The sequence below is a fragment of the Cupressus sempervirens genome, chromosome 2 (assembly GCF_028749045.1).
Source record: "Cupressus sempervirens isolate cs-2001-9-10 chromosome 2, ASM2874904v1, whole genome shotgun sequence".
In the NCBI taxonomy this organism is placed as follows: Eukaryota; Viridiplantae; Streptophyta; class Pinopsida; order Cupressales; family Cupressaceae; genus Cupressus; species Cupressus sempervirens.
In genome coordinates this window covers 455169065-455241153 of record NC_143119.1, presented here as the reverse complement: position 1 = coordinate 455241153, position 72089 = coordinate 455169065, and the positions used below count along the sequence as shown (strand labels likewise).

At 34.9% G+C, this 72089-nt stretch overlaps 1 protein-coding gene across 3 annotated transcripts; it reads right to left on the bottom strand.

The window, feature by feature from the left end:
- Positions 1 to 54186: 54186 nt before the first annotated feature.
- LOC149573016 (uncharacterized) lies at positions 54187 to 67064 on the bottom strand. 3 transcript variants are annotated; one of them, XR_016360004.1, is made up of 7 exons: positions 66894 to 67064; positions 66700 to 66821; positions 55940 to 56230; positions 55710 to 55828; positions 55340 to 55600; positions 54642 to 54879; positions 54187 to 54509 (listed from the first exon to the last, which is right to left on the bottom strand). XR_016360004.1 is itself a non-coding variant. In XM_089814155.1 (6 exons), exons 1-5 carry the CDS (start codon positions 66969 to 66971, stop codon positions 55365 to 55367), a joined length of 846 nt encoding a protein of 281 aa, XP_089670281.1. In that variant the 5' UTR covers positions 66972 to 67064; the 3' UTR covers positions 54187 to 54509; positions 55340 to 55364. The 3 variants fall into 3 exon arrangements, 2 of the variants coding, with proteins under 2 accessions (XP_089670281.1, XP_089670280.1); XM_089814155.1 differs by lacking the exon at positions 54642 to 54879; XM_089814154.1 differs by lacking the exons at positions 54187 to 54509; positions 54642 to 54879 and having other exon boundaries at positions 55056 to 55600.
- Positions 67065 to 72089: the final 5025 nt, after the last annotated feature.

Here is a 72089-nt window from a genome sequence, read left to right as displayed (position 1 = left end):
ATGTACTAAATATTTGTATTGACACCTAATAGGGTTCATCCTCTAACAAGGAATATTTATATTAGTACATCATTTTGTGGGTACCATCCCCACTGGGGTTTTCCCTCTGATTAAGGGCTTCCCTAGTTAACATATTTGGTGTTATTGTGCATGATTATCTTGTTATGGTTAAGGTTTAGTAAGGTTTATAATTGTCATATTAATTGGATAATTGATTCACCACCCCCCCCCCCCCCCAGATATATTGGTGGACTTTATATTCTAACAATTGGTATTAGGGCCTTAGGTCCTTGAAGAGAAAACTTAATAGCTTTGGTAGGTCAATGGTGAGTCACTTTAGAAAATATAGTCCTAAGTTTAATGTGGTCAACTATGACAGCTAAAAAGAAAAGATGAAGACTCATCTGTTATGTATGGGTCCAGGATATTGGCTCTTGACAAATAATGATAAAGATATTGTGAAAGAAGAAAATCTTGAAGAATGCAGCAAAGTAGAAATAGATTTGTTTATGTGTAATATGCGATCTAGATAAGACTTATTGACAGCCCTTCCTGAGAATGAGTATAGTCAAGTAAATTCATTAGAAACATCTTGTAAGATTTGGAAAGCTTTAGAATCTACTTTTGAAGGTTATAATCATACAAAAAGAATAATATTAGATATGCTTGTTTCAAGATGCTGAAATGATGGAAGATGAATTTGTAAGAAGTTATGTTGGAAGGATATCTGAGATTGTTGCAGGAATAAAATCATATGGTGAAGGAAGAAGATGAGATTGTATGAAAGATTTTAAAAACTTTGACATCACCATTCAAGCAAGTAACACAAATGATTGAGCTATTAATACCCTAAATTGAGAAATTTTCAAAAGAAACTTTGCTTGGAAGATTGGAAGCAGTAGAAGAAGGTTTGAGACAGTTTAGAGAATTGACAAGAGTGGAAATAGTGTTACCCATTTTGCCTCCCGCAAAAATTTGAACTTCAAATGCTTGCCCTACCTAACGGTCACTTCCATGTTTAATATTATTTAATTGCCTAGGAAATGCAAAATTAAACGATTAAATTCTAGTGTATTTCCTTGGCTTTTTCGGTCAGCCTATAACTTTTCGCGCTGTCAGATCTTGCACAGATCTACAGTGGGCACTTTCCCAAATTTTGAAAATGCATGACCTTTAAACATTATGGGGAAGCCCCTTAACGATGCATGGTAGGTGCATCCATGTTCTCTTGTGGGCCGTAGGGTGGACAAGGTAGTTGGTGAGTTAGCAAATCGATTGGTGCCCACTTCCCCACATTTTGAGCTTCATCAAACATTCTGACAGTGTGGGAAAGTCCCTTTCTAACACATGTCCATGTGACATCATGGTGGGTGTTTGCAGAGGTTCATAAAGTATAGGTTATGTACATCATTCGATGCAAGCTAATCAAGGGTTGGCACTTCCCCGTAAGAAGATTAAACAATGCGGGGAAGCACTTTGGTGACACCTATCCCGAATGACATCATGGGCCCACCCTTCTCGTAGGGAGATACATGATGAATTTTGATCGTCTGATGCAAACAGATCCACGGCTGAGGCTTCCCTGCATTATCAAGATGTGAGGACTTTGAGAAATGTGAGAAAGTGCCTCACTGTTGCATGTCTATATGGGACCTATTTCTTGTGTGGGTCACCAAGGTGTTGCTAGGGTGGTTGTTGAGGTGGCCCCAAGTGTCATGAACTCGATATATGAGCAAGTGCAAAATACAGAAGATCTTCTCGATCATTGATCTTGTAGAGATCAATGATCAGGGCTTTCCCACATTATGAAGATACAAGGATTTTATATAGTGCAAGAAAGTGCCTAAGCAACACGTGTCCTAGTGGGCCTAGTGGAGGAAATAATAGTTAGAGGTTGGCAGTTAAGGTCATGGTTTCCTGAGGCAATCATGGTTAGGTTGGGAGGTGGCACAGTTGGTAAAGAAGATATAGTCAAATGCATGAAGACTCCACGTGTGGCAAAATAGAATGAAATCATTGGTCCACGTGGCTCATCTTGGTGCTAGAATCTAGTTGACTATTTGACCTTACTGATTCACGAGCCAAAAATAAGGGAAATTGAGATTTTTTAACACAATCTGATCCCTGTGATGATTTCCAACCACCCTCAAATGAATACTAAATGTAGGAAAACACTCCACCACCTCTTATCCTATCTATCTACTTGGCCAGATGGTTTAATGGCATTGTTTTTGTCTTCTCAGGACCTTGTTCCAACAAGATCAGATATCATTTCATCTGGATCCCCATGATTATTCTCTATAGCAGTAACTTCAGTAAGAGGACATCTCAGTTATGCCCAAACTATAAAGGCAATTTTGGTAAATTTTCAAAAGGTTGAACCTTCTCTGATTTCTCTGATATTGCTCTGAAAATCTTCAGTGTAAACCTACCCCTGGTAATGCCTTCTTGCATTACCTCAGAGATTTTAATAGTGATATTGCCACTACAATCCAAACTATGGGAGGGGATAACTTACCTAATGCTTATGACATAGCAATAAGGGCAGAAAATATATTGATACAAGGAGGGAAGCTAGCTCCAAGGCCTCTTATGCCCTTCTTCCCTGATGTCCCAAACAACCAACTAGCAATGGTTCCTCTTCCCACAACTTCCACATCACAATCCCTTACCCCATCCCCTCAAGATTCTACATCTTCAAATGGGATAGATAAAATCAAAGAGATGATGCAATCTATGTTGCAAAACCTAGATAAGAGATTGCAAGGCCAAGAAAAGAAGTTGGAGGATAGCTTCTCTATGATACAAAAAATGAGCAACAAGGTGGTGACTTTAGAAAGACAGTAGGGTCAAGGTAGTAAAGCTCATCAATTGCAACACCAAACTATGAGCAGTGGTAGGCCCCCAAATCAAAATTATGGGAACAATTCTTTTGATCAAAATAGACAGAGTAGTCATGCTTCAACCTCAAATGTGAACCAAAGTAGGGCCATAGTCCCTCAAAACAACATGGCTCAAGATCAAGATTTTTGTCCCTCTTGTAACTACTCCTATGCTCGTTGCATGTGTCAAAAGGCTGAATCTTATTTGGTTTTCACCATCCAGGAACCTGCAACAAGACAATCATACAAGGAGGACCAATTTAAAGAGGCCCCATATATGCAAGGACAAGGTGATTGCTCCTTTATGAATCATCAGGTGGAGGAACATTGTAATGTAAGCCAGGATTCCATTGCTCACAATACTAGGAGCAAAAGAAAAGCTATTGAAGATGCTACCCCTCCTCCCTCTGATCAGGTCCCAATTTCAAATGCAACACCTCATGAGCAATTAGCAATAGATGATCAATAAAAAAAAATTCAGCAGCCAAGGCAAAGAAATGTCAGAAAGGATGTGAGTGATCCTCCAGTTGTTCCATCTCAACCTCCTACAAGGAAAGCTCCCAAGGCTTCTACCAGAATGCCCTCTACTCCATTTAGTGTGGTAGAATAGATGAAGAAGACAAATGTGAATATTTCCATGTGGGATGTTGTTGCTACTATACCCATGCAAAAGAGGTTGTTGCAACAAGAATTGGAGAGTATTGAACCAAAGGATCAGACACCTAGCATGGAAAGTGCCACAAGCCTAATAAAACCATTAAAGGACATAGAAAGAAGTAAAAAGGTTAGACCTCCTCCATTCTATGTTTCTTTAATTATAGGGGATAAACTAGTTCACAATTGCATGATTGATTCAAGGCCTAGTAGTTTAGTGATGCCTAGGCATGTTGCTGATGCTTTGGAGATGAAATATGAACCCATTGTTAGGGATGTATTATAGTTGTATGGTAGTACTGTCAAGATTTTAGGGATCCTTAGGAATGTGGAAATGGCCCTACATGCATGCCCTGGCTATACTGTAACTCAAGATATATCCATTGCTGAAGTCAAGCCACATTTTTCCATCTGTCTATCAAGAGATTTCACTACCCAAATAGGTGGTTAAATATCTTCTAATTGGTCATATATGTTTTTTAGGACAAGATATGGAGCCAAAGCTTCAATCAGAGTAGAGCCTCTAGCCCTCCATCATACCGAGCCCTACACCCCTAATCTTATCAACATGAATTGCACTATCCTAGAAGTGGATGAGAATGACATAGTGAATGAGCTTCCTACTTCCCTAGCAGAAATACCTGATTTTCTCTTAGATGAATGGGCTAATACATATCAATTTGATCCTATAATAGAAACCCTTGAGATAGGCGTCAGTACCTATTGTATATTAGAAAAGGATGCTCTGGTTCCTAATCTTGTAGAGACTAAAGGAGATATGAATAAGATATGGAGTATGTACTTTGATGGATCAAGAAATAAAAATGGATCAGGGGCTGGTGTGATGTTCATTTCCCTTGCACAAGTAAGGTATTACTTCTCATTCAGGCTCCAATTTAGTTGCACTAATAATGTAGCTGAGTATGAATCCTTGATCCAAGGTCTCTTGCTTGCTCAAAAAAGAGGAATTCAAGCCTTAAGTGTGTATCGAGATAGTGAGTTGGTGGTTAATCAAGTGCGAAATCAGAATATCACCAAGAACGGTTTGCTCAAATCTTATAAACATAGGGTATGAGATTTGCTCAAAGGTTTCAATGCATTCAATATTCAAAGCATCCCAAGAAGAGAAAATAGACATGTTGATAGACTTGCAGCAATAGGTGCATCTTATGATGTGCCAGGGAATCTTCAGGATAAGAAAGAGCAACAAATCAAAGTGGTAGTAAGGCCTACCATCCCTAACAATAACATACATTGGAAAGTGTTTGAATCTCATGAAAAAATTGTGAGCTTCTTGCATAATGAAGCAGAGTTTTCAGAGAGAAATCAATCAAGATTGCAAGATCAGTATGGAGACCAAATCATTAATCTCGGCTCCAAAAAATTTCCTAAGGGTGTCATTACTTTAGAGAGTGTTTTTAATCTTGATGACCAAGTAATGGGCAAAGTCATGAACCTAGCTGCTGATGAAGATGATCACACCCCAATCATGATTGCTGATGGAAAATCCTTAAACATGGGGAAGGTATGTTCTAAAATTGAACAAGAAAATCTTATTCATCTATGTTGAGAGTTTAATGATATATTTTCCTAGGCATACGATGATTTAAAGGGTTTTGACCCAAGGTTGTTTCAGCATACCATAGATTTAATTGATAATGTCAAACCAGTAAGACAAAAACAGAGGCCAGTGAATCCCAAAATTGAACCCTTGATGAGAAAAGAGTTATCCAAATTGATTGAGGCCAACATAATTTTCTCTATCAAGCACTCATCATGGGTAGCAAATCTTGTCCCTGTTAGGAAGAAGAATGGAGAAATTAGATTTTGTGTGGACTTCAAGGACCTTAACCAAGCTTCCCTTAAAGATCACCATCCTCTTCCTTCCATGGAGCAAATTTTGTCCTAGGTTAGTGGTTCAAAGAGGTTTTCATTTCTTGATGGGTTCTTTGGTTATAATCAAGTGTTGGTCAAGGAGTCTGATAGATACAAGACTGCATTCACCACCAAGTGGGGTACCTACGCTTATTTTAAAATTCCATTTGGACTAACTAATGCAAGTGCTACATTTCAGAAGGCAATGGAAATAGCTTTCAAGAATATGATTGAAAGGTTTGTGTTAGTTGACCTTGATGATATCATAGTATATTCAAAGAATGTGGAGGATCATTTTGGTCATCTTAGATAGGTATTCTTAAGGTGTAGAGAGTTTGGGGTATCCCTTAACCCAAGCAAATGTGTCTTTGCTACCAGTCCAGGAAAATTATTAGGACACATTGTATCTAAGGATGGCTTAACTATTGATCTGGAGATAACAAAAGCAATACTTGCTCTTCCTCTTCCTAAACTTAAGAAAGGGCTGCAAAGTTTCCTTGGTAGGATAAATTTTGTGAGAAGATTTATCCCTAATCTTGCTACCATGGTGAAACCCCTTACATCTATGCTCAAGAAAAGTATGGTCTTTGCATAGACCAAGAAAGGGAGAGAAAATTTTGAAGAGATCAAGGCAGCCATAGCCTCAGCCCCTACTCTCATTAATCCAAATTTTGAGAAGGATTTCATTCTCTATACCCTAGGTGGTGAATCAAGTATTTCTATTGTCTTGACTCAAACAAATGATAAAAATGAAGAGCAGCCCATAGCCTTCTTTAGTGAAGGGCTTAAAGAGTATGAAGACAAGTATAATTTTGTAGAGAAGCAGGCCCTTGCAGTCATCAGAGCTTTGAAGAAATTTTGACACCTCTTGTCCCATAATAAGATTCATTTGTTAGTACCCCATGCGAGTGTGAAAGATTTCCTTTTGAGCAAGGATATTAGTGAGAAAAGAGCTAACTAGATTACTAAAGTAATGGAGTATGATGTTGACATCTAGATCACCAAGCTGGTAAGAGGGAAAGGGTTGTGTAAACAGATGATATCATCTTAGGAATCAAATGAGGAGGTTTCTATGATACTAACAGAGCAACAAGAGACAAGAAATAATGACCCAAAGAATTGGATGGATGATATGAAGAATTTCTTATTAGGCAATGGATACCCTCAAGGGTTAGATAGAACTAAAAGGAGACAATATAGATTGCAGTCAACTCCTTATGTCTTAGTTGAGGGTATTCTTTTTAGAAAAGATTTAAATGGAGCCCTATTGAGATGTATTAACATAGACCAAGCTGAAAGAATGATCAAAGAGCTTCATGATGGTCCTGATGGTGGTCACATCTCAGCCAGAACAACTGCAATGAAGATCATGAGAGCTAGTTATTATTGGCCATCCTTGTTTCATGATTGTCACAGACATGTGAGGAAGTGTGAGAAATGTGCCTTCTTCTTTGGTAAACAAAAGCTTGCAGCCCTTCCTCTTCATCCCATCTAGGTGGACCAGCCTTTTTCTTAGTGGGGATTGGATTTCATAGGCCCTATCAATCCTCCTAGTTCTTGTCACAAGTGGATCTTAGCTATTGTAGATTACTTCACCAGATGGACAGAGGCAACTGCATTGAAGGATGCCACATAATCTTTAGTTGTTGATTTCTTGGATGGAATTGTGACTAGGTTTGGTGCTCCTGCAACCATTATTTTAGATAATGCAAAGTCTTTTATAGGAGCTTAGATTTGTGCATGGGCAATTGACCATAATATCTATTTGAGAACGTCTTCAAACTACTACCCTCAGGGTAATGGTTTGGCTGAGTCCTCCAAATAAAACCTAATTAGGATTATGAAAATAACTATAGAGGATAACCAGAGGTGTTGGCATCAAAATTTGAGGACTGCATTGTGGGCTGATAGAATAACACCTAAGAGGTCAATAGGGAATTCACCATTTATGTTGGTATATGGCAGAGAAGCAAGGCTTCCAATTTCATTAGAATTCCCATCCTTAGAGCTAGCTCATTAGCTAGAGTTAATTGAAGATGATGCCATGACAATAAGAATTGCAGAACTGATGGAGCTAGAAGAAAAAAGAAGTCAAGCTATACAAACCCTAGAAATGCATTAGCAGTAGGTAAAAAAGAGTTTTGACAACAAGGCTAGGGTTAGAACCTTCAGAGAGGGTGACATGGTTTTAAAATGGGATGTAGATAGGGAAAAACTAGGGAGGCACTCAAAATTTGATGCACTATGGAGTGCTCCCTATCTGATTGTTAGTTGCAAGCAAGCCAATGCTTTTCAATTGAGCAGGCCTGGTGGTGAAATCTTGCCTATCCCAATCAATGGGATCTATCTCAAACAATGTTTTTGATAAGGCTTGAATTTTCTTGTACATAGGTAGTGTAGTTTCCTTTCTGGTGTTTCTAGCTTTCCAAGAAGTGCACGAGCATATGTGTTTTGCAGAAAGTTTTCAGTCTCTAGTTTCAATTGCAGAGGACAGGTTTTCCAAATTTTTAGTGTTTTATTCCTATAGAGGTAGGGTTAGGGTTTCTCAGCACACTGACCCTCATCTTTCATGATCCTATAACCCAATGGATGCATAAGGACATTGGTCATACACATAGCCAGCTTGCATCCCCTCTGAGTCACCAAAAATGTTCCCATTTTGCCTCCCGCCAAAATTTGAACTTCAAATGCTTGCCCCACCTAATGGTCACTTCCATGTTTAATATTATTTAATTTCCTAGGAAATGAAAAATTAAACAATTAAATTCTAGTGTATTTCTTTGTTTGTTTCGACTAGCCTACAACTTTTTATGCCTTTAGATCTCATACAGATCTATGGTGAGCACTTTCCCACATTTTGAAAATGCATGACCTTTAAACATTGCAGGGAAGCCCCTTAGTGACATGTGGCAGGTGGGTCCATGTTCTCTTGTGGACTACAGGGTGGACAAAGTAGCTGGTGAGTTGGTAAATTGATTGGTGCCTGCTTCCCCGCATTCTAAGTTTCATCAAACTTTTTGACAGTGTGGGAAAGCCCCATTTTGACACACGTCCATGTGACATCATAGTGGATGTTTACAAAGGTTTAAAAAGTATGGGTTATGTGCACCGTTTGATGCAAGCTAATCGAGGGTTGCTGCTTCCCCACAAGATGAAGTTGTAAGAAGATTAAACAATGCAGGAAGTATTTTGGTGACACCTATCCTAAATGACATCACGGATCCACCCTTCTCACAAGGAGATATGTGATGAATTTTGATCATTCGATGCGAACAGATCCACAGTTGAAGCTTCCTCGCATTATCAAGATGCAAGGACTTTAAGAAATGCGAGAAAGTGCCTTAATGTCGCGTGTCTCTATGGGACCTATTTCCTGTGTGGATTGCTAAGGTGGCACCAAGTGTTATGAACCTGGTATATAAGCAAGTGCAAAATATAGAAGATCTTCTTGATCATTGATCTCACAGAGATCAATGATTAGGGCTTTCCTGCATTATGAAGTTACGAGGATTGTATATAGTGTGGGAAAGTGCCTAAGTGACACATGTCCCAATGGGCTTGGTGGAGGTAATAATAGTTAGAGGTTGGCAGTTAAGTTCGTAGTTTCCTAAGGTAGTCACGGTTAGGTTGGGAGGTGGCACAATTGGTAAAGAAGATATAGTCAAATGCATGAAGACTCCATGAGTGGAAAAATAGAATGAAATAATTGGTCAATGTGGCCCATCCTAGTGCCAGAATCTAGTTGACTATTTGATCTTGCTGATTCACAAGCTAGAAATAGGGGAAATCAAGGTTTTTTTACACAATTTGATCCTTGTGATGATTTCCAACCACCCTCGAATGAATACTGAACATGGGAAAACACTCCACCACCTCTAATCCTATCCATCTACTTGGCTAGATGGTTTAATGGCACCATTTCTATCTTCTCAGATCCTATTCCAACAAGATCAGATATCATTACATCTAGATCCCCATGGTTATTCTCTGTAGGACTTAATGGCAATGGTTGTGGAGTAACTTCAGTAAGAGGACATCTCAGTTATGCCTAAACTATAAAGGCAATTTTGGTAAATTTTCAAAAGGTCGAACCTTCTCTGATTTCTCTGATATTTCTCTGCAAATCTTTAGTGTAAAATTCCCTTTGCCTTCGAACTAAATGACATCTTTCTTATCTCCTTCAGCCATTGGTGTGAAAGTGCAAGAATCCTTCACCTCTCATTGATGTTTCATAGAAATCTATGATCTACATGACTGTATCTCTTTGACCTATGAATGATATCTAAGTGAATCTCTCTTCCTTGTGTCATTCATTCTAGTTTTTTGATCTGCATGTGGTTGTTAGATTAAAGCAAGTCTGAATGTGTATATCTTTTGGTGTCATAATGCTCCAATAGTGCATATATGGGTAGAGATTGGTTTGAACACTCTATTTTGGTACATCACCTCTTTAGATTAGAATAGGTAGATTTTCTTCCATGCTCTCCTTCTTCCTTTTTTCTCTCCAAGAATAGTTAGATGCACCCTGATAGTAAGAGGAAGTCAGCCTTCTCTAGAGATTCAACCTCACAGTCCAAGTCCTACAACTTGGAGGTTGTTTCCATGTTTCACAAAGTTGTCCTTAGGTAAGACTTTGGACAAGGGTGCAAACATCTATGACAATAGATAGCTTTAAGTGTCTTAAGTGTCCATCCATGCTTATCTAGAAGTGCAAGCACCCATGGAGATTTTGCTAGCAGTAGTAGAACTAGATCTAAAGAAGATAGAAAGATTGAAAAATGTATAGCCTTGCTTGTGAGAAGAGAACCAGATGGTAAGAATATTTTTAAATGTTATACTTGTAATGAATTTGGTCATTATGCATCTAAGTGTCCTAAAAGAGAGAAAGTATAAGAGAAATTTTAAGTCTAGAAAATCTAGAGATTGTTTATATGCAAATGAAGATGAGAAATATGAGGAAAGAGTTTAGAGTGAAAGTGATGATGAACTAGGAGTTATAGTCATTAAAGAAGATGATCTTGATAAAGAAATTAGAGAAGAAAAGGCTCTAGTTTCTCAAGTTGAAAATAAATCTGATTGGATTATAGATAGTGGATGTTCACATCATATGACTAGTGATATGAAATTTTTTGTTAAATTAAGAATCATGATGGAGTTATTGTTAGAGTTGATAACAATGTGGGATGTCACATTACAAGGATAGTATCTATTACTCTTCATGGAAAAACTAAAACTGATGATGTTTATTTTATTGATTCTTTAAAGAAAAATTTTTTGAGTGTTGGAAAGTTGGTGGATAAAGGATATCATCTATAGTTCACAGAGAAGACTTGCACTATCAAAGAAAAAGATGGAAAGATGATAAGTACAAGTACAAGATCTAGAGGTAATGTATTTTAGTTGAATCTTACTGAAATGACATATTTGGTTACAAAGGTGGATAATAGTTGGTTATGGCATAGAAGATTTTGTCACATAAATTTTGATAATATTATGAAGGCCAGTAGTACATTTTTAGTTAGAGATTTGGCTAAGATCATGAAGCCCACTAATGTTGTTTGTAAAGAATATATCATGGCTAAGAAGAAGAAGGTATCATTTCCCATCAAGAAGTTCACTATTATAGAAAAGCTAGATATTGTTCATACATATCTAAGTATCCCTACCAAGATAAGAGGATTCTACAAAGAAAGGTTCTTTATGATTTTTGATGATGATTTTACTAGAATGATGTGAGTGGCATTTCTTAAATAGAAATCTAAAGCATTTGAGAAGTTCAAGATATTTAAGAGGAGAGTTGGAAATGAATCTAGTGTGAAGATTAAATGTTTGAGATGAGATATAGGTTAATAATTTACTTCTAGAGTGTTTAGCATGCTTTTTGAAGAGAATGGAATTAAGAGACAAATATCATCACAAAAAAACCTTGAGAAAAATGGGATAGTGGAAACGAGAAACAAACTAGTATCATGGGCACAAAGAGTAATAATATTTGAGAATGATGTATCCAAAATATTTTGGAGAGAAACAGTTAATACAATAGTATACACCATAAATAGAGTACAGATCAGAAAAGGTATGAATAAAACTACTTCGGAATTCTGGTTTGGTCATACACCTTCAGTAAAGTATTTTACAATCTTTTAAAGATAGTGTTATATAAAAAGAGATGATGATGTTGGTAAGTTTGATCCAAGAAGTGATGAAGGTATGTTCCTTCATTATTAATTGAAAAAAAAAAGATTAAAAATGTTTTAATCATAGAACTAAAATAATTGTTGAGTGTGCTAATGTAAAAGTTGATAAAAAGTTTAGAATTAAGAAAGATGATGGATTAGAATCCTGATGAGGAAGAAGAAAACCATAGAATTTTTAAAGAGAATGTGGAAGTATTATTTGAGACTAAAAATGACTTGAAGAATGATGTACAAATTATTCAACAAAGAAGTGAATAGAGATCTAAACCAAGAGAAAAAATAAGAGTTGAGATAGAAACTCCTACACCTAATAGGAATTTGATAAAGAAAAACCCTAAAGAGAAGATAATTGGAAGCAAAGGCAAAGGAGTAATGAAAAGAAACATAGTAAATGAAGAACATTGTCTAATTTCTCAAGTAGAACCTAAGAGTGCATATGAGGCATGCAAATATGATCATTGGATTCAAGAAATGAATGAAGAACTAGATTAGATTGTAAAGAATGACACATGGGAATTGGTTCCTAGAAAAAAAGACAAGAATGTTATAGGAACAAAATGGGTATCCATAAATAAGATGAATGAACAAGGGTGAAGTTGTGAGGAACAAAGCTAGACTGGTATGCAAAGGTTATTCACAATAAGAAGGAATTGATTAGTAAGAAATATATGAAAAGGTTATTTGCTTATGCAAAAAATAAGAAGTTCAAAGTGTATTAGATGGATGTCAAATCAGTATTTTTGAATGGACAACTTGAAGAAGAGGTATACATTGAGCATCCTAAAGGATTTTCTTTGATAGATGATAAGGCTATGGTATGCAGATTGAAGAAAACTCTATATGGTCTAAAGAAAGCACCTAGAACTTGGTATGCAGGATTGGATAAGTATTTGGAAAAACTTGGATTTACTAAAGGTATAGAAGATACTAGCTTATATTTGAAATAAATTGAGAATGTTTTGTTAATCATTGTGATATTTGTTGATGATATCATCTTTGAAGGCAATGATGAAGCAAGTGATAATTTTTCTAAAGAAATGAAGAATGGGTTTGAAATGAGTATGATAGGATAGATGAAGTTCATTTTAGGTTTGAAAATTGTGCAAAACAATGATGGAATTTCCATTATCACAAGCTAAGTATTTGAAAGACTTTTTGAAAATATTTGGCTTGGAAAGTTGTAAGCCTATTGGTACACCAATGATAATTGGTCACAAGTTATCTAGCAAAGAGGAGACACCTATAGTTGAACAGAAGAAGTATAGATCAATGATTCAAGGTTTGAAATATCTAACTCACACACACCAAATATGGCAAATGCAATTGGGATTGTAGCTAAATTTTTAAGCTGATCCTAAGGAGTATCATTATGTAGTAGTTAAGAGGACATTTAGATATTTGAAGGGAACATCTGACTATGGTGTTGAAAATAATTGATCAATTGTATATTGTCTTTTATGTTACACAAAATGTCATGTCTTTACTAGTCAGTGTATGTCAAGCTCACTCGGGCAATGAAGATAGTTTTTTCTATCTACTAAGAATTCTAGTGTTTGCCAAGTTTAGAAGATGGTGTCTACCAAGTTCACTCAAGTACCAAAGAGAATTTTATAGAAGTTTAGTATTAACCGAGCTCACTCAGTTAACAAAGGAAAGTTGGATGGAACCAGTGTTAACCGAGCTCACTTTGTTACCAAAAGAAGTTTGTGAAGATTCAGTGTTAAGCGAGTTCACTTGGTTAACATGGGAAAATCATTCCAGAGTTAGTTTCTATCGAGTTGGGTTGGCTAACAAAGGATTTTCTTATTTTTTCATATTGAGTGTAATAGATTTGTTTGTTGGTTGTAGCTGACTGAAGAGATGAAGAATAATTATTATAAGTTGTAGTCAAGACAATTTGACAATGTATATGGTATAATTATAAGGTCAAGTTGAGGATTTAAGGTGTGTAATAATGTGGGGAAGATAAGAAGATGCTTAGAATAAATGAATTAGAAGGATAAGTAGAGTATCCTTAAGGAGATACAAAGACATATCTAATCAAGAAGGATCAAATACTAAAGTTAGAATTGAGATCTAAAATTAGAAAAGATAAGTTTGCATTAGCAATCATTTCATATCATTGTTACTCTCTAACCAATGTAGTATTGAATTAAATCTCCTAATAGAGTTGCCTTAACAGTTATTTGTAAATCTTCTAACAAGGTGGCATTTCTAGATTGAAGTGTCTAAAGACCTCCAACAAGGCCACTCCTAATAGGGTGATTAAATCCTCTAACATAGTCACACCTAATAGTGTGTTTTGTAAACTTTAACAAGGTTGGCTCCTAACAGGGCTCACTTCAGAAGAGTGAAAAATAACAACTATTTGGAATTGGTGGTTTTTCCCAAATTGGGTTTCCATATTAAATATTGGTGGCACTTGTGTTCATGTTATTTATTTTGTGTATACAACTAAGTTAATTAAGGTTAATCATACTTTATATCTTAAAATCTGCATGTTTAGTATTTTTTAAGTAACAGTTGTTATGACAATGCTTTCTAAGTTACAACATATTGTTAGTGTTAATTGAGTGCTTGTGTGTTAATTGAGTGACAACAGATTCAATAGAGTTTATGTTTTACACTAACATCTAAGGGATCTAGGATTTATTTTTGTGGTAACTAATTCTCCCCTCCCAACTTAGTTACTCCTCTTATGTTTCCAATAATTGGTATTAAATATTTTTGTGCTTGTAGAGAAGGTTTCAATGATCTAAGCTAAAGATAAAGATGTCTTAGAAAAGAGAGATTCCCAAGTTGAACAAAGATAACTTTGAGGCATGGCAGGAACTTATGAAGCTACATATGGAAACCATCAGTACTTCAAGTCTGAAATATTTGGCTACCCAGTATAAAGCTCTTACTAGAACTATGAATATGGAGGATATTGTTGAAAAGAAGAATCATAACATTATGATGATTGGCATTGTATCCACTCTTAATTATGTTGAATTTGAGGAGGTCAAAGGGTGTGCTACTACTCATAAGATGTGGACAAAGCTAAAATATATCTATGGATGTGATGATAATATGAGAAGAACCAAGGTAGAAAGCTTAAGAGGTAAGTTTGATCAAATGAAGATGAGGGAAGATGAAAGCATGCAAAATATGTTGAGAGAATCAAACCTAATGTTAGTGCAATCAAAACCTCTGGAGGAAAAATTAATGATGTCACAATTGTAAGGTACTCGAAACCCTTCTTCCTATCTATGCAATTAGAGTGTCAGATATTCAAGAAATGAAATGTGATCCAAATAATAATATAACCTTGGATGCTCTAGTGGGAAGGTTGATAGCATTTGAGCTAGATAACTATGATAATTATGTTCCTAATTCTACCAAACTTCAGTTTGTATTTGAAGCTAAGTTGTCACTCAAGAAGAAATTTGTAAAGTCTAAATGAAAATAATCTAAAAGTGAAGAGGAAGATACTTCTAGTAGTGATATTGAAGCCATTGAATCCCTTCTTACAAGAAGATATCCGAAAGGTAAAGGAAAGTACAAAGGTAAAATTTCTCTAATTTGTTTTTCTTGTGAAGAATTTGGTCATATTGTTGCAAGGTGTCCAAAAAAAGAAGACAAAGATTAAAAGAATAACAAGTACAAAGGTAAGAAGGATTTCAAAAAGTATAAGAACTATAAGGATAAATGTAAGAATTCTTGTTTTATGGCTAAATATTCTAATAGTAATGATGATGATGATGAAATGGTTTATATTATTGTAAAAGATGAATCTAGTGATGAATAAGATAAATGGCACTTATTTCTCATGTTAGCAAAAATGATACATGGATTATTGATAGTGGTTGTTCTCATATGACTTCAGGAACGGATATATCTTGAGTTACAATACAGCCAGGGCATGCATGTAAGGTCATTTCCACATTCTTAAGGATCCCTATAGTCTTGACACTACTACCATCCAACTGTAATGCATCCCTAACAATGGGCTCATATTTCATTTCCAAAGCATCAGCAACACACCTAGGCATCACTGAACTACTAGCCCCTGAATCAATCATGCAATTTTGGACTAGTTTATCCTCTATAATTAAAGAAACATGAAATGGAGATGGTCTAACCTTTTTACTTGTTTCTTCCTCCCTTGATGGTTGTACTAGGTTTGTGGCACTTTCCATCCTAGGTGGCTAATCCTTTGGTTCAATACTTTCCAATTCTTGCTGCAGCAACCTCCTTTGCATGGGTATAGTAGCAATAGCATCCCACATGAAAATATTCACATTTGTCTTCTTCATTTTTTCTACCACACTGAATGGTGCAATAGGTACTTTGATAGAAACCTTGGGAGCTGCATTTGTAGGAGGTTGAGATGGAACAAATTGAGGATCACTTACATCTTTTCTGCCATCATTTCACCTTTGTTGCTAAGGGGTATTTGACTGATCATTTACTGCTTGTTCATGGGACATTGCATTTAAAGTTGAGGCTTGATTAGGAGGAGGAGGGGTAGCATCTACAATAGCTCTTCTTTTGATCCTAGTGTTGTGAGCAAGGAATCCTAGTTTAAATTACAATGTTCCTCCATTTGATGATTCATAAAGGAGCAATCACCTTGTCCCTACATATATGAGGCCTCTTTAAATTGGTCCTCCTTGTATGATTATCTTGTTACAGGCTCTTGGATGGTCAAATCCAAATAAGATTCATCCTTCTGACACATGCAACGAGCATAGGAGTAGTTATAGGAGGGACAAAAATCCTGATCCTGGGCTATGTTGTTTTGAGGGATTATGGCCCTATTTTGGTTCACATTTGCGATTGAAGCACGGCTATTTTGCCCATTCTGATCAAAAGAATTATTCCCATAATTATGATTTGGAGGCCTACCACTATTCATAATTTGATGCTACAATTGATGAGCCTTACTACCTTGAGCTTGCTATTTTTCTAAAGTCGCCACCTTATTGCTCATTTTCTACATCACGGAGAAACTATCCTCCAATTTCTTCTCTTGGCCTTGCAATATTTTATCTATGTTCAGCATCATATATTGCATCACCCCCTTGATTTCATCTATTCCATTTGAAGATGTGGAAGCTTGAGGGACTAGAGCGGGGAATTTTGATGTGGAAGTTGTGGGAAGAGGAGCCATTTCTAGTTGGTGATTTGGAACATTAGGAAAGAAAGGCATGGGAGGCCTTGGAGCTAGCTTAGCTCCTTGTATTAGGATGTTTTCTAACTTTATTGCTATGTTATAAGCATTAGGAAAGGTATATCCTCCCATAGTTTGGATTATAGTCACAATGTCACTATTAAAAGCTTTGAGGTAATGCAAGAAGGCATTACCAAGGGTAGGTTTTACTAAAGCAAGTATTCTCTCCCATGTCTTTTGAAATCTATAGTTGAAATTAGTCATACATTCATGGGGGGCTCTTTTTGTAGTAGTCAATTGTTCTAAAAGTGACAAATGGTCACTTTTTTCCTCAAAGTGTGTACATAGTCCTACTCCTAATCCATCCCAATCTGTTATAGAACCATGAACCAAACCTCTATACCACTATAGTGTTTTTCCTTTCAAAGATGAGGCTAGAAACCTAACTGCAACATCATCTTTTGTAATGCCATGGACATTGCAAACATTTGCAACTTCTTGAATGTGTATAGAGGGAGAGATAGAAGTTTCACCAATAAACTCTGGTACACTTTTGAGTACAGCTACTGGTATGTCATGTCTTTGGGCCAATAAAAGAGGACTCCCACCATTAAAGGTGGCAAAAGCATGAGCTCTAGGCAACTCCATATAGACAAGTGATCTATTGATATATGCTAATGGAAATCTAGGCTGAGATCTAACAGCATGAGGAGTAGAGATAGATCTTGCAGGTGTATTTGTTACTATTGCACTCCTAACTGGTGATAAAGATACTCTAGTCTTCCTTCTTCTAGGATTTGAAAACAAAAGCTCTTGGTACTAAAATTTACCTCTACAAGATGCCCTTGTTTCAGTTTTGAGCATGAATTACTGCAACTTTGGTCTGGAACTAGATGTATTTGAAGCTCAGAGTCACCAAGTACTTAAAGAATGAACCTCTTGAAGGCTTGAACATCGAAGCTAGTACTATCTCCTCGGTATTAATCTTAAAATCTTCCTTTTGACACTAGTAGACTTGAAATTTCCTAAATATTGTCCCACCGGGCATGCCAAAAATTGTTGTCACAGAGGTTTGCACCCTTGTCCAAATTTTTTACCTAAGGACAACCTTGTGAAACATGGAAACAACCTCCAAGCTATGGGACTTGAACTGTGAGGTTGAGTCTCTGGAGAAGGCTAGCTTCCTTTACTATCAGGGTGCACCTAACTACTCCTGGAGAGGAAAAGGGAGAAGAAATGCATGAAAAGAAAATCTACCTATTCTAACCTAAGGGGGTGATGCACCAAAATAGAGTGTTCAACCAATCCCTACCCATATATGCACTATTGAACCATCATGACACCAAAGGATATACACATTCAGACTTGTTTTAACCTAGCAACCACATGCAGATCAGAAAACCCAAATGAATGAAATAAGGAAGAGAAGATTCACTTATATATCATTCACAGGCCAAAAGAGATATAGTCATGCAGATTACAAATCTCTACAAAACACCAATGAGAGGCAAATATTTCTTGCACTTTCACATTAATGGTTGAAAGAGATAAGGCAAAATTTCTTACAGTTCAGAGGCAAAGGGAATTTACAGTGAAATTGCAGAGCAATAACAGAGAAGTCAGAGAAGAGTCGACCTGAACAAAATCTACAAAAGTTGCCTTTATTGATCAGGCATAACTGAGATGTCCTCTAACTAAAGTTACTCTACAACCACTGCCATTAAGTCTTACATAGAATAATCATGCAGATCTAGGGAAAATCCAACTTTGGCACAAACCTAAGAAATCTGATCTTTGATGGAACAAGGTCTTGAAAAGATAGAAACGACACCATTAAATAGTTTTGACCAGGTAGATGGATAGGATCAGAGATGGTGGAGTGTTCTCCTTCATTTACAAAGCATAGCATTCACTCAGAAGTGGTTGAAATCAATCATGAAGATCAGATCGTGCGAGTAAACCTAATATCCTCTATTTTTGGCTCGTGAATCAGCAAGGTCAAATAATCAACTGGATTCTGGCACCAGGCTGAGCCACATGGACCAATGATTTCGTTCTATTTTTCCACCCCATGGAGTCTTCATGCATTTGACTATATCTTCTTTACCAACTGCACCACCTCCCAACCTAACCATGACTACCTCAGAAACTGCAACCTTAACTGCCAACCTTTCTATTAATACCTTGGTCGGGCCCACCGGGACATGTGTCACTGAATCGCTATCTTGCTATACATAACTTTTGAGCTCCTTTCCATAGCAAGATAGTGATGGCCATTGATTTTTCTTTGATCCTTTCCTTCACTATTGCCATTTTGAATTGGACCCCACAGAATTCTGAGGACACGTGGCACTGAGTCACTATCTTGCTATACATATCCTCCGAGCAACTCTTCATGGCGAGGTAGCAACAATAGTCGATCTGAGACCAAATCAATGATGAGAAACTGCACAGAGTACCCTAAAGAAGTGGTGGGTCCCATATTCACTATGTCACTATAGTTAAAGGTCAATCATTTCCTCATAGTGACATAACGAGAAATGTTGATCTGCCACCATCTGATGGCCTTAAAGGTACACCCAATCTATCAGTGCACCGACCAATAGGAACATGGCCCACCTTGGCATCACTCAGTGGCTTATGGAACAAGCTTGGCCCCACAAGAACACATGTCATTGAGTCACTATCTCGCTATGCATAAACTTCGAGCAACTCCTCATAGCGAGATAGCGATGATTGTAGATCAAGATTGATTTGACGATCAAAAATCCTCGTGCATTTACGGAAGGGGTGTGGGTCCAGGGTACCGATGACATCAAAAAAATTGCACAACTAGTGGAACAAAACCCTATTTCAATCACAATAATCCTTCCACATTGCCTATGGCCCCACCATGTTCACTTCATGGTACCTCACTATGTCACTAACGGCAAGATGCCTGAGTTTTTCGATAGCGAGATAGTGAGTGTCGGGGACATATCAAAACTTAGCACTAGAGAAAGAACAAGATAAACCATCATCGCCATATTGACTACTTTCAACTGGGTCCCATGTCGCTATGTCATCATGAGTAACCCTCATGTAACTTTCCATAGGGAGATAGTGACAAACATAGATCTTAGCAAGATCCAACGGTGCGAAAAGAATGCGGGCTAGCAGAAACAAACTTAGAAAATAAGGAAATACAATAAAGATTAAATCATTCATTTATTTATTTTTGTGTTTCTCGGGGGCATTAAAATAACATAGAAGATGGGAAGTAGCCGTTGGGGTAGGCCTGCATTTAAACTTTGAATTTTTGCCAAGGGGAAAAAATGAGTAACAGTAATCAAATACTAGAAAGAAGCAATTAGTATAGAAATTCATACCTTAAATAGAGTAAAGTTGAAGAAAGACTTAAATCATACTCCTTGTGAACTATGGTATGGCTACAAACCTAGTGTAAGTTACTTGAAAGTATTTGGTATCAAATGTTATATCTTGAAGGAGACTAGAAAAGGTAAATTTGATGTCAAAAGTGATGAAGGCATATTCCTAAGATACTCCAGCAGAAGTAAATCATACAAATTTTTGAATCTAACTACTCCTAAGATCATAAAAAGTGCACATATGAAGATTGATGAGTTTTCTAGAAAGAGTGAAGAAAAGAGTAGCAAAGAACCTGAATACTATAGAATTTTTATTTACTTTGAACTTGATACATTGCCTAATCCAATTGGAAGTCAACGGACTTCACCTCTTGAGTATCCAAACTCTCCAGAAGCACTTGAGTTGTAGCCAGTATAACCTGTGTCACAGTCTTAAGGACCCGAGTCATAGTCAAAAGCTACCGAGTTGCGGCTAGTGCAACCTAAGTCTGAGTCCAAAGGACCCAAGTCATAGATAGTGAGACCCAAGTAGGATGCAGAAGATCAAATGGAACATGCTCTAAATACAAAGTACCTGTACTTGCAAGATATGTTAGAAGGCACTATGCACCTGAGAAAATCATTGGAGTCAAGTCAAATGGTACAATAACAAGGAACAAATTGAAAGGTACATGTTTTCTTATTGAATTTGAACTTAGAATAGTTAAATATGCTTTGGATAATGAAAATTAGATTGAAGCAATGAATGAAGAGATAGAACAGATAGAAAGGAATAAGAATTAGACTCTTGTACCTAGACCCACGGATAAAAATGCAATTGGCACAAAGTGGGTGTTTTGAAATAAGCTTAATGAAGATGGAGAAGTTTCAAGAAATAAAGCAAGGTTAGTATGCAAATGTTATTCTCAAGAAGAAGGTATTGATTATGGTGAAACTTTTTCTCCTATTGCAAGATTAGAAGGTGTTAGGACTCTACTTGCGTATGTTGCATATAAAGGATTTAAAGTGTATCAGATAGATGTGAAATCTACATTCTTGAATGGAATTTTAGAAGAAGAAGTCTACATAGAACAACTTGAAGATTTTGTAGATCCTAGAAAAAAGCATATGGTTTGTAAACTGCATAAAGTACTATATGATCTCAAACAAGCTCCAAAATCTTGGTATGAAAGACTTCATAATTATTTGATGAAGATTGGTTTTCAAAGAATGATACATTTTTTATTGGAAATTTTGATTTGTGCAAATATTCTTCAAAGGAAATGAGTAAGAAATTTGAGGTGTCAATTTTTGGAGAAATCAAATTCTTTGTTGGCTTGCAGATTCAACAGAAGAAAGATGGTATCTACATTGCTCAATCTAAGTGTATCAAGGAGATACTAAAGAATTTTGGAATGGAGGAATCAAAACCAGTTGGAACGCCTATGTCTACTAGACATTTTTCAAAAATGATGATTCCAAGGAGGTAGATCAAACTATATATATATAAATTATTGGAAAACTATAGTATGTAGCACATACTAGGCCTAATATTTCTCTTGTAGTTGGTATGGTGGAAATATTTTCAACTAATCCTAAAGAAAATCATGTGTTGGAAATAAAGAGAATCATGAGGTATCTGAAGGGTACTGAAGATTATGGATTATGGTATAAGAAAAGAGGAAACTTTGATTTCAAAGCCTTCACTAATGTTGATTGGGAAGGAAGTGTTGATGACAGGAAGAGCACCAATGGTAGAGCATTCTTTCTTGGTAAGAGACTAGTGCCTTGGACAAGTAAGAAGTAGAATTACATCTCTCAATCTATAGTAGAGGTAGAATATGTTGTAGTAATAGTAAATTGTTCCAATATTGCTTGGTTCAAATAATTGTTGGCAAGTATGAAGGTAGAAGTCAAGGATCTAGTGGTTATCTTTTGTGATAACACTAGTGCAATCAATATATCAAAGAATCCTATGATGCATACCAAGGCTAAGCACATTGCAATAAAATGTCATTTTCTAAAAGAGTTGGTGCAAGATAAAGAGATGAGATTGAAATATGTGAATACTAAAGAACAAATTATAGACATATTCACCAAGCCATTACCTAAGGATGCATTTTTGTATCTAAGAGGTAAGCTAAGGTTTATTCCCTTATCTGAAGCTCACAAAATTAAGTTTAGTTATGCATCAATTGGGCATTCTTGAAGATTAGTCAAATTGATGCAGTAATAAAAAGGTAGATTGCATATGAATCGGTATGTCAAGTACATTAGAATTCACTAAATATTGTCTTTGGCATAAGATGTCAAAGAGGGAGAGTATACTATCATACAATAGAATTTTTTTTTAAAGATTTCAAAGAGGGAGAACTTGGTCTAATATAAAAGAAGGAGATTTTTCTATTAGAAGAAGATTTTTATGAAGAATAAACTTGCAGAGTTTGCTGACAAAGGGAGAATCTGAAATCAAAGGAGTTCACATTGATAGAGGGAGTTCTCATGGATGAGAATCAAAATGAAACTAAGGACATTAATATTACTTTTATTTTTCTCTAAAATTTCATTGTATTATGGCATATTGTGTTGTCATCAATGCCAAAGAGGGAGATTGTTGAAAACAATTGATCAATTGTATATTTTCTTTGATGTTACACAAAATGCCATATCTTTACTAGTCAGTGTATGTCAGGCTCACTCAGGAAATAAAGATAATTTTTTGTGTCTATCGATCATTACATTGTTTTCTAAGTTCAGAAGACAAGGTCTCCCAAGTTCACTCGTGCACTAAAGAGAAGTTCACAGAAGTTCAATGTTAACTAAGCTCACTCGGTTAACAAAGGAAAGTTGGATAGAACTAGTGTTAACCAAGCTCACTTGATTACCAAAGGAAGTTTGTGAAGACACAAAGCTAACCGAGTTCACTTGGCTAATACAAGAAGATCATTTCAAAGTTAGTGTCCACTGAGTTGAGTCGGCTAACAAAGGATTTTCTTATTTTGGTATATTGAGTTTAAAGGATTTGTTTATTGGTTCTAGCTGACTAAAGAGATGAAGAATGATTATTATAAGTTGTATTCAAGCTAACTTGACAATGTATATGGTATAAGTATAAGGTCAAGTTGAGGATTGAAAGTGTGTAAGAATGTGTGGAAGATAAGAAGATGCTTAGAAGAAGCGAATTGGAAGGATAAGTAGAATATCCTTGAGGAGATACAAAGATATATCTAATCTAGAAGGATCAAGTACTGAAGCCAGAATTGAGATCTGAAATCAGAAAAGATAAGTTTTCATCAGTAATCAGGTCATATCATTGTTACTCTCTAACCATTGTACCAGTGAATTAAATCTTCTAACAGAGTTGGCTTAACAACTATTTGTAAATCTTCTAACAAGGTGGCATTTCTAGATTGAAGTGTCTAAAGACCTCTAACAAGGCCACTTTTGATAGAATGATTAAATCCTCTAATAGGGTCAAACCTAACAATGTGTTTTGTAACCTTTCACAGGGTTGGCTCCTAATAGAGCTCACTCCAGAAGAGTGAAAAATGGTAGGGTGAACCCACAATAGTGGGTTACACTTTTTCGGAGGAAGAAATTCCTCCAAACAAGCGTGGGTCCGAAAAATTACCTGTATAGTTTCGATAGAAGCTCTTTTTCAAAGTTTCGATCGAAACTAATTACTTTCAATAGAAAGTAACTATCAATCGAAACTAACTGCGCTGAATAGTTTCGATCGAAACTTAAGTAAAGTTTCGATCAAAACTTGGAACGCGAGTTTTCCTGCGGTTTTAAAGTTTCGATCGAAACTTTACTTAAGTTTCGATCGAAACTATGAAACCCGCTAGCATAAATAGCGGCGCAGTCGGATTCTCTCCTCATTATTTCGATCAAAAGTTGGAGAGAGACTGGCATCCGCTTTATCGACCATCTGAAAAAGGTATGAAACATTTTTTTTTTTCTTTTTTCTATTGTTTTAGTTAAAATTTATATATTTTTCCGTATTTATTTTTTTATTTTTTTATGTTTCTTTGTATATTTTATTTTACTATTCATGCTTAAGCCTCTAATGTTATTATGAATCTCTAAATGCACAAATAAGATTTTTTTAAAGATAATTTTCATCTATATTAGATCTAAGTATATAATATTGTCTTTTAATTTAAAGTTTATTTAAAAATTTATTATTTTAGATGTTTTGAAATGTATTTAATTTATGTATTTATTACAATGTTGAATGATTAGATTAGATGTAAATTTATTGTTTAAGTTACATGTAATTTTACAAATAAATATAATTTTGACTTAGAACCATATAACCTTGACCTATAACCATATAACCTTGACCTAAAACCACATAACCTCGACCTAAATTCATTATTTAAACTATAATCATGACCTAACCATATAGTTATGTACAATAAAACCCTAAACATATATAACTAAGTACTTAATCACATAACAACTCGCCAAGGGATCCAAACAAAAAACTTCTAATACTATTTAAAATAATTTTACTTAAATTGTATTGTACTTTGTTTCATGGATCGAAAATGGATGATGTAAACTATTTTATAAATGTATATTCTTTCAGCCTTTCATACCCTGTGACATGTACAGTGGATGATTGTGCATTTCGAATTAATTTGCTAAGTGGCATTCGGAACAATCGTATATAAATTATTTAAATGGATTGAACTGAAGTCTAGTTAATATTATTTCATGTGGATGTGTTATTTATTTTACTTTTAGTACTTATAATTATTTAAAAATGAAATGTAAATGTGCTCATTAAGGAATTTGCAATCTCTTATGTTTTTTATAATTGTAAATTATTGTATGTATGCTATTGTTTGCTTAGTAAAACGTTTGATTAGTTCTTTGGATCCCTTGGCTAGGCCTCATTTAGAATTAACTATAATGTCAGTTTGTAAATTGAATTTAAAAATAATCTAAGTATATAATTAACTATATTATAATTCAATCACATGTCTTAACTTGGGTCCAGATCCTAAATTAAATACATATATAAGAATGTCAAAGATTAATTTGCATCTAGGTAAGAATATAACATACATATGCATACATAAGAATGTATATAACTTAGAATGTGTATGACCTAAAGAATACATGTTACAACCTTTAATTAATAAAAGTTAATTATAAGAACATAACTTGATTAAATAATATACAAGTTACATAAAAAAATGTACATCATATAATCTAATGTTCATGTAAAGATTAAATATATTTAACTTAAATTTTAAGTCTTAAGTTCTAAATGCTAAACAGTAGCCCTAAATTATACTAAACCTGGTCATAATCTTAACTACAAAACCCTTTAATCATAAATTATAACCCCTAATCTTAGATGCACACTTGAAACCATAAAACTTTTCTAAATCTCAATTTGAACCGTAGAGGTCTAAATGATAAACCCCAACATTAAATAGTAAATCATATTAATACTTGATCCTAACTTTAATTATATAAATTTATTTAAACTATGTGTTAAAAACATAATCAAAATTTTTATTGCTAATACAAATCCTAACCCTCAGAATCATACTTCTAGTTCAACATGATGTAAACCCATACCCTAACCCTCTAACCATACTTCTAGCAATGATCATGTACAAACCTATAAGCTATAATCATAAATGTTAAACCATGACCCTAAATTATACTAAACCCTAGAATCAAGATGTATTCACACTAAGATCCTAAAATTTGTTAAATTTAAATGCTAAACTCTAATTTTAAAAGCTAGCTAGATATAAACTACTTTAAGTACTAAACCATTATTCTAACCCTAATCATAAATTATAATGGTAAGTTCCCTTATACTAGATGATAAGCCCCAACCCTTATCCTAAATTATAAGCCCTAATCATAATCCTAGATCCATAAATTTAAACCCTGATGTACAAACCATAACCCTAAAAATAATACTAATACCAATGTCAACCCATATCCTAACCCTATAAATAGTACTAATAGAAATGTAAACCCAATGTACCCTAACCCTAGAATCATAACTATAACCCTAAATCCTAAATGCTAACTTGCCTACTTTACTAACCCTAATTGATCTAGACTATAATTTCTACTCAGGTACTTGGGACCTCCGACCACATGATCCTAACCCTTTAATCGTGGTCTCAATACTAAATCATAGCCCTAACCATAATTCTAACTCTAACCCTAAACCTAAAACTAAAATTTAATTATCCAAACCCTAACCCTAACCTCAAGATCTTAAAATTTAATTTCTAAACCCTTATATTATAAATGATAATTTACGGGCTAAATCATAAGATTATATATATATATATATATATATAATCCATGCATATCATATCAAAAGAATCATATAGAAATGTCATTTATGACATGTCCATCATATCAAAATATCAAAAAATGAGTGATATCATAATTTAGCATTATATCTTAATATTTAACACTAAAGTAAACTAACCCTTGGGTCAACCTTAAACCAAATTGAATATATCAAACTAGATTGAAAGGTAACCCTGGCCCTTAACTAATTAATATTATACTTATAAACCAAATTGAATTAAACCATGATCATAAACAGGTAATTATATATCCCAAGTTAATAGTAGAAACCTTGAATTTAACCTTAAATCCTTTCCCCAACCATTAACAAAATTGAACCGTTACCCTAAGATTGAATTGAAACCTTAATTCAATTTATTAACTCTTGTCCTAATTGAAACCTAAGCATGTAAACCTAATCAAATAATACAAACCAAATTGAACCCTAATCCTAAAACTAATTAAACATTGATATCAAGGTCTCAAAATGATACATCAATGTTATATATATGTACACAAATAGATCTATATATGCATATGTGTCATGATATATATATTTGCACATATCATGTGCACATGTATATATATGCACATGTATGCATGTATATATACACATGTGCATGATAGATCTATATGTGCAAATATACATATCATGTACATGTATATACACATATATCTATATATACATATATATGCACATATTTAAACTTCATGGACCTAAATTACATCTGACAAGTTTATGTGCACACATATGTCTAAAACCTTTGAACATTCAATCTAACTTAGATAGATATATAACTTGCACACATGTAGTTCTTAAAAGGTCACTGAGTTACAAACATTATATATATAACAACATATGTGTTTTAAAATTTAGTTTTCTTTTAAGGTATATGTTCATTTAAGTTTTAGGACTTTTATATATATATATATATATGTAGACATGTACGTGCATGTTTAATTTTATTAAAACAATTTAGATACAAGTTTTTTAATTTTGTCAAATTGTACATACATATATGTTAATATAAATTTCAAGTTTATTAAATGTCATACATTTTAATTTTAATTTTCAGGTTTACACATTATACACGCACCTACATTGTACATTGACATGGCTGATCAACAGCCTTCTATCCCCCCCGAGCAGCCTGTCCCCCTCGAGCAGCCTATACCCGGGCCCGAGCAGCCTATCCCGAGCCCTGAGCAACAGCCTATACTCAGGCCCGAGCAGCCTATCCTAGGCCCTAAGCAGCAGCCTATCCCCCCTGAGCAGCATCATGTCCCCCATGATCAGCTACCTATCCCACCTCAGGAGCTCTATGATCGCACTAACCAGGAGATTCATAGACTCCAGGAATCCCTGACTAGTGGCACATGCTCCAATGTTTATAGTGGTACATGCCAGACTATCTTACGCAGCCTGACATTTATTCGAGATGAGATTCATGGCGCTACCCCATATTCTGCACATACTATATAGGTTGTCCTTGACAGTAAGAGACGAGAGGTCTCCTCTGGTCTTTCATTCCTGGAGGTGCAGGGCTTGGTGCCCAAAGATGTCCTGAAGAGGGAATGTTTCCCTCATTATCTTTCACAAAAGTATGTGAAGGGGTATTCTCCCCTTAAGTGTACAGATCCACAGATGGTTGCATTGATATACCCATGCTTCCTTGCTGCCCATGGTCGTTATCCAAATAACGACCAAATTCCACTCTATTTTGCCCGACAGCTTTATGCAGAGGTTTGCTTACGCAGGGCGGTGAACTACACAGATTTACCAAGACATTTAGGACAGGAGCATGGTAGATTGGCTGATAGGCAGCCAAGTCATCCCCCACTAGTACATAGATCGATTGTCGGAGAGAGGGCACCTACTATTTCCCCTGTGTTAGGTCCATCAGCTAATGAGGCCATGCATACCACTCAGTTACGTGGGGTCCTTCAGGGAGTTGGAGAGATTGCAGCAGCTATCAGATCTATTTCGAGTGATGAGGTTGGTCAGTATTTGATGTCTCGTCGGCATTCCAGATCATCATCCTATGCTTCATCTTCAGGAGACTTGTATAGTGCAGCAAGAATCCCTTCAGTGGCTAGCTTAGAGGGTCTCACTGGAGTGTTGGCATGAGATACTATGATTGGTTTGGCTGAGGATTTATTAGATACATATAGATTTGTATCAGAGCATCTTGGCATACCCATATCATATGTTCGAGCTCGTGTCCATGGTAGTACTAGGACACATCCTCAGCCATATTCCTCTCATCGATCAGGTAGTGGTCATGGTGGTAGTGCACATGATGATCCATCTATTGACCACTCTTTTGCTCCACAGAGACATATACATACCACAGACCCTTTAGCCAGTGTTACAGTGCAGGCTCAGAGTTCAGATGTGGGCCTTGATGATGTTGATTTGAGCTTGTCAACCACAGGGTGGATGGACTTTTTGACATGTGATGATTCTACTTCTATGCCATCTCATGTACATAGTCCACTTGGCTCGTCATTATTAGGACATGTGCCAGTCACCAGCCATGGGGCCCGCGTAGATGCAGAGATTGAGCTTGATGCGACGCAACGAAATTTGGATGCATTAGTGGACACGATCAATGCTAGGCAGTCCGAGTATTATCAGATGCCACCATCTACACAGGTAAAAAAAATTTCAAGTTCATGTTAAAATTTCAATCATTTCAAACTAATTTAATTTAGACATATGCATGTGTGCACATGTACATGTATATCATGCACGTAGATTCAAATGTAATCATGTAGAGAAATTTTTAATTTGATGTGTTGCCCGTGCACGTGTACAATGTAGGGGGACGTGCCTATTTTTACTCCAGCTTTGATGCCAGATTGTGTACGTCGTCAAGACTCATTGGATGATGTTAGTAGTGGACAGGTAATTTTTATTTATGTTTTGATTAAATACATGTACATGTATTTCAATATCACTTTCTCTTGATTAAATGTATGTATGTATTGATATCACTTTCTCTTGAATTTATATATAGGGGTCAGCACATCCTAGTGAGCACCTTGATACTAGTCAGTCTTCAGAGTGCGTTGTGAGGAGGCGTGGCGATGATAGTCCTGCACGTGATGATCTATAGTTTTTTTTATCTAGATGATTTTTTGTAGACTTTCATCTAGAGAGGCATTCATATATGTTAGATAGACACTTTATATACACACATGATGCATGTTATATTTATATTTGATTTGATATAGATGTACCTAGATTTACATGTCTACATGTGTGCACGCTATATTTATATTTGATATTATCTTCTGATAGATCTCTAGATAGATACATGTTTTTGTTATTTGTTCTCGAGATGATTGATACATGTTGCATTATGTTGTGGAATCTAATGTACATACTAGATCTAGATCTAGTATATTATAAATTGTTTCTATCTAAGATATGTAAGTAATTTATTTAGATATGTACGTGCATGTTTAATATATTGATTAAATTTAGATATATATATATATATATATATATATATATATATATATATATATATATAAATAGTTCATGTAATTTAAATGTTTGGTAATATATTGAACATGTATTAAATGTTAAAGTATCAGGTAATTAGTTGTACATAATTCCTAACTCGAGTAAATCTATAGAACTCATCCCTTTTATTTGTACACATATCCTAGAATTTTATCCCCTTAAGCCCAATGTTGTAAAATTCAAGTCCAACTTAAAACATGTACATGTTCAAAATTTAGTTTAAACAAATTGCAATTTGAACTTGAAAGCTCACATGTCAAGTAATTAGTTAAATCGAAAGCTCACATGTCCTAAAATTGAAAGCACATGTCCTAATTAGTTAAATTGAAAGTGTACATGTGTTCTAAAATTGACAAGTTAAATGAAATAGAAAGTTCAATATAATAGAAAGTTAAATGAATTCTTGCATTGAGTTAAAAATGAAAGAGTAAACGTTCAATTTAGAAAATTAGTTATTGGACACCAAATTTCAAATTGTTCAACACAATTTGAAATAGTTTGAACCAAATTTCAAATTGTTCTTGAGTTACATTTCAAATTTTAATCATAGTGAAATTTTAATTCAAGTGCACACATGTATCCTAGGATTTTATCCCCTTAAGCCCAATGTTCTAATTCAAGTCCAACTTAAAACATGTACATGTTCAAAATTTAGTTAAACAAATCGCAATTTGAACTTGAAAGCTCACATGTCCTAAAATTGAAAGCTCACATGTCCTGAAATTGAAAGCACATGTCCTAATTAGTTAAATTGAAAGCGTACATGTGTCCAAAAATTGACAAGCTAAGTGAAATAGAAAGTTCAATATAATTAATTTTACAAACTCCTAATTTCATCCTCTTAAGACAAGTGGTGTTCGAATTTCTTTCCCTCAAGGTGCACATGTCAGGTAATTAGTGTACACACATGTACATATAAGTTCATAATTTCTATAATTAGTTACTTTAGAAAATTCAAAATGAAAGAGTAAAAGTTCAATTTAGAAAATTAGTTATTCCATGAAATTTCAAATTGATCAAATGATTGTTCAACCAAATTTCAAATAGTTTGAACCAAATTTCAAATTGTTCTTGAGTTACATTTCAAATTAGGAGTTGTTTCTATCTCATATCAAGTGGATCAACTCGTTCTTGGATAAAATTTAATATTTTCTCATGATCATCAATATGGAGCCTCCACTTATGTATTCCAGGTCCTTTGACTGGATGAAGAGTTAGACCAGTGGCAATAACATGGTTACTATATTGATATACCTTATTGTTAGGTTGATAATCGGTGAAATGAATCCCACTTTTAAGTACTTTTATTTGCTTCAAATATGTTCCTTGTACAACAACAGAACCTGCACATGTACACATTTAAAAAATACATCAATCTTGAATTTAAGTCAAAGAATTTGAATTCATTAAAAATATAGATACTTGACATACATATATACATAATTCAACTATATACTAACCTGTGGGAAAAACAATTTCATCACTTATTTCAGTCTTTGTTAGCTTCTCTCTTTCCATGGCGCAACGTAATAAATAATAGCTAGCACCTTCTACATTTTTTGATTCTGCTATGACTGCAAAAACATTTCCTACACAAACTTATATATGTCAAAATTCTGGATACACGTCATTTACATAAGTACATATATATAATAAAAATTAACCAAAATTATGAAAAATGTATACATGTACATGATCCAGGTATATATATAGTTCATACATACCAACTCTGATCAATCCTGAAATATGGTTATAATCACTAGAAATCAATGGAATATCATCATAGTTTTCATCCTCAAACTCATTTGTATTAATAACATCTAGTGGCACCAAAGTCCATTCACCCACATATCCACGTTCTTGATTAATGCAACCACCATAGTCTTCATCAATACAATTAGGACAAAAACATGAGTATTCTCTTGTATACAATGACCACACATTACTATTTGTACTCATGACTGAATGCAAAGATCGTGTCTTCTCTACCCTCTTGCATGCATGCATTGATCTTCTATCAACACCTGAATGTGTACACAAGGTCCATAATTTAGTTAGAGATCATCTAAGGTAACATATTAAATATAAATTTAAGATTCAATTTAAAAATATGAACAAATTAATTTATATATACCTGATACCTCCCAAAACACTCTAAATGTTATGACTCGATCCGCTTCTGATGATGTGTTATCTATATTTGTTGGCACCGAAAAATGTGTTTTGCACCACTCAACCACATCATGAGCATTATTAATTTGACATCCTTTATAGTCCATTTGATACTTTCTTAAAGCACGTTTGATACAAGCTCCTGCACCATCATGCTCACCCTTTCCATGTCCACTCTCAAAAAAACTCCAAATGTGTGGTATATTAAGGTATCGATGATATCTACATAATGCATAAAATGGTCTAGATGATTTAAATTGTGCTGCACATCCATCTGACCATACCAAATGTTTTTCTATTTTAATGTTTTTGTTTTTCAAATATTCAAAAAATGTCTTAAAACAATGTTCCACAAAATGTGTGTCATGTTCTTTGTCATCACTAATATAAAAGTGATACTCTTTTTTAATGACTCGTGCTTGATTTGTACTTTCCACACCATCCAGATCAATTTGTGCATGTCGATAAGACACTTGAACCATAATAGTAACCTGCTCTGTATAGTAGTATTCTTCTTGAAGTTATTTTTGAGATACGAAAGAGTAATTCTCTGCAAAGTCAACAACAGATAGAATTGTTCCAAGTGGGAAAGTTTCTCTTAGTGTTTGAAATTGTTCTACTTGCCACTTAGAAAAAAATGCATGGTGTATATATGGTTGAATCAATTTACGAAAATTTGACATAAATTCTCCAGCCGATATCTCATCCTCTACATATTCTAACCTTGTTGATTCTTTTCTAGCTTTTGTTTCTGACTTTATGTACTTATATCTCTTACATTTTACCATCCTTGTCATATTAGTATCTTCTTCTCTCAAAGGAAATTCAGTCAAGTTACCACATGTTGCACAAGTTCCTCTTATGCAATCTATTTCACGGACACAATCATTTGGTTTGTCACATAAGATTGATGTTATGAATTGACTCGATCGTTTAGGAAAAGTATTTTGAGAAGTTTCACCACTTTCTTCTATCATCTTTCGAAACCCTTCATAGTACAGATCAAATTCAACATGATATCGACAACAACATGTTTCAAAAGATTTATTTATCTTCACAAAATAGGGCTTCAATCTTTCAAACATTGTTTGTCCAATCTTTATGTTAGGATTTAAATTACAAAATGAGAGATACAATTCATGTTGAGTGACATCCAACCAATGTTTTGCGTGTTAAATATATTCCTTAGGCCCAATCCTCTGCTTGATGATATCTCTTCTATTTGGTGAAGGACGAGTATTATCAATCCAAAATTGAATAACTAAGTTCTTAACTGTTTCCCCAATCATGTCAAATCGAGGAGCTCTACACATTAGTGCCCAATTGCCTTCTAATGTACTATCATTCAAATTGTTTCTCTTTTTCAGATAATGTAGTACTGTCTTCCGACTATACCCAAAATGAGATGATAATGAAGAGATCTTTCTATTTTGGGATGTTTTCTTATTTAAAATAGATGTTAGTATCACTCTTCGTGCAATGGATTTATCTGCAGATCTAGTTTTTTTCCCAATGGAATGTAACCCTTCCTTAACACTTTCAACAATATCTTTTTCTAGTTTAGAAGTCCTCATATTTTTTATACTTGTATCTATCCCAATAGTCTCAGTGGCTCTTTTAATTCATCTTTGAGAAGTGAAATTGATAATAGTTGAGTTTTCTCCACTGTTGATAGATTCTCAAATTGTGCAATTATGTCTTTAGACTTTTTATTCAATTTCCTCTTCGTAGTATGTGTAGGTTGATTAGCATATTCTCTCAATGTTTCCACATCCATTTCAATTAAATGATCTATGTTTCTATGATTAATTTTTCTCTTCAATCTTTAAGCTAAATTAACATTCTCATTTGTTGTTTGATCTCGGGTTGCACAAGAAAAAATGAAACAAAGTCTTAAGATACAATCTATTTAGGGGACATATATGTATACATATATACATGTTTAACTCAAGAGTGAAATATTATGTACTTGATTAAATTATCTAACCTTCAGATGGTCCTTCTTCAATATCCATTGCTTCATCTTCAATTTCCTCATGTCCAACATTTTCATCATCTACTAGAATTGCACGTGCACGATATAAAAAATAAAATCAAGTAAGTTTATAAGAGGAAATATCGCTCACTAAATTTAAAAATTAAAGATATAAAGTTTGATAGAGACCTAGAATTCTAGAAAGATCTATATTATATACTTGCAAGAGATGCACATGTACCTGTTTGAACTTGGGATGAACCTTCTCCAATGTCGATAGGTTGTCCTGGTTGACTACGTCCTAAATAAATTCATTTATTTAATTTTAATCATAATCTAATAAACCTTAATGGACTATAAATTATTAACATAATTGAATAAACAAGGTAATTCCCATGCTAAATAAATTCATAATTTAAATTTATTCATAATGTAATATTCACCCTAAGGACTAATATGGACATAATTGGATAAACCCTAATGGCCTAAATATGAACATAATTTCAAATAAACTCTTAATATTAAGTTAATCTAGTAATGCTAATTTAAGATAAATATGATATTCCTAATTGGATTTAAACCCTAATCCTAACTAAATAAACTAATTAAATACATTGGAAAAAAGATTGTGCATGTGTACCTGATCTATGATGGTATCTTGCTAGCGTTTTTTGACGATTTTCATCTTCTTGTTCCTTAGTTCTTCTTCGTGCGTATTTACTTGCTCTTTTATCTTTATTGCCCATGTTGTAAATTCTTCCTCCAAAATTCGAAAATAGGTTGAAGTTTGTCAAATATTTCTTTCTACCCAATTCAAAAGCCAATAACTTGATTTCACATAAATGCAAATTGTAAAAAATGAAACTCATATTTATATACAATTTTTTTTTTTTTTAAACCTCTTTATTAGCCGACTAGGGAAAAATCCTAAGGAGCCGACGAGAAAAACACCCCTATGGTCTGCTTCAAAGGGGTTAACCCGCTTTCCTAGTTTCGATCGAAACTAGGTGGATAGTTTCGATCGAAACTAGGAAAGTGGTTTGCTAACTGCGTGGTTAAGCTGCCAATAGTTTCGATAGAAACTAAGAAATTTTGTTTCTATCAAAATTTTGTAAAATAATTTCGATAGAAACTAAGTTTCTATCGAAACTAGCTAGTTAGAAGCCCCCATGAATAGTTTGAAGTTTTTTCAATGATTTCCTTTCTTCGGAGTTGAATTACCAGGTTCAAATGGAGCACTAAAGACCTGAAATTGTACATATTGAAGTACTCTGAACTAGCTTTCTAATGACTATGAATTTGGTGCTTTTCAAATTTTTTAGGTATATATTTTTTAACATGAATTAAATATAGGTTTATTGTAAAAAATAAACTAAGATATTCAACGCTCATGGAAAAATAGTAAATATAAAAATAAAATTTTTGAAAAATAAGTACGGTCTCCGTATTTGAGTCACCTTTCAATCAAATTTTACTTTTAAAAATTGGGTAAATATATAATAAGTTGCATGTGTCCAAAGCCACGTATGTCTAAATTAGTGTTATGCCAACTTTAAACTACAATAAAATATGAAATACTAATGATAAAGATATAAGACCAACTCTACGGTTTAGGTATGGATGTTAACAAACTAAGTTCAAAAGAATCACATTGATATCTATTGTAGAAAAAAAGTTATGTGTGTCAAAAACAGTGTCACTCTTTAAAAATCAGGTTTTTGATATCATATCAATTTTTGTAGGAGAAAAAATAATTCAATAAAATAAATTTTTTTTCAAAAAAAAAAATAGATTTAGAATCTAGACAAAAAATCCTAAAAGACTCTAGTTTACTTCATCTTCAAAATCCTAACCGTTAAACATGAATTTGCATTTGAAAGTGAACATTTTCTTAAAAATTTAGAGTTCAGTGTCAGTTTGGGCAAAAAAGTGTAACCCACTATTGTGGGTTCACCCGGTCCATCCCCTAACTAGTTACAATTGGTGATTTTTCCCAAATTGGATTTCCATATTAAATCTTGGTGTCACTTGTGTTTATGCTATTTATTTTATATCTATGCAACTAAGTTAATTAAGGTTAATCACACTTTATATCTTAAGATATGCATGTTCAGTATTTTTCAAGTAACGGTTGTTATTACAGTGCTTGTCAAGTTACAACATATTGTTAGTGTTAATCGAGTGCCTATGTGTTAACCAAGTGACAATAGTTTCAGCAAAGTTTATGTTTTGTATTGACATCTAAAGGATTTGGGATTTATTTTTGTGGTAATTGATTCACCCCTCCCCTCTCTGTTACTCCTCTTATTTTTCCAACATATGGGATATGGTATGATAGATCAAGTGATTTCACTTTATGTGCTTATACTAATATGGATTAGGCAGGAAGTATGGATGATAGAAAAAACACCATTGGTGGAGCATTTTTCTTAGGAGGAAGATTGGTTTCTTGGCTAAGAAAGAAACAAGATTATATTTCACAAAGTTTAGTTAAATCAGAGTATATAGTAGTAGCAAATAATTGTAATCAAGTCATGTGGATGAAACAGATGCTGAAGGATATTAGGATAGAAATTTTAGAACTTGTTATCATATATTGTGATAAAAACAAGTATAGTAAGTATTTCTAAGAATCCATTGTTGCATTCTAAGACTAAGTATATATCTATTAAGTATTATGTTTTGAGAGAGAAGGTTGCACAAAAGTCAATACTAAATATCAAATTGCAGATATATTTACGAAGCCCTTTCCTAAAGATACATTTGAGTACTTGAGAGGTATGTTTGGAATTATACCCCTACCTAATTCAAAGTATATGATGCAGAGATTGCATCAGTCCAATAGTACAAAGCACTATTGTTTGATTGGGTTGAATGTTGGTGTTTCATGTATGGGGGGTATCTGAAATGAGTTGAATCATTTAGGACTCTTTTTAATTTGTCTTGAATAGTGTCTTTGACACTTAAGCTAGTTGAAGACTTGGAATAGATGACTGACATAAGAAGGTCTTTGTCATTGATGTCAATGGGGGAGATGTGTACATGAAAACCATCTCTATGTATACCAATGAGGGAGATGTATAAAATAATTCCTAATAAAAGGTATGAGCATATCTTTATTAAAGAGATTTAGAAAGATTCGTGTAAACAAGAAGAAGGAATACCTCTATGGGGGAGATACACAGCATGCAGAGTTATTAATTCCAAAGGGGAAGATAAGTACATATTGATGTCAAATGAGGAGTAACATTGAATGGGGGAGAAGTTGAGAGTTTTTTAGTATGTAAACAACTAATGACAATCCTAAGAGATGTAAAACAGAGCAGTGTTCTAGAGGACTTTAGGTTTGATTGATGAAGAGGATTTGAAAAGATGAGAATAGCAGCAATTGCAACAAAGTGTTGTTTGGTATTCTTGGAACCTAGATTTGTTTCATCTATGTTGCCATTAATGCCAAACGGAGAGATTGTTAGCATGAATGTTGATGGTATTCCTTTGGAGGATTATCCTAAGCATTGGAGAGCATGTAGCATAGTTGACATGTTGCATTCATGAATGTGTTTGCCATTGATGACAACATTGTATGGTTTCTGTGAAGACTGGCAAAGTAGTAGACAAAGAATGAGGTCGTACGGATAGAGGTTTGATGTTTAGGTGAAGTGTGGTTAAGCACATATCATATACTATGTCCTAATGTTGAGGTTAAGTGTGTGTGATATAAGTTGAAGATATGTGGAAGATATGGTTGATTTATAGAGAGTAGTACAAAGATAGAGTACTTGATAAAAAATTTCTAATGATTGGATTGTATCTCCTAACAGAGATAGAATCAAGATATGTGAAATTACACAATGAAAGAGGATAGTTTGATGATGATGATGTCAGAAATTGCACAAGGTTTGGAGTCTTATGTGTGATAAGTTGTAAAGACTGTGAGCTGATAGTGTTGTATAATTGCAAAATAATTATTTATCTTAATGTGGTCCTATTATAATTAATTGGGAAAGCCTCAAGACTTACTCAAGGAATTTTTTTGAGGACACGGTATAAAGAAAATATGTTTTCCTTGATTAAATAATAAATAGCAAGTGTAAGTTGTGATTGGAGAAATGTAAACAAGAGCAGAGATTTGGTAAATGCAGGTAAGCGATCTAAGGGATTATTGGATGCAAAGTTGGTGATCTGGTATTGAGATTAGAAGGAGAAGAAGTTTGAATGACAAGTTAGAGGAAGAGTAAAAAAAAGTACAGTTCATTTATATTATTCTATAAGGAATAATACTAAGATCATTTGGATAGTGGGTTCATTCGTCTTTCCCTTGAAGCTGTTTGGGCAGTGGGTCCATCTGCCTTCTACAACTCCTAACAGGGATTCAAAGTCTCCTAGAAGGGATTGATATGTACTAAAAAAATTTATTGACTCCTAATAGGGTCCATCCTCTAACAAGGAATATTTATATTAGTACATCATTTTGCGGGTACCATCCCCATTGGGGTTTTCCCTCTAATCAAGAGTTTCCCTAGTTGACATATCTGGTGTTATTGTGCATGAGTATCTTCTTATGGTTTTTGATTATATTGCTCATATGGTTAATGTTTAATAAGGTTGAAAATTGTCATATTAGTTAGATAACTGATTCACCCCCCACTCACCCTCTTAGTTATATTGGTGGACTTTATATTCTAATAGACTTACCTATACTTATCTCAGGAGAATCATTATATACATCTTAGGAGAATCATTATATACAAACTCTGCTTTTGTAAACACAAAATTCCACAGTTTTTTATACATATTTGCTAAGCTTCACAAGATGTTTCCAAGGATTTTGTTGACCACTTCTATTTAATTATTAGCCTATGGATGGTAAGTTGACCTAAAACTCAAAGTAGTGATTGATTCCTTCTATAAATTTGATGTAAGAGCATCTTGGGTGTACGGGAAATCTTGCATAACCCAAAAATATTTCTATGTCTAAGTTCCTATTTTTTGTATTTTTAATAAGGGTTATTCTTGTATAGAGTTATTGTTTATGGGAGCTTGCTAATTTTAGTAAGTTGATATTATGTGCTTAGATTGTTCTAATCTCATATATGGAAGTTCTTCTTTGACATATCATCCTATCGGATAATTTTTATTGTTGTATCATATATATTGGTGCAGTTATTGCATATTTTTAGTATTAATTTTGGCTATCCAAACTTTAGGTATGACAATGAAGGCCTAAATGGCTCTAAAATGAGAGAAACTTGAATTTATTGACGCTTGCACAATTAACCATTGTAGATCGCTAGTCGAGGATTCTGGAATGTGGTTATAATAGTCCATTGGATCAACAGTTTTCTAGTTATTGTCTCTAGAAGTGGAGCCATCTGAATGTAATTTGTAAATTATCTTAAGTTGATCATATGTAATAAAGTGTAATGGAATAATATAATATGAGATTGGTCAACCTCAAGGGTTAGGGCTTAGTGTCTAGAACCTTTGCAAGTGGTTAAAATTTCCTATAGAATGGAGGCTCGGAGGTTATCTAGGGCAGCTCTAGGCAATAGTCACATCTTTGTCTTGTAGATTGTTGTAAGGAAGGTGCCCTTGTGGGTCTGTATATTGTAATTCTATAATTCTGGATTTGCATCAAGAATAAGAAGCTCATATTTTGTTCTCTTTATTTGATTTATTCTTTTTTTTTTAAGTTGTGGCATTAAGGGGGGCACCCTTCATCAAGTGACATTAGAGTGGGAGTTCCTAAGTGTGTAAATAGATCGCTGACTAAGAGGGAGTTTGCACTAGACCATGCTTTGGGCTGAGTATGTAGATAGACCGCTAATTGTGAGGCAGTTTCCACTAAGATTTCAGCAAAAGTGTGAAAATTCCTCCACAGAGAGAGCATGGTGGAAGAGTCATAGGTGTTATGCCTGGGGATTTTAGAGCCCTGTAGAGACAGATGCAAGCATTAGCAGAACAATTGTGCTATGGAATAAATCTTTTTGTAAGAGATGAAAGTGAGGATGAAGAAAAAGAAAAACAATATGTTGAAGAAGAGGTCATTTTGAACCTAGAAGAAGAGAGACTTTTTAAGGCCATTTCCAAGATTGGAAAAAGACCTAAGTTTGAAGTTCCAACAATTCTGGGAAATCTTAACCCTAAGGAGTTGATTGATTGGATCAATGAACTAGAGGAATACTTTGAGTATGAAGATATTGAAGATTTGAATAGGGTCAAATTTGTGAAGGCCAAATTGAAGGGTCATGCAAAGATCTAGTGGTAGGAGATCTTGTTGGAGCAAAATAGAAGAGGAAAAGAAAAAATCACAAGATGGGACCAGATGATAGCAAAACTAAAGTGATAATTCATTCCTATGGATTATGAGTTTGATCTATTAAAGAAAATGCAAGAGTTGAAGCAAGTGGGAAGATCTATTCAAGAGTATACTAAAGACTTCTACCGAGTTCTCATCAGAACCAACCATGTAGAAGCTGATAAGGAGAAAGATGTATGTTATCTTAATGGGTTGATGCCAAGTATCCAAGAGCAGGTAAGCCAAGTTTGAATGACCAGTGTTGAGGAGGCATAATAATTTTTCATAACAGTTGAGGAGAAGATGAGAAAAAAGTTTGATAACAAAAATAATGGTAGAGGTTGCGGTGGAATATCTAGAAAAGGTCTTATGGAGGCCAAAACAATGATAAAAAGAACAAGGATGAGGTCAGTAGTAGCTATCAGAACCAAAGGGGAAACAATTACAATCATTTCCATGATCAGAATAATAGAGATCAAAGAGGAAGAGGAAGAGGGAAAGGATCTAAAAGAGGAGGTTTTTGTGGAAAATGTTTTCACTAAGGAGGGCATATAGCATTTGAGTGTTTGCAACACCAAGGAAGGAATGATAGAAGAACTAAAGGCTAGGACAGAGTATCGCATGTTGATGAAGATGTGAAATCATCATATTCTGAAGATGTTAAAAGAGGAGAAGTCCTAGTTAATAGAAGAGTCTTTTCAAGTGGTGAGAATGAACCTGATAAAAGGAGGAGTTTGTTTCACACAAGGTGAAAATGATGTGATCATTGATGGTGGAAGAAATGACAATTTGGTGTTGGAAAAGATACTCATGAAGTTAAATTTGAAGAGGCAGAAGCACCTACGTCCAAGCCATATTGCTTGGGTACAAGATGATCACAAGGTCATGGTCAATGAGCTATGCTTAGTGAAGTTCAAGATTGGGAGCTACTAAGATGAGATGTTATGTGATATCATACCTATGGACATATGTCATATGTTGGTGGGTAGGTCATGGCAGTTTGACAAGCATTTTGTACATGATGGGCATGCAAATACCTACACTCTAACAAAGGATGGAGTGAAACATAAGTTGAAGCCATTGAAGGAGAAATAAGAAAAGGTATGTAGTATTGTCAGAATATGTGTTGATGAAAAAGAGTTTCTCAAGGATATGATGTGTGAGCATATGTGTCTTGTTGTAATTCCAAAAGATGGTAGAGATGTAGAGGAGGTACCTACAAAAGTTGTAGATTTGTTGGGAAAATTTTTTGATATTGTGTTAGATTATGTACCTGATGAGTTAGGCCTAGTGTGGAAGATCAATCACCATATGGACTTGACTCCAGGAGCAGATTTCTAAATAAGGTAGCGCACAAAATGATACCAGCAGAAAGTGGAGAGTTGAAGAGACAAGTGCATAAGTTATTGTAAAAGGGGTTGATTCGAGAGAGTCTGAGTCCATGTATTGTACTAGAAATATTGGCACCTAAGAATAATGGAGAATGGAGGACGTGTTCAAATTCTCGAGCTATCAAAAAAATCACAATCAAGTATAGATTTCCATTGCCATGGATGGATGATATTATGGACTATTTGGGTAGAGTTGTGTATTTCACATAGATCTAAAGAGTGAGTACCATCATATTCACATCAAAGAAGGAGATGAGTGGAAGACTACCTTCAAGACAGGAGAAGGATTGTATGAGTGGTTAGTCATGTCTTTTGGGCTAGCAAATGCATTGAGTACTTTCATGAGGCTCATGAATGAGGTAATGAAGGAGTTTCTAGGTAAGTTTGTCATTGTTTAGCTAGATGATATTTTGATATTTAGTAAGACATTGGAGGAGCATTTGATGCACATTCATAAGGTTTTTGACAAGTTGAGGGAATAAAATTTGCTAATAAATTTAAAGAAGTGCAATTTTTTGAAGAAGAAGTTGGTGTATTTGGGATTTGTAGTATCGGCAAAAGGTTTGAAAATGGACCCTAAGAAAGTGAAGATTATCCTTGAATGGCCTACTCCAAGAAGTACAAAAAAGGTAAGATATTTTCATGGACTAGCTAGTTTTTACCAAAATTTATGAGAGGTTTTAGCACTATTTGTGGACCTTTGACTAAAACAATGAGAGGCGATACAAAAGAATTTAAGTGGACAGTAGGTGTAGATAAGAGTTTTAATTTGTTGAAACATAAAGTTATAGAGCATCTTGTTTTAAGGTGTTTCAAGTAGACTGTGATGTTAGTGACACTACAATAGGTGTTGTTTGGAGCCAAGAAGGTAGATTTGTTCCTTATTTCAATGAGAAATTGAATGGTGCCAAAAGAAATTATTATGTTTATGAACATGAATTTTATTCTATAGTTCAGGCATTGAAGAAGTGGAGACTCTATCTTCTTCCTAAGGAGTTTTTTTTCTACACTAATCATCAAACTTTGCAATATTTAAATAGTCAAGAAAAATTGAATTGAAGGCACTTCAAGTGGTCTGAGTTTTTGCATAGTTATACATGCGTTTTGAAACATAGGAGTGGAAAGTCTAACAGAGTTGCATATGCTCTTAGTAGAAGACAAGTTTTGTTGACAGAAATGCAGATTGAGGTGGTTGGGTTCAAGGAACTCAAGAATTTGTATCTAGGGGATCCTGATTTTGGTGAGGCCTGGAAAGCTTGACCAGAACCTGTTACACTTGATAGGAAAAAGTGACTAGATTTCATAATCCAAGATGTTATGTTGTTCAAGGGAAGTCAATTGTGCATTCACAAAAGTTCCATGAGAGAAAATCTCATCAAGGAGAAGCATAGTGGAGGATTGGTTGGACACTTTGGTAGAGATAAAACCATTGCTTTGGTTGTTGGGAATTACTATTGGCCATAGTTACAAAATATGTGAAGAATTTTGTCTGGTATTGTAAAGTATGTTAGATGGAAAAAAGAGTAAAGAAAAATACGAGGTTTTATCAGCCATTACATGTACCTGAGAAGCCATGCGAAGATGTTAGCATAAATTTTGATCTTGGTTTACCAAGGACATGGCAAGGGCATGATTCCATATTTTTGGTGGCTGACAAGTGATAAAAAAATGGCACATTTCATTCCCTGCAAGAAAACAAGTGATGATATTCATTTGGCAGAGTTGTTTTCAGAGAAGTGGAGAGACTACATGGTTTGCCAAAGAGTATAGTTTCTGATTCAGATACCAAGTTTGTTGGGCATTTCTGGCATATATTATGGAATAAATTGAAGACAAATTTAAAGTTTAGTTCATCCCATCATCCACAGACTTATGGGAAAATAGAAGTTGTGAACCAGAGACACTACATGGTTTGCCAAAGAGTATAGTTTCTGATTGAGATACCAAGTTTGTTGGGCATTTCTAGCATATATTATGGAATAAATTGAAGACAGATTTGAAGTTTAGTTCATCCCATGATCCATAGACTTATGGGCAAATAGAAGTTGTGAACCAGAGTTTAGGGAACTTGTTGAGATGCTTGGTTGGAGATAAACCAAAAGGTTGGGATCTGATTTAACATAGGCAGAATTTGCATACAATAATTCTATCAACAATACTATTGGTAAATCACCATTCTATATTGTATATGGGAGCAGTCCTAGAAATGCTTTTGAATTGAGGTAGTTGGATAAAGGAGAAATAAGTAGTATTGAAGCAAAATAAAAATTGTTGAACATTTGAAGAACATCCATGAGGAGGTGAGGAATCACATTACAAAGATGAATACACACTATAAGGTTAAGGCAGATGTGAAAAAGGAGGTATAAGGAATCTCAGATTGGTAATGAAGTCATGATTCATTTGAGGAATGAGCAATTTCCAATGGGTACATATAATAAGATGAAAATGAAGAAGTTTGGACCATACAAGATAGTGAAAAAACATGATTCTGAAAATGTTTGAGGTAGAGTTGCATGTTGAACTAAATATTTCACTGGTGTTTAACATTTCAGATTTGTTAGAATAGTATGAGGGAGGTGACGGAGATGAAGTTACAGAAGCACAGTGGAATATTTCGACATCTACTTTAGCTACAGATGAGATTGATCAGATATTGGACAGTTGTGTGGGATGAAGCACAAGGAACAGAACATATGAGGAGTATCTGATCAAATGGAAAAGGAGGCCAATGGAGGATTCATCATGGCTAGCACGTGAGGAGGTTGATCGTCTTGGTTTTCCTCTAACTACCTGAGACATGACAACATTGCTTCTCAAATTACCTCAGGTGTCAAATGCAGGAGCATCTTGGGTATAAGGGCAATCTTGCATCACCCAAAAATATTTGTATTTCTAGTTTTTGTGTTTTTAATAAGGGTCATTCCTATAGAGATTTGATGTTTGTGGGAGCTTGCTAATTTTAGTAAGTTGGTATTATGTGCCCAGATTGTTCTAATCTCATATATGGAGGTTCATCTTTGACATCTCAACCTATTAGATGAGTTTTATTGTCACATCATATGTATTGGTGCAGTTATTGTAGATTTTCGATATGAATTTTGGCTATCCAAACTTCAGGTCCAGCAATGAAGGCCTAAATAGCTCTTAAATGAGGTGAAACCTTAGATAATGGATGCTTGTGCAACCAGTTGTTGTAGATCGCTAGCTAAGGATTCCGAAATGGGGTATAATAGCCCATTAGGTCAACGATTTGCTAGTTATGGTCTCTAGAAGTGGGCCCGTCTAAAAATGTAATTTGTAAATTGTCTCAAGTCGATCATATGTAATAAAGTGTAATGGAATAATATAATATAAGGTTGGTCGGCCTTAAGGGTTAGGGATTAGTGTCTAGAACCTTCCCAAGCAATTAAAAGTGCCTATATAAGAAAAACCCGAAGGTTATCTAGGGCAGTTTTGGGTGGTAATCATATCTCTATCTTGCAAATTGTTGTAAGGAAAGCACTCGTGTGGGTTTGCATATTGTAATTATGTGATTCTACATTTGCAATGATGATAAGAAGCCCATATTTTGTTCTCTCTATTAGTGTTCTTTTTTTATATTCTTTGTTGTGGTATTAAGGGTGGCACCCTTCATCAAGAGCCCTCCAAAATTGTCCTAAAAATTAGTCTCGAGATTAGAGCTAATACTCCTAGGAAGTCCATGTAATCTAACTATCTCCTTTAAGAATAGATCAGTGATGTTTATATCACATTCTTTCTTGTATAAAATGAATCATCTTAGAAAATCTATCTACTACCATAAATATTGAATTATGTCCCTTTTTCGTTCTTGGTAGACCAAGGACAAAGTCCATGTTGATTAAATCCCATGGCATGTTTGGGATTAGTAGTGGTTGATACAAACCTACTTCTAACTGCTCTCTTTGGCATGTCGGCACACATTACACCTCCACAAAAAATTTAACACCATTGACCATACCTAGTTAGTAGTGTCAACTCAATTGAGCTAGTCTCTAATTTTCTCCAAAACGCTTTGCTAAGCTTCCACTTTGTTTCTCCTTCAAGAGATTCTCGTCATGGAACTTCTAGGAATGAAAAGTTAGTTGCCTTTGAATAATAGGCCCTCTTGTATCATGTATTAAATCTAAGGACTTCTATAGTACCAAGGAGATTTAGGCAAGCTTCATATCCATTTATGATGTTTTTGTCTTCTTTGATCATCTCCTTCAAGTCATCAAATTCCAATATGCTCACTTGAGATTACTACATGAATAAACACCTACTCAAACCATCTGCAACTTTGTTGGATTGACCACTCTTGTGGTCTATGAAAAAAGTAAAACTTTGCAAAAAAATTCAGTCAATTTGAGATGTCTTTGGCTTCACTTGTGTTGAATACTAATAAATTGCAAAGCATTATTATCAGTGAACAAAACAAATTTTGTAAGGATGAGATAGTGTCTCCATTTCTTGAATGCTTCTACAATGGAATAGAACTCCTGATCAATGTTAGATATCTCCTCTTTGTGTCACTAAACTTTTCACTAGAGTAAGCAATAGGCTTTCCATCTTGATGTAGGATAGCACTAATAGCGGTCCCACTAGCATCACACTCAACTTGAAAAGACTTAGTAAAATCAAGTAAAGACAAGATAGGTCCTCTATAATTTTATTTTTATCAACCTTAATGGTATCCACTATGGAAAACTCTTATTAGAAACTTTTGTCAAATGGAATGTCTTTTTTATCATCCTTAATGTATCCACTATTGGAGCACAAATCCCACTAAATTTTCTTATGAATTTTCTATAGAAATTGGCCAACCCTTGAGAACTTCTAACCTTCAAGATATTCTTAGGAGTGGGTCATTCAATGATTGCCTTTTATTTTGTCCATCTTTAGTCCTTGTGAGATGACAAATCCCAACTAAACCGATTATGCCTTCAAGAAAGTACACTATTTAAGATTGATTAGTAATTTTTCTTCATGCAATTTATCTAATACCATCCTTAAATGTCTCAAATATTCTTCCTTTGAATTGTCATATACGAGGATGACATACAAGTACACTATGAAAAACTTGTGAAATCTATAAGTGCCTCATTCATAAGACTCTTGAAAGTGCTCAGAGCATTAGTTAAGCAAAATGGCATAACTAGCCACTCGTATAGACCATCATTTTTTAAAAAGGTTGTCTTTCACTCAACATCTTCTCTAATTCTAATATGATGGTAGCCACTTTTCAAGTCTATTTTTAAAATACATATATTCAAACCCACTTGCACAATCCAATAAGTGATCAATCCTTGGCAAAGGGAACCTATGTCCGATGGTGATTTTGTCGATTTCTCTTGAATTTGTGAAGATTTTCTAGTTTTCATCCTTTTTAGAACTCAAAGTGCTTGAAACCACACAAGGGTAATATCTTTCCCTTATCAATCATTTCTCCAACAATTCTTGCACCTCTTTCTTGATTTTTTCATTCTACCTTAGTGTCATCCTTATGTCTACTTTATTTGGAAGATTTCCTCCTAGAATTGCATATATGTGATGGCTAATACTCCTTAATGGAGATCAGGCATTAGGTAGATCATCCACTACTATGTTTGCATACTTTTTAACACGTCTTGATTTTATTCAGGGAAGCCAATCAATTTTGTACCTGTGACTACACTTTTGAGCTTTCCTATCAAAGCAAAGTTTACGTCTCCCTTCTTCATTCGATGTAAAAAATCTTTAGCTCCCATCAACATCACTTTGGAGCTTGGGTGAGAAACATCCAGATCTTTTTTTAGAGATGTAAGGATGTGTTTCTTTCCATTCTCTAACATGTATATGTTGTGCCTCCCATCATTGATAATTTTTCTATCATATTTTTAGGGTCTTCAGAGTAAAATGTGACAAACACCCATGGGCATATCATCACATACTATTTGATCCTTAATAGTTCCTATTTGGAAATCTACCTTGCATTGTGCATTAACCAAAAGTTGATGGCCTTTTTGTAACCATGATACTTTGTAAGGAGTTGGATGCATTACCATTTTCAAGCTAGTTTCTCCATCATCTTTGTTGAAACTAGATTGTTTATGATCTAGCTCTCTGTGATGACTTTGCAACATTTTCCTCCACTTTTGTATATTCTGAACAATATTTTCTTTTGGGTGGTTCTATCACCTCCTTGTTGGGTTTAGGTAACACTCTTTTCATTAAGAGTGATTCGCCAACTTCAGGTGCATCATTATAAGCGACAGGTTTCTGTACATCTTTCTTCTCTTCAACTTGAGTAATATGGTCACTTCTCTTACTTGTGCTAGGATTCTCTAGACACTCATAAGATCTATGCCCATATTTATAACATTTTCCAAAAAAACATCTACCTCTACTTCTTGAATAATGCATTTTTCCTTTAAAAGAATCATTACCTCGATAAGTTCTTGTTGATGCAAGTTACTAGCTTCTTTTTACACTTGTCTCTACCACTTTGTGATCCTCTCCCTCTAAGACTTTAACATTTCTCTATTGAGATTTGTGTCTATTTCTTGGATAATTGATCTTTGGCATTAAGAGCATATTGATATGTTTCCTCCATTGTTCTAAGACCCAAAAAATTAATTTTATCATAAATATTATATTTCAAATCATTGAGGTATCTTACCACTTTTTCAGGACCATTTTTTATGTGACCAACTCTAGTGGTCAACCTATTAAATTATTCTGCATAATCTTTAACCATTGGGCCTTTTGTCAAAGATTTTGCAATTGCTTGAAAAAATTAAGTTGGTAATCTTTGGGTAGTTTACTTCTTAGTTTTGCCAACATTGTGTCACAACTATTGATCTTGGTCTTTCCTTGTTGCATCCTTTCATCTTGTACTTAATCCCACAAAACATACGCACAACCTTTCAATCGAGTTATCATGAATTTTGCTTTCTTCCTATTAGCAACATTTTCCTGTTCAAAATACTTGTTCATTGCACTGATCCAATCAATCAACTCCTCAGCATCTAGGTTACCTTCATACATAGGCACTTCCAACCTTAGCTTGGAATTAACGCCTAGAATTGCTCTAAGTGTCCATTTGGATCGAGGATTTGAGCAAGAATTGAAATTCAGAATTCTTAAAAAATTATATCCCATTGTTTGGGTCTGCAAAATGGGAATTGGAATTTGGAGAAATGTGGATTCTGTATCCCCATTTGACCCCCAAAACAAGAATTCCATCTCCTCTCAAAATACTTGTTATTTGAAATTCCCATTTTAATCCCATTTTAAATCCCATTTTTTGAAAATAGGGATTTCAACTAAAGTGAAATTTAATTGGGTTTGACATCTGGAAGCCCATTTGGGGGTGCCTATTTTTACACAAACTTTTGAAATTTTTTTTTTTTTAATGTGGGGGTGGCAGGGTGATTTTCTGTTATTGTTGTGCCTTCTCGTATATTTATGATTAAATAAAATAACTAATAACACATCTAATTTCTTTCATCTTTCTTTTAACTTTTTCTTGAATTTTTTGATTAAGTAAAACAAGTTTTACAGGGATCCTGAAACCCAAAAGTTTTTACATAATATCTAAAATAGAAATAATAAGTAAAGACCAGCTACTATGCATCTGCTTATAAAAAGCCAAAACCAAAAGACAGGCCCGTGGCCAAGCAACAAAAGCCAATAACCCTAGATAAGGACGAAACAAAAAATGAACACTGAAACTATTAGTTCTCCCTATCTAAAACATGCAGTCTCTCTGCAACTTCATTTGCCCTCCGATTGTCTGTGCCCACTTGGTCCTGGTTCTAATCATCTGTTGATCCCCTGGTCTCTTTCTTTTCTCCCTCAGCTTGCCCAAAGTCCATACTGGCCTTATCTTCTTTTTCCTCGCCAAATCCAACTTCCTTCAGAGATTCACCCAAACTATTGTTATTCTCAGTCAGGGTGTTCAAAGTTGCAATCACCTAATTAGCTAGGTTCTAATTAGAAGTCTCCATCCTTAAAACTCTTTTTTCAACCATTGAGATTCGATCCTCCTGGTCAGCATGGTGTGCCTAGTCGTTGCTTCTCATATGGTCGTCCCTCTGGCTCATTTTCTCCTTGAGCTCTTCTATCTCATGAAACAGCCACTTGATAGAGCGAAAGTTATCTATCATGTTGTTTTTAGCGTTGTTGAGGAGATTGAGCCCATATTCTCTCACATTGTCAGAGATTGCAACTAGAGCCGGGTCAAGAAGTTCATCGAAATGGACTTTTCCATCTTTATCCTCCAACACTTGGGGGTTCATCGTCTCCCTAACAATCCCCATCTTTGTCATTTTAGAGTTGAAATTTCTCCACAACCCCCTCCTATCTTTCAAAACCATCTCCCCAGTGTCTTCAACCCGAGAAACTATCTTCCCCTGAGGTGAAGAAAGAGAAGGGACAAGGCCCGAGATCACAGGAATAACTATATTCATTTTTTGAACCATATATTTGTATTTTAATCTTAACAGGTTTGGAATAACAAATTTCGAATATCAAATATTTTTGGGTTTTCACCAAACAGTCCCAAAATAACTCCAAATGTCATAATCTGGATTTCAAGTACCAAAATCCCAAATCAAGGATTTAAAATTCCAAATCCTAAATCATATTCCAACGACGAAACGGACCCTAACTATTCTTGTTTCAACTCATTCCTCTTCTCTTTTAGGTTCCACCTCTTCATCACTAGCACCCCTACCTCAGCTCCTCTTCTTTGTGCAAGTTCCGTAGCTTCCAATTGTGCCTCTGTTGGCCTCATCCCTCTAGAATTTATGCATAAGCAACTTACCTGTCCTCAAACTCTAAAAGTGTCATCTCTTGGCAAAGGTCTTCCCTCATACTGATTCTCTTCCCGTTTTCAAATACCAGTAGTGGTAAAGGACTCAAAAAAATATCGTTGTTCTTTTACGTATGATTGAATTCTTAATAATGAGTTACAATTTTCAATTGTCAAACAATATCTCTCTTTCTTTTGTTTTGTTTATGTGCAAGTTAGATTATTCGTAACTATTGACACATTTATAGTGAATAATCAATACTATAAATAAGAGTTGTTGAGAAAGAACCTCCATATGTCAAGTGCCATTTGCTCAATCTTCTCCTAGATGTGAAACATTCAAACACAAGCCTATTAGAAGTAAATCAACCTTCTACACAACCACCCCTCCAATCGTGCAGCTTGGATTGATAGAGGCTCAGTTTACAGCATCCAACTCAACATGGAAGGAGAGAAATGGAACTCTTGACCTTTCAAAATAGCTTCGCAGAGTCTTTTGCAGAATGGTGACTTCTATTTGACATTTTTCATTTTCACCATTCTTTTTGCAGATGATAATCTTTAATTACGTCTCTTGGTATCAACCTCAAATCTTGTTTGGATTACTTGCAGCCAATCACTTGTAGCGACAGAAAATAATAACATCCACGAACTTTATATTTATGATAAACACTTGCCAGAGATTTAATGAATTTTGTTCACTGCAATAACACTGCTTCAGGGACTTTGTTGGCAGACTAACAATCACCACTTTTCCACCATGGCTGATAAACGGGTTAACAGATCCAAATGGTGGAAATAAATAATGAGAGAAAAATGCTTGCAAGTACTCTACAGGTTTATGCAAGAAGCTTGATAAAATACGCAGTGCCCCATCTTTCGCAGCCACCTTGGCTCTGATACCAAAATGATGTACAAGCAGCAAAGGAAATAACACTAATTTCCAAACATTAAAACTGCACTCAAAATCACAGAATTTATTTCATTCTACACAAGCCTGGTCTGTCTTACAAGCTTGCAAGTTAACAATATTTATATGCTAAGTAGGAGATACTTTCTACAGCAAGTCAAATTGTGATATTGCTATCAGGATTTAACTGTGTGATTTTTGAGTCAAACTCATTGACCCATGTTTCATGAGTAGTGATTCAACATGAATCCACCTCTAATGAGAATAAATGGAACACTTAGCACTCATTGGATCTAGGTGATGCTCACAGGGGTTGCAAATGGGGTTGCAAGCTTTGGGTTTAACTATGGAGGAAACTCCGTAGTTAAGCATGCTCAGACTGGAGTAGTACTGGGATGGGTGACCTCCCGGGAAGTCCCAGTGCTTCACCGCTATGAGCATCACCTAGATCCAATGAGTGCTAAGCGTTCCATTTATTCTCATGAGAGATGGATTCATGTTGAATCACTACTCATGGAACATAGGTCAATGAGTTTGACTCAAAAATCACATAGTTAAATCCTGATAGCAATATCACAATATTTATATGAATATGGAACCTCCTAATCCACAATATCTGGAACAAATTACTAATTATCTAAAATCTTATCAAACTCTAATTAAGATAAAAAACAGTTTTGTAGAATTTTCTTTTAGAAATCAAATCTTGGACAACAACTTCTTGCTTATGCATCACATGACAAAACATGAATTGAGAAATTCCAAAAGTTGAGCCAAGAAGAGAACTTTCACTTCTTGAAACTCAAAGAAAAGTACCTTCACTTTTTTAAACTCAAAACAATGTCAATTTCATGCAAGTCAAATCAGATTGGTGTAATCCACAGGCAATGCAATCACTATGCATTTCCATAATCAACTAAATCCCATCTAAAAGTATTAATCAGAATTGAAACCATGAAACTCTTATGCAAAGTTCTTTAATCATATTCACATAAACATTCCATGTGACATCAACAACTAAACATGGATATGATCTACGTACAAATGATTCATAGTATAAATTGAATTAGAATCATTTATAATCCCAATCTAAGTCACAGGATACGCCGAATTTCATCCATGAAGTTTGTATTTCAGTGAATTTTCACCCTTGATGAAATTCATCCAAATTTTATGATATTTAATATAATATTGTTATTTATAATAATATTATTTTTTTATTTTAAAATAATAGTGAGTTGTTTAGTTTCATTATTTAGCAATGTCAAACTATTTTGACAATTTTGTTGATATATTACTTATATTTACAAATAAATAAATGTATATAACTAAATTTTATGCCGATTTTTTTTCAAATTTTTACCCTTATCTAGTTTCATCCAAATTTTATGATCGACAAACTCCAATTCAAATTCAAACCTTGTGACTTAGATACCAATCATGCCACATCATTAAATATTAATATCCACGTAAAGGTTGACACAACTTAAACCAGTTGTGTTGAAGCCAGCATCTATTTTGCTAGTGAGGCTCCCCCTAGTGGTGTCTCTGAATCGGCTGGCACTGCTGTTGATGCACTTTTGGTGTCTCAAGATTCGGCTGCTAGTGATCAGGTTTTTGCTGGCAGTGGGGCTTCATCTTTTGTTGTGGCTATTGATGGCTTTGGTCCTCGGGATGTTGTTGGACCTGCTGCTGCTGGCACTTTTGTTGGTGCCGCTGTCCTCTCAATAAGGGTGCTGGGACTCCAACACCAAATCCGTTGGCTTGGCAGGATGTTGCTATTAAGGTGGAGAAGGGTTGAGTTTCGGTGAAAGGTAAAAAGCCTAAGAAATCTTCACCCTCCTTCAATATGATCCTCTGTTCCCACAAGAACAAGACTAAAGCAAATTCTCAAGGTCCTCTGTGGATGCTTGGACTTGAATTCTCTATAGTCCTGTCTTTAGTTGGTGGCAGCATGATGGTTTTTGTGCAGCAGTTGCCATGGTATGGGTTTCTTGAAATATCTTTAATGTTCATTTTTTGGAAAGGGTTTCGGGTCCTTTGAAACCTGTTTTAGCATTAATCAAAAATACAAGTAAATCCAGAACATGCTACTAAATATGAATCATGATCACATGAAAAACAAAACGACCTGAAAAAGACTAAAATGTTTATTCTATCTCATACCACATGCATCTTACAAACAAAAACGACTGTCTATTGTTTCACCTATGGCCTTAATGAACTAGGGTGAAGTTTTTCTTCTTTCTTAAACTGATATATTATAGTTTATAAATGCCCTCTGAACCTGATCAATCTAAATTGAATTGATATTTCACTGACTAGCATCTGATATTAGACTTTGTGCTATACATCAAAGTACTTATTTTAAGAACTCTTAAATTGCGATGTTAATAAAGGTAATGATTTTTTGATATGAAATTGTATTTTTGTCTTACACTGTAAAACCCATAGCCATTTTCTGTACCATGTATCCTGACCAACAAAACTAGTTCTCCAGCTTCTATCAAATTTGTGATTAATTAGATCTTGAATCTGTGACCATGTGATCTGATTTTACTATCGAAGACTACATACACCTACCATTGCAAATCATACAAAGCGACAAACAACTGTAAATATATTGCTATAGCCATACTGGGACACACAATAAATTAAACTATTTATAATAAGCAAACACTTCTAATCAAATTGCAACTTCTGGTACAAATTCTTTTTGAGTCAGTGAAGTTGAATTGACAACCCATGGCTCTGTTGAATCCTTAGCTCTCAGAAGCATAAACACAGCTAGCTAATAATTAGTTATAAATAATGTTGTATTTGTGTCTCTGCATGGTGAATCTTATCATATCCCTTGGCATCTGCCTCAGATCGTGTAATGGTGATGGGGGACGTTACTAAGAGTGCAACTCACATTCAAACCCTTCTAAGGAATCCATAATTCTAAGCACCATCTGGCATTGTTGTTTGTACTCCATAACTCAGCTGAGATTAACAAGAAAAAAAAATCAACTTATAACACAAATTATTTCAAGTCAATAACCTAAAAATAGCATCACAGTATTCACCAAAAAATATTTTAACATTTCCAACACAGGACTGTAAATTTTTCCATACCAGCACTATATAGTGGGTATTCCATGCGTATTGATGGTAATGGTTTTGAATACAAGAGGTTTCCTTTGGCTAGATAATAGTCAAGGGTCCTATTAAGGTGCCCCAATACATGACTGTATAGTTTTCCATATCACCGCTATATAGCAGGTATTCCATGTGAACTGATGGTTGGGATTTTGAATACAGGAGGTTTCCTTTGGTTAGATAATAGTCGAGGGTCCTATTAAGGTGCCCCAACCTGAAAAGAAAACCAAGAAACAAAGTTGCAAAACAAAACATTTTAAAATGATGTCCTGCATAAAAAACCAGCAAAGGGGTGTAGCACAAACAAAACATGAGACAAAACTAGAACATCCCTACATTCTATTACACTAGAATTTAGGATATTTAGTTGAGGCATCAGTAAAAGGTGTGTAATAAAAAAGGAAATTGACAGCAATTTTATTAAAATGCCCAAGCCAGGATACAAATTTGGCCTCTAATACATCATTGGAGACGCCGGAAGCAAGGTTTCTTTCCATTTGCCTTGAACATTTTAATGGCATTCTGCACTAATATATTTAAGTTCAACTGTTTATACATATCAACAAACTGAAAACAAATCAAGGGCTATAATATACGCAGCTAAATTAAGGAAGTCTTCCCATCTGCCATGTAATGAAAAAAAATTACATTTTATTTATCCTTATCTCACTTACAAGAGACCTTAAGATGAGAGCTGATCTAGTCAGCATGATGATGGAAGCCTGGTAAAAGAGACATCACAAAGCCTACAACAATCATCTGAACCTCCTTTGTAATTCCCCACCAATTGAGCCCTTGTGGTTCTCCAGCTCCCTGATTGACTCTCTCAGCAGGTCCATCAAGACCGTTTCCAACCTCTTGAATGCCCACATCTTGAGGTCCCTGCCCTTCAATATTTTGTGCATTGGGCTCATTTCCAGCCTCTTGGAGGCCCTCTGCAAAACACATAAGGTTATCATTAGGGAACAATTCAAAATTATCACAGGCATTCTATAAATGGTAAACTAAACTGTAACTGTTAACAAAATCACCCTGTTGGCTTACCAGCCCTAGCGGCTGGCTGAGGGTTTACAACACGAGCAGGAGGCTGAGGTGGAAGCCTAACTCGTTGAGCACTCTCTGAAATCCATTGTAAGAGAGGAGCAAGGGCTCCAGTTTGGTACCTGCATTCCTCAAAAATGTTGTTCCCATTACAACAGATTTCCATCAGTAAATTATTAAAAAGGGGAAATTGCAATTAAAATATATGCACAGGAAATGCAATGGTCACTTACAAGTAAACCAAAGTGGCAAGGGACAGCATAAGAAACAGTCTTTCCTTAGATCCGTCTTGATTGAAAACAAATACCACTACAGCAAGCTTGAGTATGAGCAGCAAATCTAATTGAAATCCCACTTGAAATCCTCTCACCATCTGTCTTTGGTTGTCATTTCTCTGTCCCTGTGCATCTCTGGCAGGGGCTCCATTATGTTGATTTAATCCTTCTGGAGCCAGAGCTTCATGTGCTACAGCAGGAGAACCTCTTCCAGAATCTGATTGAGCATTCTCTGCACCTGTAGGAACACTGTTGGAAAATAATACCAAATTTAGAAAAAGTATAGCTTGCAAAGAACACTTTTAAAACATTAAAATTAGCTCCATTCAAACTCCATACAACCCAAAAGTGCAATCGTGGGCATCACATGCTCAACTTTCAGTTCAAAACAAGATTGATCCAGTTCATGAAAAGAAAAAGCCAAAAACATCTTCAGTGCATACAAACTTGAAATATGTCACAATAGATTGCAGACCTTAAGATAGCATCAGACAGAAGAACTGTCTTACATATTTGTAGTAAGCAGCTTTTTTATTTGAAAACACTCGCAAGCATCATAGCTGTGAAATCCTTTCTGAATTCTAATTTCCACTTACTGTGTCGCAATTTTGAACCACTAAACATCTGGACTTGAATGATGCGTTTAAACAAAGATGTCAAAAATGCATATGCTGTTATTCTCAGAATCCATTCAACGGCTTCTAATCACACATACCCTTTAGACAAGGCAATAATGATATGTGATTCATAAAAGCAAGTGATTTAAGCAAACCATAGTTGATTCTATTTCTCAAATCCTCATGATCACATCTGAATAGAGTGGTTAAGTCATAGGATTAGCTCTAGACATATCTTAGATCATTGCAAGCCTTGACCCACATCAGGCCTTTTTGTAAATCATTTGCCACTGCCATCGTGTTGTTTGGCATGTCTGAGACTCTAATAGCATGTAAGGAACCACTACCAAATCATTTGCATGTTACAAATGTCTAGTTTGGTGCAAAAGCCACACCCAAGTAAAACCATGAAACTTGTCTCATTAAAAGAATTATATTTTGGGAAATAAAAGAAGTTCTTCTTATAACAACACTGTTTTAGGGACAACCCATAAATGTCCCTTGGCTGTCCCTGAATTCATGATAAAAAAACAAGCCATCTTGAAAATGTTCCCAAAATGAGAGGACTCTAGACATCCATAAGACAGACAGGGACATCAAGATGCCCCCAAACCGTCCTACAGAAAATCAGTCAATTAATAAAAAGGTCCAAAATAAATAAATAAACAATTAATTTAATTTTTTTGTGCATCCCCACATCACACTTCTTAAATGAGTGAAAAGAAGCCTAAATCTTTCATTCTAATTCATTTTACTTTTAAAAGAGTTTGAAAAAGTAGTTAGAGAAATCAGCATTAGTGAGTAGTGAAGAATAAGATAGCAAGAGAAGTAGAAGATGCAATTGCATTATTGTTTCACAACACAACCTGAGTAGCAATGTGAGAGTTTCAACCTTGACAAGCAGTTGTTTATTAGGGCGTGCAAGTACTAAGGGTAAAGAAGAACAACCACAAAACCCATTTCAGTTCCCTTCTCCCATTTTAGAAAGTTACGCAAATGGCCCTTTTAATTCCGAAGCCTCTTCTCCATTTTGTGATAGCCCTAGACAAAGATAAAAAGAAAGCTCTGCAGGTAGTAGTACACTAGAGTTGTGTCACATTTGCAAGAATAGACTTTAGTATTATTGGGTTTTATAGGACATGGAATTAATATGTATCTAGATATAAAGGATGATGAAAAGGTAACAGGTTAATAGGTTACATACAGACGCCAAAGAAAGTCTAAGGGTTTATCAATACCAACACAATCAGCTACACCGATGCCCTCTATGATTGCTAGTGGTAGTGAGGGTATGTTTACAAAAGAGAGACTGATGTCAGTGAAAAGGAGGCAGTTGCAAAAATGTTCAATATGCAAGCACAAGATGTTGATTGTCAGACTTCAACGTATTGGCAGACTCCAGGTTTGTGATAGGATGTTGATTCTGAAGACCCCACTCAAATCAATGATGAGGAGACAAAAGGGATTGGTTGGAGTTTCATTGGATGAGGCATTCCCTCATAGTGGCAATGAGTCAAAGTCAAGACTGATTTTGATGTGATGTTGGTAAATGCCAGTTAGAGGCAGCATCATAAGTTCTATGCCTTTGCCAATTTGAAGTTGAAACTTGCAGTCTTTGGGCATTTTTCTATATTTTTTAATTTACATAATATATTAATTAATAATGTCATATGCACATTGACAACGAATTATGAAAGCAAATAATTTTAGGCATTTGTTAATTTGTTCAATTCTCATGTTGACTTCCAATTCAACTCTAAGGTTGTATATTTAAAATCTATAATGTATATAATGAATGCCTTATAAATGTTTTCATATGAATATTAAAAACTTTCCTTAGATTTTTCAAATTTTCCCTACTTATTTGTAGCCATCCTCTTTGTCATCCCCTAAAATGGTCTCAAAAATATCCATTCTGAAAACACATCCCCCCAACCCTTACCATCTCCATCCTGAAAACTTGATTGAACATGCATAGATTAATGAGGATTGAGTAAACATCAACAGATGCCTTTGCACTGGCTTTACATCAGTTCAGGAGGATGGAGGCTCCTGTGTTGTAATATTTAGCAATGAATAGTGCTATATCTCAGATCATGACTGAACCAAGTGATTGCAAGCAATCCACTATGTATTGAATATGATCACATCTGGCTACTGTAAGCCAATCTAATCTATTTAAGTGTTCATATAAACAGGTTTGATGATCTAGCATCATTTCAGCATGTATTATGACACATTGAAAAACGATCAGACTGCAACCCCATAGTTGATTTTACTTCATAAAGCAAGCCTGATAGCTCTGCCTGCTTTATGTTACTTCTTAACTTGACATTTGACATTTTTAGTGTGCCAGTAATTTTGTAGATGTTCAAAATTTGAAGATGAATTATGTACTGATGCACTGTGCACTCTGCACTGTGATCGGTAATCTCAAAATCAATAGGAAAATCATTAAATTGATATTTGTGATATAGATCCTCATTTACTTTCACTCTTCCTCCTCACTCCTATGCTACTAGAATGGCTTTAAAATTTAAATGTTCACAAACTTATTATTAGAAATGGTCCTGCATCTATTGGGTTCCCAATATTTTCCATTTTTTCCAATAATATACTCACAAATTGAAGACATCTCTTGTCTTTTGGATTGCCAAGATATTTCCATGAAAGATACTTGCTTCTATGCCTCATACAACTCATTGTTCTTCCAAAATTCTCCTCCAATCATTGATTTCAAGGAAATTGGAATTTAGAAAAATCTAAAATTATTTCAGTAAAAACTCCAAGATTTGGAGAAAAGTGAGTTGCAGTATATAGAAGGCAAGACAATAGAGTCTCCCATAATCTTAAATGACTCCAAAGTGGATAATCTCAAACATCTAACACCAAAGAACACGATGACAAAATGATACAAACTACAAATTATTGCGTAGAGAATTTTATTAACTGGTTAAATGCGCTGTGAATATACATTGTTGTAACTAGATTCCTCATTCATATTAGCGAGAAAAAACACAAGCATCAAATTAAGACAGAATGTGCAGTCTAGAATAGTCTGTTGAACAGCATTCAAATATGTTAACATCTACAGTTTGAGAAACTCGTATAAGAAAACTCAGTTTTATACACTAAAAAGTAGAAACTATTTGTCAGAAGCCCTTGAAAGGATCAACCTGGCCTGGACAGCAATGCTAGCTACACCTAAGCACTTTTGTCCTTTTGTGAAGAAACCAGATTTTTGTTCTTTGTCTTTTAGTTTCAACTGACTTTTTGAAGAAATCAGATTTGTTTTTTTTGTCTCTATGTGCCAACTATGTGTCTGCCACTATTTGAAAACTGTAAGCTTCTACCAACTTCAGCCAACTCTATGCTAACTGTGATTTGCCTCTTTACAGACTGGCATCCCTTCACCGAGTGCAATCAGATTGTTACTTGCAAGTTCCCTTCACTGAGTGCAAGTTAAGGTACCACCCCAAGTGGATATATATTGAAGACCATGCTTTGTTCTTTGGGATGCTGAATATTTTTCTTTTTCCTCTGTGCACATAGGGAGTTGAGGCAACAATCTCAGTGCTGAGGTGAGGAAGGACAGAACCCCTAACCCACCAATTAGTTTGTTCACACCCAGTGTCATATTTATTCTGTTTTTACCTTTGAGCACATTGTATCCTGGGACAAAATCACCAAGAGATTTGTTTGCTCTGTAAGTTTAAACTGTTGCCAGCCTATGTGATGTTTAGGATGATTAAGAAAAGCGAAGAAAGGGATTATGAAATTGCGACCTCTAAAATTGTTGGATGGTATAAGAGATATTAAAAGTTGAAGAGTATTCTAACATTTCAGGAATATTTAAGTCTGACGGGGAACATTACGCTTGTGTAATAGGAGATTCAATCTTTGATGAATATGAAAGTGAACCACAGGAGGTCAAGGCTATCAAATCTTTTGATTGGCACTACATAAGAAAAGAAAAGAGAAACTGGATCTTTAATCAGAATCAAATGAAGGTCAAGCTACGTCTAGTCAAGAGGGAGTTGACATTTGTGGAGACGAGAAGGTTAAAAGGCTTGAGGAGTTTAATAATGAGGGCAAGTAGATTTCCACAATCGGTAGATAATCTTCAAAATGCTCCCAGATTCAATTGTATAGGTGTTTTTCCATCAATGTTTGAGATCACACTCCGCGAAACAGCATCAAGATGGATGATACAGAGCATAAGAAGTAAAAGGATCACGGAGACTGACCTGAAACGTTGATGTAAAAACACCTACACAATTGAAACCGGAAGTATTTGAAGAGTTTAATAAAAATACAGGTTCTAAGTATGATGAATTAGAGTTGTGTCTTAGTGACAAGCTGGTAGGATGCCTTGAAATGAATAAGAAGAATAAAGCCACATTTACAAGTTTACTTCAGCCATATGAGGATATGGAAAGGTTGAAGAAAATACTTCCATTGAGTTTGCTAAACCAGCTTTAATTGACCAGTTATGTAGCGGTATGAATTCAACTAATGTTCCATTGCGTGAACCAGCTCTGCATCTTATTGGTAAGTAGTCGATTTGTGATTTAGATAGTGATAATGTCCATGTATATGAAAGCAATACAGAAATTTGGCTTAGAGAGCAAGAACCAAAAGAATCATTTTTGAAAGTGGGAGTGCCCAAGATAATGGGACTTGGCACAATAGAGACTGAAAAACAAGAGGATGTTAAGGAAGGAGTTGCAACAATGGCCCAGGAAGAACAATTGAAGTTATCAGAATCTTATTGGTAAGGAATCAATTTTTGATGATGTTCAAATATATGAAAGCAATACAAAAATTTGGCTTAGCAAGAAAAAATCAAAAGAATCAATCTTGAAAGAGGGAGAACCCAGGATAATGGGACTTGAAATAGTGAAGAGCACAACAGAGACGAAAATACAAGAGGCTATTAAGGAAGGAGTTGCAATAGTGGACCAGGAAGAACAATTGAAGTTATCAGGCACTTTGGATCACGAATAAGAAGCCCCTGTTCAGCAAGTTGAAGCTGAAGATCCCTTGTTGATCACTAACAATTGGGTACCAACAAAAGACCAACGAAATGGAGCTGGAAAGAACTCCTTTTGGTTGAACATGAAAAACTTGATAGACTGAAAAATTTCAAGAGTTGTTCAAGGAGAACCCACCCACATCTCAAGTTTGGAAGAAAATGAAACATGTGACGATAGTCAAGAATTTAGTTATGCTATTGTAAATAATATTTCGAATATGATTGACTCCCAAGACAATGAATTGCAAGTATATCATAAAAACCCTGATGGTATTGGAGAGATAAAGGCTACAGCAATTGAAAGAATGATGGAGGATCTGCACATTACCACTAGCACCCAGCAGCCTGCTCCAAATGTTTCTATTGGTGAAGATGTTCAGCTGACTAATGATTTTGTTCTAGCAGGATGGAATGATGAATTGTTCGATGCAGCTTTCTTGCAAGCATTGGATTCTAATGATGGATGGGGCCCGAATATAAATCAATAGCATGTTTAATTTTGATAATCAGCACTATGTAAATCTTTTGATAATCAGCACTATGTAAATCTCTTGGATATACAGTATAAATCTGATACTGTTTTGGTACTTTTTCAAGTGAAACAAATGGGTTGACTACCCTGTAAGTCATGTTTAGTGATGATATGGTAGTTTTAAAAGAAGGATACTCCGGTAGCTTCCTTAGCTTCCTTCTCTTTTATGTTGAACAATTCATGATGAACCTGTTGTATTCAGTTTATTACACTATTCTAATATGAGATGAAGGCTATAGCCCATGGACTAGGGCAGGAGGATCGCTTCCATTGAGATCTTTTTTGCAAATTGAACAAGGTTACTAAACGATTTTTGAGCAAGAAGAGAACTACTCAACTTTGACCAAAAGTGAAAAAAGTCACTATTTACAGTAATGGCAAGTTAAAATCTATTACATCATAGAGAGAACAAGATAATTGGTCTTGTCAAAGTGGCAATGTGTCTTCTTGTAATACCAAACACCATGTACTTCAATTAATTCTACTCCAACTTGCATAGTTATTCCTTTAATGCAATCAAATATCCATCTTTTGTAGTTAAACACACCTCACTTCTGTTGATGTAACTAAATATTCACCAATTAACCTTTACTTGAGTTTACTTAGGATAAGGCATTTGCATATTAGTTATCATGTAGACACACAAAAGTTTGCATCTCATTTTAGCACATGGTGTTGGAGAAATCCACTTGAGGTTGAGTTAGTTGTCATCTCATACCTCTTTGTGTGTGAGATCCACCTTTAGTGCTCTTATCACATTATCATCCTCTCATTATTGCATGTGTTGCATGTACTTTGTTGTGCAATGGAGGATGATCCACTTTTGGGGGACGTGATTACAGCTTGTCTAGTTGGTAGGTTATCTCATGCATATCCTCTAGTTATCATGTGTTGCCTACATCTTCAGGCATATCTATATTGTACACATCTGAATAATTTGTTGTGCATTTTATTCACATATGCTTGATCATTATTGAATCAATCAATTGAACATATCATTTTCCTTATCTCTCTTGTGCTATCAATTGAACTGCTAGACCTTAGCTTTTCATTATTTGCCTTAGGCAAATTCATACATAGCATCAAAGCCATAGGAGCTTCATTGTGTAGCCATTAAATAGTTATTTGTTTTGATTTTGGAGGGCCATGATTCAGATCCGGAGTATCAGCAATTTGTAGGAGCATCTAGAGCGAGATCTGACTTTATCACTGTGTCATAGTGGCCATTCTGGTGAATTTTGACTATAAACTTGCTTACCTTTAGGAAAAATCAAATCTCAGGAGAAAACAATTTGCAAATCGGACATGTGAAACCCAATTGCAATTGGGTAACAGTTTTAAAAATCTCCTTATTCTCAGAAATTTTATTTATGAATCAAATTTTTATTAGTGTTTTATCAATATTTTTCCAAAAAAAAATTGGGGCTTCAACCCCCTGGTATTTGTTTGTATATGTATTTGTCAGAATCAGATTGCAAGCAACAAAAGGCTGCCAAAATGGTAATCAGAGAATACTTTGCCCGTCCAAATCGCAATATGCACAGATCAAGGCAACTACAATCCAGGATTTTGCTTAAGGTCAACGGCCAACAGGTTCCACTAACCCCGAGCAGGCTCAGCCAATCACTGCCATTTGGCATTACATTTGTGCACCGACATATATCACGTGTGCTAGAGCTGCAACATCATCCACATGGGACTAATCCTCCACATTTCTGGAAATATCAGCACTTCCAAAAGTTTTAGAAGACACCTTCTATGTAGATTTTACGAGACAAACTCGACAACTGACGTCAGCAAGTTAGATTGATTTGAGCATAACAATCCTCTTTTTTTACATTGTCAACAGCCGATGCTTGCTTTACACTTTGTTTAAGTGGAGGTGTGTTTTAGTATATATACCAGAGCACATTTCATTGCATTACCAATGTGGAAGGCAACCCCTCACAGATTGAAGTTTTAGTTTGAGAGGCGATTTTGAAATGATCATATCTCCCTCATTTCAGGTCCTTTTTTACGGCATTTTCTTTTATTTGGGGTAGCTTCTCATGTTCTTCTCAGATCTTGAGTTAGTTTTTTATTTTCGTGCATGAATACTTTAGCATTTTGATTTTTTCACAGCTCTAGCTGAGTCATCCTGATTCTTACAACTTCTGTGGCTCCATTCATGCTAATACGGACACATATTCAAGTGCAATTGTTTTTGAAAGTGCGTGATTTTTTAGAGAATTTTTCCAGATTTGCTATCAGATTTTTAGGCTTATTTGGGCGAAAATATCACTTTCAGCATTTGGTCGATTGGCCTAGTTTTGGCGCTTGTAACGGATTGTATATTTGGGAGATCATGTCTTAATTGGTTAACTCTATTATATCCTCATATTCTCCGATGTAATCATCAAAATCAAAAGTCCACTTAATCTGTTTTGCAGGTGGCAATTGTACATGCACTACATACAAAGTGCCAAATTTGTCTATTTGGGGGGATGGGGGTTTTTAATTTATTGTATTGTGGGGGGTGCCATGATTCGTTGATCTCATTTAGTTTCTTATGAAAAGTGGATAATGGATAAAGTCATGGAATATGCAGTCCATCCTACAGTTGTATTTTTACTAGGATAACTATGAGTCATGGGCTAAAAGTATCATCAAATATTATGGATGGTTGAAGATTTTGCCTCATCTTTATGGATCCATTCCTATGCCAACTTCTGAGTGGAAACAGTTATCTTGGAGTTAAGGAATTTGAATATCTTGAGATTGATTGCTTACAACATGGATATTTTATTTCCTGAAATCAAATCTAAGCTTTGGGATAGTAGGTGTCCAAGCACAAAATGGAACATTGTTTGGGAACACTTAAGAGATTCACATGTTCCTCCATTTCCAGAAGATCCATTGTCTCATTTCACTTGATGATGCAAATAATATTCCTTATGATCAATCAACTTTAAGGCAGATTGCACATCTTGCAAGACTTGAAGAGTTGAAGGCTCAACATAAAGCTGCTAAGGCACATCAAATTGAGCCACCTGGCCTGGACGGCAGTGCTGGCTGCCACCTAAGTATACTCTTGTCTTTATGTGGAGAAATCAGATTTTTTGTTCTCTGTCTCTTGATGTCAATCAACTTCTTGAAGAAATCAGATTTGTTTTTATTGTCTCTGTGTGCCAACTATAAGCTAATCGTTTGTCAATATTTGCAAACTGGAAGCTTCTACCAACTTCAGCCAACTCTCTGCTAACTAAGGTTTGCCTCTTTACAGACTGGCGTCCCTTCACCAAATGCAATCAGATTGTTTACTTGCCTTGCACTACAAGTTAATGTACTGCCCCAAGTGCGTATATTGAAGACTCTACTTTTGGTATGCTTTATATTTTGCTTTTGCCTCTGAGCATGCAGGGAGTTGAGGTGACAGTCTCAGTGGCCAGGTAAGGAAGGAAACAGCCCCTAACCAAACAATCAGTTGATTCATACTCAGCACCATACTTATTCAGGTTTTGCCATTGAGCATGTTATACCTCAGAATTAAATCCCCACAAGATCTGTGTAATCTGTAGGCTTTAATTGTTACTTTTAGGAGATTCTGTGTCAGTTTTACATATGTTTAATTCTTGAATTCACAGCTTCTATATTAAACTTGGTTATAGGTGCTCTAAATCTGTGTAAGCACTATTAACCATCTGAATGATCTATAAACAATTTGGTGACTCTTGCAGTTCTCCTCCTGAATCTGTATTGTGCAATCAATTAGTTTTAGAATTTAATGGTTCAGAGTTAAAACAAGATTTTATATCATACAGACCTTGAGGTCATGACACTACCCGAGGTTAATACGAGCATTTAGACAAAAAAAAATCAGTAAAAAGGTCCGAGCGAATTGTGCTATAAAGATGTGTTATCCAGTGGACTAATTTTTCGTAATATATTAAATGAACCAGCTTGAACTCGCTAGAATTAGCCACAAGCCATGCCATATGCTTCATTGTTTGTTAATTGATTCCAACTTCACCGAAGTACTTGATTCAGGACTAAACAGACTGAAGTGACCAAAAAGTGGAAATGGCATTCATCTTGCTGCTGCCTACTGGTATTAATGAGTCAGAGTCTTGCCTGGGAGGGCAGATGTATGTAATGAATACAGAACATTGACTTGACGAACTAGATATTTTGACACCTATACTCAACCAACTGGACCGCATTGAATTATCCGTCATCGATTTGATTGTTTTTATCTTGCTCAAATCTTTCGATAACAGCTGCGTATTATTTTACATCCTCTTTTAGAATTATACTTTTTGATCCATCGCGAGATGAACAGAAAATTATGACCACATTTTCTATATTTTAGTCTATAAGAAGTGTACTGCTGTTGCACTAGTTTTATTCAGGCGTATTTAGTACAAGATTGTTTCGATATGGGGATCGCGTATGGTTTTGATATCATCTGAATTTCGTTAAGAAAAGCCAAATATCGTTCTACGGCATGAACTAAAGGCGAAACCAGGACAAATCTAAAATTAAAAAGATTACTTACGTGGGGATGTTATAGGTCAAGGGAATAAGGGTTCCGACACCGCCACCGAATGGAAGATAAGGCACGGCATAGATCCCCCCGCTTTGATGATGAAACGGTGGATGCATCTGAAATGGCAGCACCTGCAAGTAACCTACATAAATCAACGACTGTCCCTATACGGATGTAAAAACGTCCTAATTTTGCAGCCATACCTCAGGAAAGGCCCTTGCCGGCTCTGCGGAAGAAGAGGAGCTGGCACTGGACGTTTGCCCTTGCCCTTCATCGCTCATTTTGTCCTCCCTTATTCCGATCAAGCAAAGGATGGAAGGATGCCAAATTGTAGCTTCAATCAAGATACGCAGACAATAAAAAGCTTTGACTGTTGGCTGAGTTTACACCTCAACTATTATATACAGTAAATTTTGTCGCTCCTGCGTGTCGATAACGTCTTAACGCGGAATATTTAATGCTAAACATATAGCCTACGGAAGAGTAAAAATGAATGGATTCAAATAAAATAATTATTATTTTATAAAGCATGGGTAGATTCGAACTCAAGATCTTTTTGATAAAAGGCTCACAATTTACCATTGTGTCGTAGGCTCTTGCAAAATAAATCATTGTCTCATATTGATAGATGGCAGCTTAATATCTCTTCTTGGACTAAGATTTTTCAAACCTTCGGCCAAATAAAAGCCAAGAATCACAGACGTATCGAGAAGGTACATTTTGAACGGCTATTTGTGGCTAAGACCAATATCCAATCCCAACCGGACTCTACCAGCTTTGTTGAGCAGGGGTCGCTAGCCAGGAATTCGCTCAGGAAACATCAACACATTAAAGCCAAAGGGGCCTACATCAGAGCCCGTAATCATTGGATTCAGTTTGGTGACAAAGGAACTAAATATTTTTTTAATTTGCTCAAAGAGAAACAAAGAAATGAAAGAATTGATAGAATCTATGATAATGATAAGGAGTTGCTTAAGGGCCAAGATATTTCTTTGGCCTTTGAAATTTTTTATACTAACCTGTTTACTTCTAAAGATGTTGATAATTCGAGGTTGATGAGACTTCGATGTTCTGAGCTTATTCCTAAGAAGCTTTCAGAGGATGATATTTCTGCCCTCCAAAGCCTTGTTTCCCAACAAGAAATTGTTGATACCATTTGTAAGCTAAAAGATAACAAAGCCCCAAGGCCAGATGACATTCCTGCTGAATTCTACAAAGCTAACATAGATTGGATCTCCAAGGACCTTTATGAGTTATACCTTGAGGCCTTCTCACATGGCACTCTGGGGACTGCTATTAACACTGGTATCATAAAGCTCATCCCTAAAGAGGGAGACAGAGCTTTGATAAAAAAATTGGTGTCCTATCACTTTACTTAATGTTTCCTATAAAATTCTTGCGAAAGTTTTGGCCTCTCGGTTAGAGGCTATTCTCCCTAATTTTATCTACTCCACTCAGACCGGCTTCATTAAAGGTAGATTCATCCTTGAATATCTCATTACTAGCTGGGAAGCCATGGAATGGGCCAATACTTCACATCAGGAGGCAACTATGCTTCTTCTTGATTTCGAGAAAGCCTACGACAGAATTGAATGGGGCTTCATCTTGATGATGTTAAAAGCTTTTAGATTCCCTGATATTTTCTGTAAGTATATACAAATTCTTCTAAAAGATGCTTCTACCATGATTGATGTCAATGGCACCCTGTCCAATCCTATTCCTCTGTCTTGATCTATTCGACAGGGGTGTCCTCTTGCTCCTACTCTTTTTGTCATTGCTTTGGATGCTCTTTATTATATCCTTAAAGATGACACCATCTCCCCTAAGGTGTGTGGTATTACTCTTCCTGATGACTCTGAGCTTCTTAATATTCAATTTGCTAATGACACCTCTCTTTTCTTAGAGCTCAGTTTGGATAACTTCATCTGCCTTTGCAATAAAATTGATATGTTTGGTAAAGCTTCAGGAGCTCGTATTTCCAGCTCTAAATCCATTTTGTTAGGATGGCATGATCATCCTCTAGACTAGCTTCACCAATTTGGTTTTTCTTGGGGGGGACCTAACAAGATTGTTAGGTATCTTGGTATCCCCTTTTCTGTGAGCCCTTCCCTCAAAGATATGTGGTTATAGATAAAAGATAAAAATTTTAAAAAGATTAATAAATGGAATCACAGGTTCCTTTCCCTTGCTGGGAGAGTTCAGGTTTGCCAGAAGATTCTCTCCTATAGTATATATTATTCCTCTCTTTGGATGTTTAGTAACTATCAGATTTTGGAAGCTCAGAAAGCCATCAGACACTTTCTTTGGTCAGATGGCAAAGGTACGAAGAAAGCCCATTATGTTAAGTGGGCCTGGTGTCATCTGGAGAAGGGACTAGGTGGGCTTGGTTTGAAAGATCTCAAGCTTCAGGGAATGGCTCTTGCCTCTAAATGGATCCTTCAATCCCTTGATGGTAATGAGCCCTGGAAAGTGCTTGTCAGAAGTAACATTCAAAATGGTGTTCCTAAAATTGCTAAATCTTGGAAACATCTCCCCCTCAGTGATCCAATTTTTGGCAAATTCTAGGTTTCTATGAAGGGAACTTGGGTCTTCCGTTCCATATGGAAAGCTTGGGAGAACATTCGACGCCATATTGATAACTCAACCTTTGATTATAACTTCACTCTTCAAGGTGAGCGATCACTATGGTGGAATTTTCTCCATCAGGGCAAACCTCTTGGTTTAACTAAAGGTTGTTTGGCTAGATTTTGGGCCAACAGAGGTGTTAAGTATATCATGGATATCCTTTAACACAATCAGCTTATCAGTTGGGATGTCCTTGCCAATCAATATGACCTTCCTGCTTCTCATAAGCATACTTAAAATCTTATCAAAATGGCTTGTTCTCAACTTAATCTCCCTCGTAACGCTAATAAAGACTCTCACCGATATCTTTCCTTTAGGTGGCAAGATGGTACTCTCCTCACTTCTATCAAAGCTAAAGATATCTACAGATTTCTTAATCATGATACCTCTATTTCCCACCACCTTAATGACATTTGGTATTGTTCCTTTACCTCCACAAATTGACATAAAATATTTGATAAACTATGGAAAGCTCCTATTCAGCCTAAAATTCAATGTTTTAAGTGGCAGCTCCTACTGGACAGAATCCCCATTAGAAATCAGCAAGCTAACATTGTTATTTGTTCTATCTGCAGAGTTCCTGAAACTATGAGACATATTTTCTTTGATTGCTCTTTTGCTAGAGAAGTTTGGCTCATGTTTGGTATATGCATTACTTATTATGTTTACACGTTGGATATTATTTTGGGTTTTATTGAAGGCCTTAGAAAAGATGCTAACTTGTTCTGGCAGGTTCTCTCATCGCTCATCCTTTGGCATGTATGGAAATGTAGAAATGATGCTAAGTTTCAAGGTTTTGCTAGGACTCTTACTGGATTTCATAGAAATATCATATATTTTAAAATTGTTTCACAGGTCTGTTGTGTTTTGAATATGGAAAAAAGGAAGCTCCTTAGATTTTTGAGGGATGGTCGAGCTACCATGTTTATCTGTGAGATTTAGAATGGTTACGACTTGGCCAGTATAATGGACAATAAGGTGGCATTTGATGAAGCCCTTGACAAGCTCATGCAAGAGATCAAGAACAGTAAAAACCCCTCTACTGATAATCTCCATGTCTTTCATCAACTGCTAGATCAAAAAAAAGTTATATGGATGGAGAGTCCCCTAGGGTGAACTACCTGGATCAATAAGTTTGAAAATGCTCTCCCATAGGACTAGAATTCCTTTTGTTATTCTTTTAGTTCTCTTGTCTTCTTGTATAGCTCTGATATATATGTATCTCAGATAGTGGTCCTGCTTGGTGGACTGTTCCTTTTTGTTGCTCCTCAAATAGTTGGTTGAGGCTCTGCCTCCCTCCTTGTTGTTGTTCCTTTTGAACTCTCAATATTTAATATTTAAAAAAAATTATATATATACTTATTTAATTAATTATTTAGTTTTCAATTCTATTAAATTTTGTTTTACAATTTTATTGTGTTTATATATATTTTAGTCTTTTTTTCATATTTTATATATATATAGATATATTTTAATTTTTTTGTGTTAACTAGTTTGTAATGCTAAACATAGCCTATGGAAGAGTAAAAATGAATGGATTCAAATAAAAACTTTGTATTTATTTAATTAAAATTCTATTAAATTTTGTTTTACTATTTTATTGTGTTTACATATTTTTTAGCCAATAGACTATTTGTGGGAATTTTGTTTCAAGAAATTAAATTTTTGACAAAAAATTTGCAAGTTGGCCGGAAAAGTTGTTAGTTTGGCCGGAAAATTGAAAATCTTTCCCATTAATTATTTACCAATCATTTTTTAATCTCCATCCACTTTTAACTCTTGTTTTGATATTTATTAGTTGTTATCTCCACTTTTAACTTTTTTTAAAAAAAAATTTTGGTATTTATTAGTTGTGATCTCCACATTAGCTCATGTTGTGATCTATTCATTTAACTTTTAATTTTTAAAATTGATTTAGATTTTAGTTTTTAAATTATTTTAATTTTTTTTAAAATATTAGTTTAATTTTTTTTTAAATATTATTTTTAAGTTTCTATAATTTATTTAGTCAATAGAATATTTGTTAGAGATATTATATTTTTGTATTTCTCTTATTAATTTTTCATAATAGATTTTTCGATGGTTTTTTTAAATGATATTTGATAAATTTAATTTAATAAATAATATTTATTAATCTATTTAAAAGATTTTAGTAAATATTATGTTATATAAATTAAAAATTGTTAATAATCTAATTTGTTCACATAAGATTATATTTTAAAATCCACTTTTAACTATTGTTTTTCTTTTCTTATTTATTTAAAAAATAGTTATTTGTAATCTCCATAATCTATTCACATTAGATTATGTTGTGATCTCTATTTATTAAAATTTTGATTTTTTAAATTGATTTAGATTTTAGTTTTTAAATTACTTTAAATTATTATTTTTATGTTAGTTTTTTTTTTTTTAATATTATTTTTTCAGTTTCTATAATTTATTTAGTCAATAGAATATTTTTAAGAGATGTCGCAATTTTTCATATTATTTTTTTGTAATAATTTTTTTTTAAAAAAAATTTAAATGATTTTTTTTCACATTTGATAAATTGAATTTAATTGTAAAATCTTGAAATTATTAAACATGTTTCTTAAGTAATATTCAAATTTCCTAAATATTGTAAATTGTATATCTATGCTTTAATCTTCAACTTTTTTATTTTTGTATTTTCATTTTTAAAAAGCTTATATTTACATTATTTAATGTTCATTCTACATTTTTCTCTTAAATCTCATCTCCTATCGACACACTCATTGCATGTACAAAAGCATGTG

Coding starts and splice junctions, on each gene's coding strand:
- LOC149573016 (XM_089814155.1), bottom strand. CDS start 66,971: ATGAGCGATGAAGGGCAAGGGCAAACGTCCAGTGCCAGCTCCTCTTCT. Junction 66,822..66,893: donor CGGCAAGGGCCTTTCCTGAG/GTATGGCTGCAA, acceptor GGTTACTTGCAG/GTGCTGCCATTTCAGATGCA. Junction 55,601..55,709: donor TCAGCCAGCCGCTAGGGCTG/GTAAGCCAACAG, acceptor TGTGTTTTGCAG/AGGGCCTCCAAGAGGCTGGA.